General features: G+C 45.9%; 1 protein-coding gene and 1 pseudogene across 1 annotated transcript in view; both read left to right on the plus strand.

Moving 5' to 3' along the window:
- LOC116633989 (transmembrane epididymal protein 1A-like) overlaps nucleotides 1-749 on the plus strand; it is a 1,554-nt gene extending 805 nt beyond the window's left edge. The window contains exon 1 of the mRNA XM_032407010.1: nucleotides 1-749. This exon is cut by the window's left edge and continues 805 nt beyond it. Within this exon, the coding sequence (XP_032262901.1) occupies nucleotides 1-217 (217 nt within the window). The 3' untranslated portion in view covers nucleotides 218-749.
- A 38,657-nt stretch (nucleotides 750-39,406) lies between these two features.
- LOC116633701 lies at nucleotides 39,407-42,606 on the plus strand (annotated as a pseudogene).
- Nucleotides 42,607-61,647: the final 19,041 nt, after the last annotated feature.

A 61,647-nucleotide genomic window follows, 5' to 3' on the forward strand; every position in this document is an offset into this window, starting at 1 on the left:
GGACCTCGCCTTCCTCACCATCTTCTTCTGCTGGCACCTGGGCTTGGGGGCAGCCATGCTGGCCGCTGTCTATGGTCTCTGCAGCCTCTGGCACCGTCACTTCTCCTCCTGGAGGGAGGTCCCAGGTGCCAAGTACCAGCTGTGCCCCAGAGGCTACGGCAACGAAGAGCTGGAGAAGCTGGGGACAGAGGTCATGCTGCAGGATGGGGGCATCTAGGTATAGAATCTGTCTTTGTGCTCTGCCCGTTGTCACGAGAGTTTGGAGGGCGCCCACGGTGTGCGTAGCCCGGAAACATCCTGGGATCTACAATGTGGGCTTCTGTCACGGGAGTCACCTTCCCTGTTCCTAAATAAACCTTTCAGCTCCTCGGATTACTTCAATCTGTTACTCTGTTCTCTCCAGGTCGGCCACTGTTCGGTATGGTTCCTGACCACGGACTTACATGACGTAAGGACAAGGAGTAGGGCTTCTCTCTGACAGCTTTTGGGATCCGAGAGGAGGCAACAAAATGAGGAAATAGAGGGAGATGGAGAGTCACTGGAGACTCGGGGAACGGTTCTATCAGCTTGAGGCAGAGCTGGCTTAGGATGTGCAGCTCAGGTGTTTAAATGTGTGAAGGGGGGGTCCATTTTTGCATAGTGGTGACGACTTCTGTTTTCTTCACTTCTCTCTGTGTTTTATGTACACTAAGTGTGGCAGGATGAAGAACCTGTTTCATTGTCGCTACAGTTGTTTTTAATCTAGACTGAACGAGGCCACTTCTGCCTTCTGCGGGAGCAAGGGCTGAGGAAAAGAGGGTGGCAGTCAATTAGCAGGGGCTCAAGTCTGAGAGAAAGGGGGCAAAGGAGGAAGGGAGTCCCAAAGGTGGGTGTAAGAAACAAGGATGACTGAAATGTAATTTTCAGTTGCTCGGGTTTTGCTGTGATGGAAAACTCCATTGTTCCAACTCTTCCAGTGAAGTCTATGTTACAAGTCCTGTGTATGTGTTTGTGTGTGTGTGTGTGTGTAGGTGTGAGTGATTCTGGGGCAAGATCAAAGAAAAGGCCCAGATTTCAGTTGGTGGGGGCAGTAGGGGAAGAATTGCTCTGAAATGTGGGGTGTAAATGAGCCCAGGGGTTCTGAAGATGCAGGAACTCAGAGCTGAGAGAACACTGAGAACGCCAGCCGCCGGAATTTGCAGAAATTTTCAGCCAGTCATTGAGCTTCTCCCAGAATGAGGAGAGAAGGTGCTAGTAAATTCCTATACTCAGTGAAATATCTGAAAGCCAATTCTATACAAATACTTTATCACTGGATAGAACCAGAAAGCCACCGCTTCTGATAGCATGAGTCTGCATATGTGAGATGGATCAATCCAGCACTTGGAGATGTGAAGAGGCAGGAAGAAGGGAGGGGTGCCAGCCATAGATGTGGAGAAAGGACCACAGCGCAAAGCTCCCTCTGGCAAGGCAGTCGTAGTGCCGCCGTCTCTCAGGCAGTTAGAAATGCTGTCCTCAGAGACCAAAAAGCTGTAGGAAGCATAGAGAGGTGTTTGCATTTGCAAGATAGAAGACAGGCTGCACACTGTCTTCTGAAATGTCACAGCGTGCAGGCGCATGGCAAATCGGCCCTGGAAACTCCAGGACCAGGACGAGAGCTGAAGGCAGAGAAGAGAGCGAGGAAAGGTGTGGAAGTGGGACAAAGGTCTGGCAGCTCACACCAGCAGGGCTTGGAGGGGAGGAACTCTCTGGATCTAGACGAAGAGCAACATGTCTTCCCGCAGCAGCTGGAACAAGGCCAGTCCCAGCTTCCTTCCCAGCAGAGCAGGAACCAACCTAAGGAGAGGCCAACACCTTTCTTTCTGTCCCCGCCCTAAAAAGCCCAGAAGCAGAGCCAGATTTACCCTGAAGCTCATAAAGCTTAAGCTTCAGGGCCCCTCACTTTACATCTCCAAATGCAAAGCCCTGGGAGGGGTCATAGCAAGGTGTTCACATGATCACCTATCGCTGAAAAATTGCCAAAGATCTTTCTGTATTTTTTTTTTCTAAAGAGGGAACTCCTACTTTAGGTATAACTTTAGGCTCCACAAAACCTGGCTCTGCCTCCACCCTGAAGGCTTAACACAGTCTTACTTTCAAGATGCCTTGTGATATACATCTCTTAGCCTGTTAGTGGAACATTCCTTATTTGAGGACAATGAGAAGACTCTTTCTCCTTCAACTTGGAAATAAGAAGCTTAAACTTCTAATGACATCACCAACTGACTGAAAACCACCGGCTAGAGTATAATCCGTCAGTCAACAAATCCCTCAGTGACCTGTTATCAGATGCTGGGCCTGATTCAATAAAGAGGAATCTGACATGCTGGGGACTGATGGCTAGGGGGAAAGATGGGGAGTGATATATAGGGGCGGGTCCTGTTTATCTTCCTCTGTGCTGTGCAGGGGAGTTTTTGTCCTGTACATCTGGCCCTTGCCCAGTGTATTAGTCAGGGCTCTCCAGAGAAACAGAACCAATAGGATGTGGATAGATAGACATTTTAAAGAATTGGTTTATGAGATTGTGAGGGCTAGCAAGTCCAAAATAGGCAGGCCAGGCCAGCAGCCCAGAGACCCAGGAAGAGTTAATGTTGCCATCTTGAGTCTGAAGGCAGCCTAAAGGCAGAATTCCTTTCTGCTTAGAGCACCTCTGTCTTGTCTTTCAAGTCCTTCAACTGATTAAGTGAGGTCCACCCATATTATGGAAGGTAATCTGCTTACTCAAAGTCTACCAATTAAATGTTAATCACATCTAAAAAATACTGGCACAAGGCAACATCTAAACCAGTGTTTGACCAAACAACTGAGTGCCATGGCCTAGCCAAACTGACACATAAAATTAACCATCATACTCAGCATATGGGAACATGGCCACTGAAACATAAATTATGGCAACTGTGTTTGTCGTGACTTTGGAGACCTTCCAAAATAATAACTTCATTTTAAAAGAATTTCATCGGGGCGCCTGGGTGGCTCAGTCAGTTAAGCACCTGACTCTTGATTTCAGCTTAGGGCATGATCTCAGGGTTGTGAGATCGAACCCCGTGTCAGGCTCTGCACTGGGCATGGAGCCTGCTTAAGATTCTCTCTCTCTCCCTCTGCCCCTCCCCACTTGTGCTCTCTCTCTAAAAAAGTAAAATAAAAAATTAAAAAATAGGTGGCTGGGGGGATGGGGTAACTGGATGACGGGCATTAAGGAGGGCACTGAATGTAATTAGCACTGGGTGTTACATGCAACTGATGAATCACTAAACTCTACCTCTGAAACTAATAATATACTATATGTTAATTGAATTTAAATAAAATAGATAAACAAATAAATATAAATAAATAAATAAATAAATAAATAAATAAGTAAAAGAACTTCATCATTATAAGTTCTGACTGCAGTGTGACTATGACCATATAGTGCTATATGGTCTTCTTCCCTTCCCTGTTCCCCCTGGAGAAAGATAGTGATGGGTATACAGGTAAGTGACATTCATTTTTAAAGATTAAAATCATGTTTAGAGAGGGTTTTTTTATTATTCATATTATGCATTTTAGACATCTTACAATATAGCAAAAAGTATTTTGAAGTATTTTGAAATCTACCATACTGCCCCCACCCAGAATTAATTGCCGCCTGGGCGGGCTAAAAGAGGAGGAAGTTATTTCAATCAGAGTGGATGATAGGGTTTCTGTATCAGAGATGAGCCCTTTCTTGGTGACGATGAGGGATGTGCCTGATGACTAAGGTGTGGATGAGTAAAGAGGCTTGGGGGTGAAGGTCATTGAGGATGAAGAAATCCAGAGCTGGGAATCTAGGTGTTGTGGGAAGGAATGGAGCAGGGATCCTGACGGGGCTGGGAAGATGGCAGCGTTGGGCTGGAGAAGCCCAGAGCCCAGTTCCCAGTGAATCTAGGGGTGTGTGCATGCGGGGAGACCTAAGGCATCAAAGAGGGCAGAAGACAGAAAATGTGGCTAGCATGAGCTTCAAGAAGGAAGTGATCGGGGTTAAGCAGAAAAGGTACCACCTACCCCACAAAGGTATTGTGAGAAAGAAATGAGGTGCTGCATACGAAACACTTAATTCAGAGCCTGGTGTAGGTAGACGTTCAATCATATTAGTTCGAGAGACTGAGTATACAAATGGGCAATGACCAGATTATATATAAAAATAAAAATCTGACCTATAATCTGCAGCATCCAGTCCAGGAAACCAACCCATTATCTACAGTAACCGGGCCAGGAAGCAAGCCTGCTACCTTTAAGTCAGACCGTAGAAAGTCAGTTATAGCTATCACTAGTAACCAGTCCAGGAAGCCCAACAATAACCCCTGTAACGACTGACCCCAAATGGGCAGGACTGGATGAATAACTAACTGCTTCCCTCATTTTTGCCCTGTTTCCAACCTAGGACCCACTGGAGAAAGCCAAATATGCACCTCTAACCAATCACATAGGTTATCCCACTTCTAGTTAGCCTGCCTGCAGCTTCCCCATGCCAACAGCCTCCAATCAGGGCATATCTGAAGCCTCCCCTTTTTTCCACTGTAAAGCTTTCCCACTCTCCGCCTGGCAGAAAGCAAATGATGGTGGCTGGCTCCCTTATTATAGCAAACGCTGAGTAGGTAGCCTTTGCTTGGTCTTCATTTATTTCCACATGTTCAATTCTTTCATTTATTCATGCAAGCAGTTACTCAATATTTATTGAATGTCTACACTAGCCTCCATGCTAGACCCTGAGAATAACAAAAAGACCCAGATGCCGGGTCTCTGACTCCAAGCTGATTATGGCTCAGTGGGAAAAGAAGGGCAAATAAACAGCAAGCTAAGTGCAGTCTGAAAAAGGCTGTAATGAAGGGCAGGTAAAGCAGACTTGGGGATCAGGAAATGCTTCCAAGAAAAGTGATGTCTCCATAGGAACCTGAAGGATGAGTGTGGCCAGGGGAAAGGGGGTTGGGGTAATACTCAGGAGAGGAGGAAAGGGCCAAGGGAAAGTCCCCAGGTCATAGTATAAACACTGAAGGAAGTGAACGAAAGCGGGATGCTTGGACCTCAGTGTTTGAGCCTGAAGTGGCAAGCCATGAAGGTAGAAATGTAGACAAGGGTCAGATTCCTTCTAGACCCCATGAAGGAATTGGGTGTTTATCTTGAAGCCAGTGGTAGTGATCAAATTTCCATTTTGAAAATGTCACTCAGGCTTGATGTGGAGTGACGCATGGGGGGGTGCAGGGAGGGGCAGCCTGGAAGCAGGGAGACCAGCTAGGAGACTGACAGACCATGGTGCTAGAGGAGGAGAGAAGAGCTCATTTAGATGGTTCCTGACCTGGACGTCGTGCCTGCAGGTCGGGAGGGTGAGAGAGGGGGGGAAAGCCAAAGCTTGGACCACTGAGGAGGAAAGTAAATGCAATCACTGAGAAAATGAAAGTCAGGACCAGGGGCTGCAGAAGAGAGGAATTCTGATGGAAGATACGCAGTTTGAGGTGTTGTTCTAGAAGTAGATGTGTGTATGAGTCTGGAGCTCAAGAGAAAGGGACGGGTGGAGAGATTTGGGAGTCAAAAATGGCTATTAAAGCCATTTCTGATCACCCAGGGATAGAGGAGCTCATCCAGGGAGAGGGGAGAGGGAAGAGGGCTTGGAACACAACTCTGGGAGGCACCGCATGTAACTGGGAAAAAGAAGAGAGGCACTTGTAAAGCAGACCAAGAAAGAGCAGCCCAGGGAGGCAGGAGGAAAACCATGGGCTTGTTGTAACACAGAAACCAAATACTGATATTGTTCCAAAAAAGGGAGTAGCCAACAAAACCTTGTTTCTTATTCCCAGTTCCTCCTTCCTTTCCTTCCCCTCCCAGAGAAGGATGGCCCATGGGACACTGGGAGGGAACTCACTCTTATAAGACTAGTGGAACTGGTCCTGCATTGCCCCACAGTGTTGCCCAAGCTGCGTCCACAAAATGCAGGTGTCGGTATGGGTCATAAAGAAAACTGGATGATGAAAGAATAAGAAGAAATGAACGTGCTCAGGACAAAGATTTGCCTCTGAGTTATGCCACCTAAGGATTGTACCAAGATCTTGGTAAGGCAGGACTGGAAGTTAATTCTGGGACCACAGTGAGCACCGTTCCCCTTTGATGAGTGCACATTACATAGTTAACTATTTAGTTCGTTAGCCCTGGTTATTGAGTGCCTACCACACAGCAGGTGGGAATGGAAATCAAATTTCCTCTCTCCTCACTAGCCTGTGTGTACAAAAGGGACCACAGAAAGGATAATGATCCATATTTCAAAGACCTCCAACCCTTAAAAGTCTCACCCAGATATCCCTACAGATCTCTCTCTATCCTTTCCTCTCTGTCCCTCTCAATCTCTCTCTTTCTCTCTCTCATTATCTCCCTGACCCTCTCCCTTTCTCCCCACCACCTCCCTTCTCTCTCTCCCTCACCCTCCCCACTACCTACACCTCCCACCAGCCTTCTGGCTTCTGGGCGCAACCAGAGATTACCCCTCCCCCTGTCTCACTGCCGATGGTGTCCTTGGTAACGAGGACGCTTTCTCCTCTACTTCGCAGTTCTTTGAAGACACAGTGCAGAGCCCACACTCAACCTGGAGAACATCTTCTCCCTGACCTGTGCACCCACTCCCATGGCCCTTGCGAAAACAGTTCCATAACTTCCTCCAGCAGCCCCCTCTCCCAGGACGCAGTTCCCAAGAAATAGTCTCCAAGAGACATGAAGTGCGATCTCCATATGACAGTATCATCATGGTCTTGCAAATCAACTAGTTGTGGACAGAATCTAGGATTTATTTTATTTTATTTTATTTTATTTTTGGTAGTTCTGATTGTGTTACCATGTGCAAAAGAAAGAATACAAGTGATACGCTTGATTTTTTATTATTTTTTTAAAGATTTATTTGAGAGGGAGAGTGAGCGAACGAGAGAGCACGAGCGAAGGGGCGGGGGGGGGGGTGCAGCAGCAGAGGGAGAGGGAGAAGCAGACTCCCCACCAATCAGGGAGCCCGATATGGGGCTCGATCATAGGACCTCAGGATCCTGACCTGATCGGAAGGCAGACGCTTAACCAACTGAGCCACCCAGGTGCACAACGCTTGATTTTTTAAATGAGATCAACATTTTAAAAGTTTGCCAAGAGCACAGAACTAGCTGGCAAACTGTGAGAAATGCAAGCAGCCTTATTCTTCCAGGTTGTTGTCCCCCCCCCCCCCCCCCCCCCCCCCCCCCCCCCCCCCCCCGTTAAAGGGCTTCTGGCCTGAGACGAGCGGGGGCGCCAGGGCCCCACAGCCCGCGTGCGTCCCTCTCCGCTCTTAGGGGGCTGAGCCCGATCCCCAGCTCCACCCAGGCCAGGGGCTGCCGGAGTCCCGAGCTGGGGAGCGGATTTCCCAACGTGCGCCGCAGGGCGGAGCGCGCCGTCCCCGCGCTGTGGCAGCGGCCGCACCTTCTGTTCCCGCCCCGGGCCTGGGAGAGGGCCGGGAGGATGTGATGGACCTGCCCCTCCTGGGTCACCTGTGTCCTGGGCGCCAGCGCCGCACCAGGTTGGGGACGGACTCGTAGGCTGTGCTGGGAAGGTGTCCCGCGGTCCGCATGGGCACCCAGGGTGAGGCCCCAGCGCATCGCAGTGTCCTTCTCCCACGACCCCCGAAGGCGAGGGCCGACTGGCCCTTAGTCCTCACAATTCACACACCTGAAATGAGGGAGATGGATGAATTATCGATTGATTGATTCACCCAGTCATTCGCGCATGCCAAAATGTTTCTCTAGCGCCTTCTAAGCACTTGAAAGGAAATCAGTGAACAAAACAAAGATTTCTGTGCTGAAGACCCCGAACGGGACATGGTGGTTTAGAAAATAAGCAATGACCTTAGAAGAGCGAGTATTGATATTTAGTCCTAAGTAATCTAAACCATCTCCTCCTACACACTATGAAAGCAAAATTCCCCTGACAAATTTCTGGTTGAAGGTAACAGCCAGTTCCTGGCAGGATGGCTGAGATGGCAGATGCAGTGACCGTAGGTCAGAAGAGAAACCACACATCAGAAAGGCGAATGATAGGGACCCATGAAGGTCCCAAGTGGGAACAACAAGGCTTAAGGCCCCAAGAATAATGCCCAGTATACCCAATTAACAGGGAAGCCTGAGACAATGACAATAGTTTGCTCTATATTTAGTGTGAGAACAATTTTTTTTTTTTTTAGTAATTTGACACTAGGCGCACATTTAAGAAGCATTCCACACAAGCCTACATTTACACACAGGATCTACATGCAGGCAAAACTACACACCATTTCCTGCAGGCAGGGTCAAGTTCAAAAATTTCTTTTTTTTTTTTAATTTTGTTTTATTATGTTATGTTAATCACCATACATTACATCATTAGTTTTTGATGTAGTGTTCCATGATTCATTGTTTGTGTATAACACCCAGTGCTCCATGCAGTACATGCCCTCCTTAATACCCATCACCAGGCTAACCCATCCCCCCACCCCCCTCCCCTCTAAAACCCTCAGTTTGTTTCTCAGAGTCCATAGTCAAGTTCAGAAATTTCTATCAGTGGTCCTACCAAACTCGATGCCCTCTTTGTATAACATACTTGGTAAAGCCCCTTTACTATCTTGAAATGAAATTCATAGATAATATAATCTACCTACAGACATAATTGCAAAAACTATATATAAGTATATAGATATATATCACTATAATATCTGGTGGTATCTCCCAGCCAAAGACCCTCAGGAACACAGTTGTAGTTGAACATTGCAAGGAGGGAGAACTTTGCACCACCTTTCACGTGGTAGAAAGGACTGGTAGGATTTAGGTTTGTGTTAGGTGACTTCAGGGAGGATTCACAGAAGCAGTGCTTTGCTTTGGCTTGGATGCTGTCGGGAAGCAGGAATTGTTCTATAATTGGGCATTTTAATAAACGTTATCCAGAAGGAGGGCACACTAGAGCAAGGCTAAAGCTATCATCATGGGATGCTGGGTGGTTCAGCCGGTTAAGCGTCTGCCTTGGGCTCAGATCGTGATCCCAGAGTCCTGGGATCAAGTCCTGGCACCGAGTCCTGCATTGGGCTCCTTGCTCAGTGGGGAGCCTGCTTCTCCCTCTGCCTGCCGCTCCCCCTGCTTGTGCTCTCGCTCTCTCTGACAAATAAATAAAATCTTTGAAAAAAATAAATAAAGCTACAGTCATAAAGGAGAAGACATCACTTGTATTAGCCAAGACCAGGAGATATTTAGTCACTTCTGTGGTTTGGACCATGTTCCTGTTTTGTCTGTGCTCAGACACCATTACAGAGTGCTCTTGTTTTATCTGGATCCATGAAGGTCACAGAGTGGCCTTGTGAAATACTGGTGTTCTGTGAAATTGCTTATACGCACAGGAGAACACAGTGAGTGTTCTTAGTGAGGGCCAGGCTGGCTCCCCGGGTGTCAGGGACTGCTTTTCTCCTTCTCATATCCTAACTGAAATAAAAAGGAGAGAGAAAAGTGATCATAATAAAATAATATACATTTCCATATATAAATACTGTAGCATAACTATACTAGATACATAATAGAGTCAGATGGTTGCACCTCCTTATTTGAGTCAGTTTGGATTTAAAAGTAAGAATATTAGAAGTGTTTCCTTACAGTAAGTACAGAAGAATGAAAGAGAGGTTCCAGTTAAAATCAGAATTAAAGTTAGAATTAAGATAAATAAGGAGCACTTGGGTGGCCCAGTCGGTTAAGTATCCGACTCTTGCTTTCGGCTCCGGTCATGATCTCAGGATCGTGAGATTGAGCCCCATGTGGGGCTCTGCGCTGACTGTGGCCTGCTTAAAATTCTCTCTCCCTCTGCCCCTCTCCCTGCTTGTGCACTCGCTCTCTCTCAAAATAAATAAAATCTTTTTTAAAAAGATAAATAATAGCATGCCATATTCATGTGTCTATGATAACAGAAAGAAGGGATTAACCTTAATGGAAACAGGAATAACATGTTAAGTAAATTACAGGCTGACAACAACGATAATAAAAGGAAGAACAATAGTGTCATAATAGTGTTGACTTTATTTAAATGAGCAGTGATGAAAAAATTCTTTCTATGTGATGTGGAACAAGGTAGTATCTCAGAGATCATATCATTTGTCTTAAAATTTCAATATTCATTCAAGGCATGCCTTCTAGTACTTAACACCTTGATGAGCATATACAATAAGCCCTAAGATCATGCATCTTTTAATATAATGGGACTTGCTCCGGGCCCCTGACCAGCACTGGTTCCCAAACCTCAGTCTCAACCTGAGGCCGACTAAAAAGATATTAACACTTACCCTACAGGCTGGGTGTTAAGATTAGAGATAATGTTTGAGACGTGCATGGTTCATGGTGCTCTAAAAGCACTGTCATCTTTTCAGTCTGAGCATGCACGCACACACACACTAAAAAAACAGATGGAGAGAGAGGATGTGTACTTGCTTGAGTCTCTGTGACTGCAAGGACTGGGCTTGATTGAATGCGTGTGGTCATGTTTGCGGGAAAGTCCCAGGCAAGGCTGTGGCAGGGCGGTGCGAGCCAGTACTGGGAGGGGCTGGGGGCTGGAGAGGACAAGTTGAACATCACTGAATTGGGACTCGCTCGGGTGGATATATGGAGAGCTGTGTACAACACACTTTCGTATAATTACCTCTGTGCCTTTTTGGGGGGATAGTACAGACCTCCTGGAAAATAGTTTCTTTGTTGACATCACAAAGATGAAACCCTACGTTTTATATGGTTGAGTTTTGTACCCCATTTATTTCATTGTGGCCTGGGGTTATTTTGTGTCATCAGGTGGAGAATAGAGGCTGGATTGGAAAAGAATACAAAACATCTTTGAGAAATTAGGCCCTCAAAGGTGGACCTCTTGGGACTGTTTCAGAGGAACAGTGAAGATCCTGGAAAACAGCAAGGAATCCAAAGTTAAGAAACTAATACACAATTTTCACAAAATATTTTTCTTTGCATTGTGCTAAACATCTGGTGCTAATTTTTTTTTAAAGGCCTACAAACCCATTGCCAACAAATTGTAGCCGAGGCTCAGTCTGTGGTACATGCAATGACATTGGAAAGGGGAATTGTTTTTCTACGGAATTATTTTTAAGGGTTTCGAACACTGTCAACGCCTTTGTAGCCATTGTCAGTAACTTCGAAAATAAATTTCCACTGTGGCCGTTTTCATTCCTTAACCTTCTCCATGTGAGCAGAGAGCTTCCTTATTCTACTGGGGCTCTTGTCCGCCAGTAACAAAAAATGAGCTTGCCTGATCTTGTTACATAGATGATCGTCAACAGCTTTCACCATCTCATCGATTTTTCTTAGAACAGGATCATCAGAATTAGTGGAATAAAAAATCATGTCAACAGGACTTTTTCCTGTTGTTATTCTAGTAACCTATCGTTTGCTGGTAGCTTGAGTTTCTTCTACTATGGGCTGCCTATTCTATTTTGCAAGCATTTATATTATTCTGAAAGAGAACAGCAACAACTTTACCTTCTACTAAAAGATGTTTTTTTAACATCCCGTGAAAATTCTAGATTTCAAACTTTTTCTTTAAATCTCAGATGAATGATATCCCGCCAGCATGATAAATGCATTTCTTTTTTTTTTTTTTAAAGATTTTATTTATTTGACACAGAGAGACACAGCGAGAGAAGGAGCACAAGCAGGGGGAGCACAAGCAGGGGGAGTGGGAGAGGGAGAAGCAGGCTTCCCACGGAGCAGGGAGCCCGATGTGGGGCTCGATGTGGGGCTCAATCCCAGGACCCCGGGATCATGACCTGAGCCGAAGGCAGACGCTTAACTACTGAGCCACCCAGGCACCCCGATAAATGCATTTCTTTGTAACACCTTCACTGTATCTTGAAAGGTCACTGTTGACTTAAAAAGAACTGCAGAACTGACATGTTGGCAACAGTTCGCATGCAGGCGGATATAAAACCAGATTTTCAGTATTCGACGGAATGTTGTTGACTGTTTTCCTTTAGAGCTGACATTTTGTCACACAGGCTAAGTCAGCGTATTACTATGTAAGTGGGGAATCACCATAAAGAGGACAGCTAACACGCAGATTTGGTGGTTCCAGTAACAAAGGAGGATCGCTGTCAATGACTTTTCAAAATGGTGAACTCAGTAAAGTTTTCAACACAACACAGTACAGCCTTCCCTCGACGAATGCAGTTGTTTCTTCCTAGGAAATTTGGTACTTATTAAACCTTGCTTTAAAAAAAAAAGCCCAAACAAAAACAAAAGACAAAAACAAACACTTTGTGTTCATTTGTAAAACGGAATTCATTCTGGGCTCAGATAATTATAAGCAAGTGTTTCATCTACATAATTCCAGGTTCTGTTAGATTCTAGAATTGGATCATTATAAACAGGGTTTTCACTTACATGTGAAAGTCCTGAGGGACACAGGAGAAATCTTTGCCATGCTAATCTGGCCCCACTAAAGGCTAGCAGTAACTCCTATTCATTATGACCAAAAACAAATAAAAATTTTCAAAATACCCCTGGGAGCCGTATTGTCCTGCAGAGAACCACTAATTTTTATTAAGATAAAAATCACACATCTGTGGTTTACAATCTAAGTTACACATGATTTATGTAAACATATAATCATATAAACATGATCAGGGCTGTTTTAAGAGCTTTAAGAGGCTCAGGCCCTTAGTTTGGAGGCCCTAGCTTACTTATACCAAGCATATTAAAATGCACACTCATCCTACAGTTAATACCAATAGCCAGACCTGCTATGTGCCAGGCATCATTCTAAGTGTTTACTAACAACCCTCTAAAGTAGGCATTATTATTTCTCTTTTACAGATGAGGAACAGAGAGGTTCAGTGACTTGCCCAAAACTACACAGCTAGTAAGTGGTGGAGCCAAATTACAAAGCTAGGCACTCGGACGCCAAGATATTGTGGCCTACCTAGCTCTTGTAGTTTACATTTAAGAATAACTATCACTGGGGGCGCCTGGGGGGCTCAATCAGTTAAATAGTTAAGTGTCTGCTCAGGCCCAGATCTGGGAGTCCTGGGATGGAGCCCCACATTGATCTCCCTGCTCAGCGGGGAGCTGCTTCTCCCTCTGCTCCTCCCCCGCCCATGCTCTCTCGCACAAGCTCTCTCTCTCAAATAAATAAAAATCTTTTTTTTTTTTTAAAGATTTTATTTATTTATTTGACACAGAAAGAGACAGCGAGAGAGGGAACACAAGCAGGGGCAGAGGGAGAGGGAGAACAGGCTTCCCGCTGAGCAGGGAGCCCGATGCGGGGCTCGATCCCAGGACCCTGGGATGATGACCTGAGCTGAAGGCAGTCGCTTAACCAACTGAGCCACCCAGGCGCCCAAATAAAAATCTTTTAAAAAAGAAGAAGAATTATTACTTACGAGTTAGTTTAGCTGCAGATAATTTAACCTTTGTCAATTTTAGTTGTGGAGTTTTTGTTTTGTATTTTGAGCCAATCTGTTAATGTGAAGTCTCAGACATTATAATAAGGCCTTTTTTTTTTATGTTAATCACCATACAGTACATCATTAGTTTTTGGTGTAGTGTTCCACGATTCATTGTTTGCATATAACACCCAGTGCTCCATGCAATACGCACCCTCCTTAATACCCATCATCAGGCTAACCCATCCCCAAACTGTGGAAAGAGCCGAGATGCCCTTCAACAGATGAATGGATAAAGAAGATGTGGTCCATATATACAATGGAATATTACTCAGCCATCAGAAATGATGAATACCCAACTTTTACATCAACATGGATGGGACTGGAGGAGATTGTGCTAAGTGAAATAAGTCAAGCAGAGAAAGTCAATTATCATATGGTTTCACTTATTTGTGGAACATAAGGAATAGCATGGAGGACATTAGGAGAAGGAAGGGGAAAATGAAGGGGGGGGGGATCGGAGGGGGAGATGAACCAAGAGAGACTATCATAAGGCCCTTGAAAGGCCCCAGAGGCCCAGGACCAAGGCTGCACTGTCTAAAGCCTACAACAGCACCTTCCATGAAATTGGGAAACCCTCGCGGGCACTCACCTTCTCTCTTCTGTTTTTAATGTGTGTGTGTGTGTGTACATGCACGTGCGCTAAAAACAATGACAATGGCTAGCTTGTACAGCCCCGTGACCCATCCAACTGTCATCTTTAAGTTTAGCACCCACCCTGTAGGGTAAGTGTTATCTCAATTTACAGATGAGCAAACTGGTGTCCAAATGACTGACTTGCTGAATGTTCCACAGAGCTTAAGAAATGACAGAGCTGAGAATTCGATCTTGCTCCTTATGGCTCCAAAGCCTCTGCCCCCCCCCCCCACGCGTCCCTGGCAGACTATTTGGGTCCCTTGAGGCTCTCCTGTCTCTTTGCCTGATACCCCTTCCCCAGTAGTGGAACCTCAGTAGGTTCAAGTTTTCCTGCCACCCAGTTCCCATCTATAAGATTTCGCAGTGCCTGGTTCTTTCCCCACAGCTACTATCATCCCGTTCCAGGGCCCCATTAAGCCCTCAGACTCCTGTTAGGGTGCAGCCACCTGCAGAGGTTGTTCTGGATGGGGACCCCAGAGGACGATTTTCTGAATGCCAGACCTTATCTGCTCTTTTTGTCCTGGGCACTAAAATCACCCATCACTTCTCCTGACCGGGCTCTCTTCTTAGAGATCCCGTCCCCCACAACCCCAGAGTCCATGACTGCACCAAGTGGCCCCTCATCCTGGCTGCCTGGACCCTAGAAGATCCAAAGTTTGGGGTGGGGAGGGGCAGATGTTACCAAGTGGTTCCCCTCTCTGAGACAGACTCCACAGGCCCTTTACCTAGAGGTCTCAGAGAATGAGGCTGAAAGAGCCACCTCTTCCTGGGCATGTGGTAGAGAAAGCTCAAGGAAGGGAGTGCAGAGGCCGGCAGAGAGAAGCAAACAGGAGAGAACTTGCAGAGCCAGAGAGAGGAAGCAGGCAACGAGAGAAACTTGGCCCCGCCCCTCGTCCCCAAACCTTCCTGAGCTCTCCTACACTTCCTATCTTTAGGCTTCGTGAGATCTGCCAGCTTCCTTCCAATAAATGCCTTTCTTGCAACCAAAGTTCCCTGCATCTCTATTGAGCCCTGCTGCAGCCCTAATGTGCTGAACCCCAGACAGGAGCACAAAGGACCAGCTCCTTAGTCCTGGTCCACCCCCTTCCCTGCCTCCTTCTGGCAGGTTGTGCCACTAAAGTGACTTTTCTAAGAGTCTATCACCTGTTGACCTCTGAGTCACGATCATTTACCCCCAGGGCCTTACCTGGGGGGCTAGGCTCTGCCTCATAGCCCCTCCAGGATGCCCCAAGTCTAGCCCACTGTGGACCCCACTTCACTTTCGTCTAGGGAAGCCCTGGCCATTGAAAGGCTGGACCTGCTCCCTGAAATCCTGCTTCTCATGCTGACTTTGCCAATTCCAGACTCTAAAGCCTCAGCAGGGACACCGATGGCTCAAGGCCTGCCTGCCCCACCCACTGGATGGTCCCTCTCAGCAAGCTTTTCACCTGAGCTTGCCGGGCCCACACAGTGGAGCATCACACAGCCAGTTCAGTGATGGTCGCCTGATGATCTGGAAATTATTCACAAATCCACATCACAGAGAGCAGATATGCCCGTAGCCACACACATCTTCACCGGAAACAGCCTAGTGAGTATCATGGCTGGTCTTTTCTTCTCTTTTCTTTAAGAGGGAGGGAGGTAGAAACAGAGGGAGAGGAAGAGGGAATCTTAAGCGGGCTCCACAGTCAGCACAGAGCCCCACATGGGGCTCAATCTCACCACCCTGAGATCACGACCAGAGCCAAAATCAAGAGTCAGACACTCAACCAACTGAGCCACCCAGGCACGCCTGATTTTCCTTTCTGTTTCTTTTTTTGCTTTAACATTGTTCTGGTTTTACTATTCACCACAACATGGATGAATCTCACAGAGACAATGTTAGAAGGAAGCAGACGCCGAAGAGCAGATACTATATAACTCTATGTATATGAAGTTCAAAAACGCAGAACCAATCTATAAGGATAGGAGTCACAACAGTAGAGATTTCTGTGTTGACTGGGAGGGGATTGAGAGATTCCTCTGGAGTGCCGGAGATGTTCTCTCTTGATCTGGGGGATGGCCACATGGGTCTATACCTATGTAAAAATCTGTCAAGCAGTACCCTTAAGATTAGAACACTTAATTGCATGTAAATTATACCTCAGTTAAAAGTACAAAAACATTTATCTTGGGTTCCTCCCTTCCCCAAGAGTATTCCCTGGTTGGGTATGCTCCTCACCCTGCTGATCTGTCTTCCTGGATTCCTATGTTCCTTTTTCTCCTTCCAGTGCCTGGAAATTGTCCTTTCTGGAAGTGTGGTTTGGAGCTGAGAGCTACCAAACAGAATTAAGATACTCTGAATTGAGGGACCCCAGGTTCTGTGTTCCATGTGCCGGTTATCAAGGTATTCCCTCTCAGCTCCAAGTCGATTGCTCTGTGATAATGGAATTGGACCCTAAAATAGTTCTCCTTTGCCAGCTGCCAGATGCTAAGCTCTCGCAGTAGTAGGCACTGGAAGGAGGCTGGAGGAGGAAGGGGCCAGCCTTCCGGGTTCCAGTGTTCTCCCTGGGGCAGCCTCCGGCAGCCTGAGACTTCGGCAGCACCTCATCCACCTGCACGCACGGCTTTTGCAGGAGCCAGCAGCCAGACCTCTGCATGGGGAGCTCCAGCCCACCCCAGCCCCACACCCCAGGGAACTGTTTCTCAGTGAGTCCCGCCGGCACAGCCCTGGGAGCTGACCTCCTCCAGCGAATCCTGGCTGCGCCTCTCCCCATGAGGTCTGGGTCTCAGCCCTGCAGAGGGGGGCCCTCTTGCAGATCTGCTCTGCCCCAGCTCTGGAGGTAGCGGCTGCTCCCTGTATCTGCTAGCCCCGTGTTCGTTTGAGTTTTCTCCACCAATTACTAGCCAGCCTTCCTTTATCCCAATTCCCTGTTATAGCCAATAATTCTTCATAGTGAAATTTCCCTGTTCAAGTCACGGCAGACCATCTTCTGCCTGGACCCTGACTGATTCATATTTCCCTTGTGGGGCTTGGGGTTGGCAAACAGAAGTAGCAATTGTCTGAGTAGCGATGCATGGAGGTAAAGGGCCCTGCTGTCAAATGCTGTGTGATCTTGGCGTCTCAGTCTGTTTAGGCTGCTATAACAAAATACCTTAGACCAGGTGGCTGGAATGGCAAACAACTATTTCTCACAGTTCTGGGGGCTGGAAGTCCGTGATCACGGTACCAGCAGGGTCAGGTTCTTGGTGAGCGCCCTCTTCCTGCTTTGTGTCCTCACATGGCAGAGAAAGAGATCATCTCTCTGTGTCTCCTCTTATAAAGGCACTGATCCCATTCATGAGGCCTCCCCTCCCGACGAATCGCCTCCCAAAGGCCCCACCTCCTAATACCATCACCCTGGGGCTTAGGATTTCCACACACAAATTTTAGAGGGGGACACAAACATTTAGTCCATAACACTGAGAAGTCATTTTTCCTCTCCGGCCTCAGTTTCTCCTTGGGTAAAATGGGGAATGTGTCCACTATCCTCTCCTAACTTCGCAGAGATGTTATGAGAAGAAAGTGAAAGCACTGTAAGCTCCTCGGTGGAAAGGGGCTGCTCAAAGTCCTGGAGCTATTTGTTGTCCCTAAAACCATAAAAACAGCTTTACTTTCAACACCTATCAGCCCAGGATCATTGCCTATTGAAGTGGCTCATAAAAACAACTGTCCTGTTGCCTGAGGTCTCTGCATTCATCGCCACCTCTCCTGCTACAGGGAAGGAGGAAAGGGGTGGAGGAATGCGAGAAGGCCTGGGGGCTTGCGGAGGCAGCAGGACCTCTGGGAGATTCAAGGCACGGACAGATTTTAAGACCCACACTCTATCTACATCCTCAGACTCAGCTGATCGTAAGGGTTCACTTAGCATCAAATTTGTGACCCTGTTCCACGGTGCTGAAATGTGATGCTTGTTTGTAGGAGGTGCGCTCTACACAACTGCAGGTGGCGCCATAGAGCCCATAGTCCCTGGTGTTGTGCAGTGTACAGCCTGTGCGGCCGGACACGGTAGCCCTGCTCAGTTGAGTGAACCTGAGACCCAAGACATAAGTCTCCTGTGCGCCATCTTCTCTGAGGTGCTGAAGGGAAGGCCCTTCACGCAAATTTATGACAACGTGTGAGAATTCGGGCCAAGACTCCAGGGGCCACATAACAGTCATACTGATTTCTACCTGACTGTCCACGGCCACCTAAAGGGCACCATACCTTCTCTGTAGTTCTCCCACTAGGCCCACCATCTTCAGGCTCACAAAATTCCTTATCTATTAGTGCAATGTATCACACACACTTACTGCATAACAGGAACCCAAATTAGGGCAAAGGAAGCGTGAAATGGACATAGGATCGGAGCATCTGCTGACCAAACAGCCTCAGAGAACATGGGACCGGCCTGTGAAAACCTTGCTTCTGGCACCAGCTTGAAGACAACACCCTGTGGGGTTGAGGTGCGTCCTCCGAGGTGATGGAGAGGCCCTGGCCAATGGGTGATAGCTAGTGTTGTTTCCTCATTAGCTGTTCGACATGGGTCCAGGAACCAAGAGGTAGAAGTAGGATTGACCCCTCCCACCACCTGTCCCAGACTTTGTGCTTCCTGCACCTACAGCCTTACATCTGTTGTGTTGGAAGCCTGGCTCTATATGGGGGAGGGGAGAAAACTCCTGACGGGTCTCATGAACTTGAAGTGACACCTACTACCTGGACCCTCCAGAATCCTATGCCAGTGGATCAACAAGCAGATTACTGGCAGGGGAGACAGCTGACTCCGATTGCCACGAAGAGCTAGGGTTGCTATCTGATGGGAGCAGGAAGGACTACCGACGGAAACTCAAAGGTTCTTTGCCCCATGATGGTGAGCAGGCAAGGATTGCAAGTGCAGCTCAACAAGGGCAAGGTTGCTAAGGCTCAGATCCCTTGGGGTGAAGGACTAAGCCTCCCCCACCGGGCAGCCAACCCACACCTATCAAAGTGCTAGCTGATGGACAGAGGAATCTGTGATGGTGACGGGGGAAGGAAACTATAAATGCCAACGTCAGCTTTGGGACCGGCTGCCCCGGTGGGGACCATAGCTTGCTCCGCTGACGTTCTTGTGGTACGTTCTTGCAGAGAGTGTAGCTGACCACCTTCTTCATGGGGCCGCTGTGCTGGACTGGACTTGATGGAAGGCGAGAGCAGATCTGAGTGATACAAGGAGCTCTCTTGTGCACCACTTCAAATCCTCTTGGTCACGCCTCTCACTCCAGCCACTGCTTTGACAAGCGGTTTTGCACAGACCTCAACCAGTTCTTTGTGCAACCTGACAGTGCCTTGCCTTGGGCCCAGTGCCACGTACAACTAGTTCTGTCCTCGATGCTTTTGGCACCTATATATGTACAGCCCAAAATACAGCGGAATTTAAGGCTTATGGAGCTATTCTTAGAGTCTAGGGCTTAGATCAGTGGAGGATGGAAGCCAAAGATAAATTCTTCCCCTTTCAACCCCCAAGCAGACAGCCCTGAGATGCATTTATGAGGCTTATCAGAAAGTGTTCTAGGGCGCCTGGGTGGCTCAGTCGTTAAGCGTCTGCCTTCGGCTCAGGTCATGATCCCAGGGTTCTGGGATTGAGTCCCACATCGGGCTCCCTGCTCAGCGGGGAGCCTGCTTCTCCCTCTCCCACTCCCCCTGCTTGTGTTCCCTCTCTCGCTGTGTCTCTCTCTGTCAAATAAATAAAATCTTTAAAAAAAAAAAAAAAGAAAGAAAGTGTTCTAGGTTGAGCACCAGTCATGTATAGCAATGGGCAGCTCACAGCCACATCCTTCCTTCCTGCTTCATTTCCTTACTCTTCACTCTTGCTCCCTGAGATCACACTCCCAATAAACTGCCCACAAGCAAGCCTTTATCTCAATCTCTGCTGTGCAGGAAACCAAGATAAGATGCATGGCCACACCTAATAACTGCAAAGGAGCTTGCACCAAGGACGTCACTGGGCAGCTACAGGTCCAGTCCTGTCCCTTATGGAAGGAGGGAGCAGGTTTTCGTGGCCAGCTAGCAGTCTCAGCAGGGAAGCATGGGAACATTTGACAGGTGCTCCATCTGAAGAGATAAAAATAATAAGAGTTCCGACACTTAAAGAAATGGGTAGTAAAATTACCTTTGTCCTAAGAGAAGAGGACATTCCCTTGGCCATGACCAGCACAGTGGAGAGAGAAGTGGGGAATTCTAAGAGTCAGATGGCTGGAATGTGACCACACTTAGTGGACAGGAAGGAAAGGAGGAGCCATTAAAGGAGGAAAACACAAGAAGCTTGGGTAAGGCTGAGGGAGGGTGGGCAAAACCAGAGGGTAAGGCTGCTACTCACAAACCTACCGTGGCCATAGGTAAACTATAAATTTGGCCATAAACACCATCAATATGAGCATCCTAACTTGCCTCCCTTCCCTGTCAAAACACTTCTCTTTCTTGACTCACCGTCTTTGCTTTCTTTTTTGTCTCAGAAAGAGCTGTTTCTTCTTGCTTCCGTTCACCGCCCCCCTCCCCCCGCCAACGCCATAACCTCCCCCTCCCCCGGTGTCTCAGACTCACTTTTTCAGAACTTGCTTCAAATATCCCTGCTCTCCTTCCTCTCTTCATTTTCAGATTCTTTCTCCTGGATTTCCCTCATTCTCATTCCTTTTCCCTTTCCCCCAGACTGCCAGACAATGGTTCATTTGACTTGTCTCTGCATCCTCAGCAACCACCCTTAGCTCATCTCAGCCTAGCTCCAGTCCCTGTCCCTCAACGGAGACTGTTCCAAGATCAGCAATGACTCTAAGTTGCCACTCTAGAGCTTCTTGTTTGTCTTGATCCTACTGAGCTGTCTGCACTGCTTGTCACTCTTAACTACTCCTGTACTCTGAAAACTCATTTCTTCCTGTGTCTTCCTGACCCTTCTCCTACGTTTCTGCCCTCTCCTCTCATTAGCTCTTCTGGTTCCTCCTGCCCTGTAAATATGGGTTCTCTCCAAGTCCAACCTTCTTGCTGTACATACTCTATCAAGACAATCTTGTCTACTCACATTGCTTCATCTTTTCTTTTTAATTAAGATATTCCCCAGATATCCATCTCTACAACCGTATTTCAGAACCACATTCCCAAAGCTGTCTGGGCACTTGCACACAGAAAACCAATCAATATTTCAAACTCAAGGAGTTCTTGCAAGAGAATAACTATTTTTTTTTTTTTGCTATATGAGAGTTGTAAATTATATATATTTATTTTATATTTTTACTATAGTGATAAGAAAAGCAAGGTTCAACACACACACACACACACACACACACCTTGGAATCCTGAACAAGAGTTTCCAAGCAACACTCTGGATTCCCAGTGCCTGATTTTGTTCTCCACCCTTCTTCTACCATGTATTTCTTGACCATTCTATAGATTTGCACTTGCCAATAACTAAAGCCACAATGCCAGTCATGCATCCCAGTTTCTGCCTTCATCTTCCATCTTTCTATCTCTCTCCCTCATTACCCAAACTGCAGCAGTGCTTTGCCCCACAAGGACCTCAGATCCATTGATCCTATTGCCTTTCCCAGTCCCTTGATCCCCAGATGTCCCCTTGTCCCTCCTTGTCAAATTTAAAGTCCTCATCCAATTATTATAATTGTTCTACTTATCACAATCTTAATTCCTTTGCCCCTCTTTCACTTCACTTTTTTGGAAAAACTACAAACCAGGTTAAATCCAGCCTTCCACCTGCTCTACATGTGCCCTCATCCACCTGAATGTGGCTGGAGAAAAAGACACAAAACTTCTGACTATTTTCACTCTAAATCTGTAACTATAAACCTCAATCACATCTCTACTGTAACCAGGCAATCATTCTATACATCTTAACCCTTTCTTTTTTTTTTTTTAAAGATTTTATTTATTTATTTGAGAGAGCAAATGAGAGAGAGAGCATGAGAGGGGGGGAGGGTCAGAGGGAGAAGCAGACTCCCTGCCGAGCAGGGAACCCAATGTGGGACTTGATCCTGGGACTCCAGGATCATGACCTGAGCCGAAGGCAGTCGCTTAACCAACTGAGCCACCCAGGCGCCCCCATCCTAACCCTTTCTTTCACTCTCCTATAATCCTAAATGATGATTTGCCACCTATTTTCCCCTCAGATCTTCAATACCTTGTCTTATCTTCACTCTCACTGGTGATCTTGCTTCCTACTTCACTGAGGAAATCAAATCTGTCAAGAGAGACACATCATCCCATTACCGCATCTGTGCCAGCATATTCTGCATTACCTCCTTTGACTATGGATAAGCCATCAGTGGTCCTGTCTAAAGCCAACCTCTCACCTACTCAAGGACCTCTCTCCAGTAATTTGACCTTTTCTCTCTCACATATCAGATTTTCTCTCTCTACTGAGTCCTTCCCATAAGCATATAACCATATTATTATTTCTCCCATCTTCAAAGGAAAACTCTTTCTTGACCCCTCCAACTACCATCTCATTACCCTGTTCCCCTTCATAGAAAAGCCATTTGAAGCATTACTTGTACTTTTTGTCTCCCATCCTTCTCCAGTTCTCTGTTGAATCCACTGCAGTCAGGCTTTCATCCCCAGCTCACTACTAAAATGTCTCTGAACAAGGTCACCAGTGACTTCCATATTGCAAAATCCAATGATCAGTCCTCAGTCCTCATTTGACTTGACCTATCAACAGCATCTGGCACAGTTGATCACCCCTTCCTCCTGAAAACATTCTCTACCAAGACACCACACTCAGGGGTTTCCCCTTCCTCACTGACTGTTCCTTCTCAGCCTCCTTCCTGGTTCTTCATCTTCCTCTTCACATTGCAGTACTCCAGGGGACGTCTTCATTTATTTGTCTATACCAACTCCTTTGGCAATTTCATCCAGTGTCATGATCGTGTTAAGACTTTAAATATGCTAAAAATTCCCAAACGTATATCTCTAGTCTTGAACTCTTCCTTGAATTCCAAATTTGTATATTCAACCCTCCAAAAGAGAGTTCTTGATTTTACCCCTCCCCCAGTTCTGCTCAACCTGCAGTCTTCATGTAACAGTGATTCTATTTTTCCATTGCTCATACCAAAAACCCTGGACCTTGAAGCTTCTTTTTCTTTTACATCCAAATCCAATCCATGCTTTTGCTCTATATTCAGAATATGCTCAGAATCTTATCACCAAAACTAGTACCACCCTGATACAAACCACTATCACTTCTCACCTAGATTAATACAACAACCTCCTAATTGGTCTCTCTGCTTTCACCTTTGTCCCCCACGCCCATCAACCAAAACACAAGTCAAATAAAATCACTCCTCTGCTCAAAATCTTCTAGTGGTTCCTCAAATCACTCAGAGTAAAAACCAAAGGCAGGTGTTAAGGAGAATAGCTACTGTGGCTTCCATGGTAAAACCTCAGATGTGGAGACTTCTAGCCAGGTGTCTGTGACTTTGTATTGTTGGAACATTTGTTCTATTCCTAGGGTTATAGCACTCCTCAAATTTGCTGTCACAGAACCAAGAAAGAAGACATACGCAGATTTCTACAGAAATTATAAGTCCTTGAAAGAATTTTGAGATGACAAAGGCTGGTATCTTTCAGAGCGTGAAGTGATTTGAAATATAAAGAATTTCTTTGGATTGAGTTCTATGGAAGTTTGTCAGTGACCTATGTTCCTGAATTGTATCACATGTAGGCTAAGGAATAGTTCGTCTTGACAAATAAACAGTTAACAACAAAACAACAAAACCAAAGTCATTTTGGTGGCTTACTAGGCTCTTCATCTTCTGACCCTATCTCCTGCTACTCCCCACTCTTGCTTACTTTGTTTCAGCCACTTTGGCCTCTTCCCTGTTTCTCAAACACTCCAGACCTGCCCATGACCTCATGGCTTTTTCATAGCAGTATCTTCGCCAGATGACCTCAAGGCTCACCCTCTCATCTCCTTCAAGTCTTGGCTCTAAAGTCACCATCTCAGTGAGGCCTCCCCTGACCACCCTAGTTAAAGTTGCAACACCCCCCGACATTCCCAGTCTCCCCTACCATCCTCTGTTTTTCATATTTATCAGCTTCTAAAGTATTATGTGATTTATTTATTATGTTCATTGTCTGTTACTCTCACTAGAATATAAGCTCCATATGAGCATGGATTTTGTTTTCTTTGTTGATGCATTCTTAGTGCCTATAACAGGGCCTGAAACATGGTAGACTTAAGTTAATATTTATCCATTGGATGAATAAAGTGGATGGGTCTTGAACATTTATCGGTCTCAGGATGTTTCAATCAGTTGGGTGCTACCACAAGGGAGCTGTGTGCTTGAGGTGTTTGCAGAAAACAGGACCACCCAGAAATCCACCAAGGAGTATGTATTTACTTATAACAACAATTGCCAATACATTACCACTTATAAAATATCACCTATGTTGATTTTATCCTCAAAACCTTGTGAGGTATGTATTATTCTTTTTTTTTAAAGATTTTATTTATTTATTTGAGAGAGAGAGTGAGAGAGAGCATGAGAGGGGAGAGGGTCAGAGGGAGAAGCAGACTCCTTCCCGAGCAGGGAGCCCGATGCGGGACTTGATCCCGAGACTCCGGGATCATGACCTGAGCCAAAGGCAGTCGCCCAACCACTGAGCCACCCAGGTGCCCGGTATGTATTATTCTTATCATCATATTTTATAGATGGGGAAACTAAGGTGTAGAAATAGTAAGTAATTTCTGAAAGGTGACATAACTAATAAATGGCAGAATTGGGATTCAAATCCTGGCTTTTTTGATTGCATATCATTTCCTTACACTGACCAAATTTTAGCAACGGGGGAAATAATTTTCTGCTATTTGGATGAAGGGGAAGGAAGACTGACGTAAACAAAAGTGGGGAAGCCCCAGGAATATGGTGTATGCCCAGGAGCCCACGTGGACACCTGATAAGACAAGTAGGCAAGAATTTTAGCTTCATGTAAAGAAGATGTGGCCTTGCATTCAGCTAAAGAGCATGCTTCAGATGTGCCCCAAGAGCCAGATAGAGATAGGCCAGGGGCAAGGTAGGCCAAAGCCAGGGAGACCACTAGCATAACTGAACACAAGTCCATCTGCTTGGCGCACAGCAAAGTCAATCACTGAAACATCAAGTTTGCAGCAAGGAAAGGGTTTATTAGAAAGGCAGCCAAATGAAGAGACAGGAAGATGAGCCTCAGATCCGCCTCCCCAAAGGGGGAGAGAACAAGTTTTTTATAATCATAGGAGTTGAGATTATATACATATTGATGAAAAAGGCAGGGAAACTTACCAGTATTCATGAGGAAAGATGGAGCATTGAGCAAACATACAAGTAACATACATCCTGTATTCACTTTGGGGTGGAGACTTAACACCAGACCAAGGCAAAATTCAGCCCCTGATGTCAGGAGGTCATTTTAGGTCAAGGGAAAGGGGCTATGGGCATGCTCTAAGAGCCAGGATAAACTGGATGGGTCTTGGGCTTATCCTGGGTAAAGAATGTAGGGCCTTGCTTGTTCCTGGGCTGGAAACATATCAGTTGGCCTTGAGTCCAGGTTTCTGCAGAAACAGCCAGTGTGTTTGTTAGTGGGAGTCTAAAAAGACACAATAGCTGATTGGGGGAAACTGTTCTCTGAAGACCAAGCTTTAAATTTTCTGCTAGTTTCAACCTCATTAACCCTAAGGAGCACAGTTTCACTAGGTCAGTGGGGAAAGGGATGTTTGAGTCAAATGATGTACCAAGAACTTCACATTTATTACTGCATTGAAGTCCCACAGCCAGTGAGGTACAGTAGGGTACTGTTACCCCCTCTGGGCTCAGAGAGAGAAGATGACCTGCCAAGGTCACACGGTGGGCTCCACCAATCATGTAGTATCTGTGAGACCAGGACACACTGACCTGGTGCCCAAAGGAAGGATTTGTGGGACCACGTCAAGTGTGTTTTCCTCAATCAAAAGTCCAGATTCCAGGGTGACTCTGGACCAACATGGAACTGATGCATCGTCCGTGCACGGCAGGGTCACCGGAAAGCTTTGACCTTGATTTCAGAGAAAGGCCTAAGACATGGGTTCTTTCAGCTCAAAAGAGGGATCCAGGAGGTCTCACTCCCCTGGCCTAACATTCAAGCCAAACCCTGGGGGGAAAGTGCGCAGCTCAGCCAAGACTGTAACTGCGGGGAACGGGGCTCTGTGCTGGGATCCCAGCCATGCCTCTGCCTGGGTGTTTTCTCAGTGTGCTTGGGCCTCCTTTTCTTGGTAATTCTGTAAGCTCATGAGCAAAGCATGCTGGGGCTTGAGCAGGTAGTCCATGAGGAAATGGAAGAAGCCAGAATCACACACACCGGAGGGGCGGGGGGGGGGGGTGCTGATGTGGTTCTGAGGGGAATGAGGGTGCAGGGAGCTCAGGCTTGGTCTGATATCACAGCAAGTCCAGTCTAGTGGGCAACTCTGACGTAAGAGACTGGTTAAGTGAAGTAGTTTTCAGGACAGGGTAGAAGTAACTTTAAACACCAGATAGCACACAATTATCTAATGACAGGGGAAAGATGCTCGATATAACACAAAAGTACATTTTTTGTTAAGTTAAAGCCATTTTCCAGCCGTGCATAGAACGTGAAACGTCCGATGCAGGGGCAGGGGCTTCTGTGCCAGCCACCATGGGTTCTGCTGTGAGCCATGAGCTCTTTCCGTTCCCAGGCACAACCATACCGACTGCCCTCCTTCCCAGGAGTGATGGTCAGGACCACATCCAGCTTCTGGTGGCTCCTATAACCACAGAACCATCTTCTTCGCCTTTGTAATGGGCCTGCTTTTCTTTTAAACCCTCAAAACTCTAAAAGCAGAGATTTCTAATGGAAGGCGGCAGATTAAATATCTCTGTTTATTTCCATTCCCTCGCACATCCTCGAGGAAATTAAAAAGTGAAGGATTAAAAAGCTGATAAACCCACAGCTAACCACAAGAGAATGAGATGGCTGGTCAACAGACGGGAGATTTTGACAAAATTCCGGAACGTGGGAAGCAGAAGGAGTTGATAATTCAAGCAGCTGGGTGAAGGAAGATACAGACTAGAATACTGGCACAGAGGAAAAATACCGAAAAGAGCTGTTTAGCCCTGCAGAATATCAGAGAAGCGCGGTTCGCTCACAAATCAGGTACAGGAGCACAACGGAGGACAAGGATGGTACGGGGCTAAGGAACATCTGTGTGGAACATAAATGATCCCCCACTCCCCCCCTTCCTCCAGTTCCCTTGTGGTCAAAAACACACATCTGCCCTTCAAGGAAGAGAAGAGAAGTTCCTTCCCAGGAGAAATGAGTCGGCCCACAGGAGCTCATTGCACGTTAATGCATTAGAGGGCCCCTCAGCAGCCCCGCCGGCTCCCGCACAATCAGGATACACACAGAGCTCCCTATAACCTTTTTTGGGCCACCCCCTTAAGCAGGAGCAGTCAATCAGGCATCACTAGAAATTTGAGGAACTCTTCCAAATGAATAAAACCTGGATATTTTTTAAATGACTCTGAGTTCCCATGAGATAATGATGGTTTCCTACACCCAAATCTCTTCACACACCCTCCCAAATCCCTACAAATTAACAGGGAGAGCAACTCAAATCACATATAAGCCACATCTAGGCCATAACTGCAAGGCAGAGATTTGACAAACTTTAATTTACACGGAAGAGAAAATGAAACACATGACGGCAGCAAAGCTGGCTCCAGCAACAAGCCAGGTGAAGACTACGGCACAAGGAAATGGGCAGTGGGGTCCTGGACATGGAAGAACATGAATAAAAGTCACTGCTTCCCGAAGGAGAGGGTCTCATCTCAAGTGGAGAAATACCAAGGACAGGTCTACGACCTGGCTGGCCAGAGCACAGGCTACTGAGGAGTCTCGCCAAGGCTCAGAAGTGCACAGGACCGGAAGTAACAGTCTTGGAAGGGCTCTACTTCCAGGGAGGCGACGGCAACTTAAAGAGGAGGCATTGGGGCACCTGGGTGGCTCAGTCAGTTAAGCGTCCAACTCTTGGTTTTGGCTCAGGTGGTCATCTCAGGGTCCTGAGATCCAGCCCGTATCCACTGGGCTCTGCCCTCAGCAGGGAGTCTGCTTCTCCTCAATCTCTCCCTCTGCCCATCCCCACCCCCACCCCACTCATGCATTCTCTCTCCCTAATAAATAAATTAATCTTTTTAAGAAAAAATGAAGGGGAGGCATTACTTGGACACTGGGAAGTGAAGAAAAGAAAGGAGGAAAATGGTGGAAAGTAAGAGTCCTATGGAATCAGAATCAGGAGACACACAAACCTCTCCCTCACAAATGACCATCTGTTAAGGAAATCTCACTTATCAATACAAGAGGGCACTCTGGAACTAAAAATCTTAGAAAGCCACCCAAGCTCTTCACCTGTTTTTGACAGGCCAGGAAAATTGAACACACTTTTAAATAGACAAGTGACAGGTAGCATCTCTACCCAAGCCACTTTGAGAAGAAAAGGAAAAGGAAGATCCTTGCATATTCAGCTGATAAATTTAGCCCCTCCAAAACAACAAAGAACAGATGAAAATCATCACACAATATCCAACACAAATTAAATAGTATTAAATAGGCATTTGAGATATAAATGCCCCTGAAGAGCGCACCTCGCAGCGGGAGGCCTCGGCAGCTAGAGGCTGGCTTCCCGCAGGAAGGCCCTTATACTTTGCCCAATACCACAGTTACCGGCATGTCTTTCTTTTTCACAAGAAAGTGAGTTACCTGAGAGCAGGAATACCAACTTATCCACCTTTATATCCCCTCTCTTCTTTATTTTTAAAGTCCTGCAGAGAGTAGACAAAGTTCTATGGAATAAGCCACAGTCAGTCTTGGGCTCATCCTTTCCGTCCCTCCCATTTTCTGTCTCCTTCTTTCTCTGTTCACTTGTGCATCCCGGAAAGGGTGTGCGAGGTCAGGGCTTATCAAATGAACAAAGCCCAGTCCCGGGGAGAGAGTCGAGGAGAGAGACCACATGCAGGGCTGAGGCCCTCCTGGGAGCCTGGCGGTCTAACTCTCCAAATCATAGCACAGAATCCAGATGTACCTACACAATCGTTCAATGCTCTCTATTCTTAAACTTGAGTTAAACGTGAATTAAATTTTCTAGTTTAAACATTTAGCTAGTTTTTACCTATGGAGTTTTCTAAAGGATCAGTGGCTTCCAAAGGAAGACAAACTTCCTCCTCAGTATAATCCAGGTAAAATCTATAGGTTCCCTCCAACGGCTGTACCCTCACCCTTGTGGGTTGTTCCTTGAAAGGGGAGGCCACAGGATGCAGGCAAGGCCTCATCCGCAGAACTGGGCCTGAGGATAACAGCGGGGAGTGGTCCAGGGGCCGTGGGTGCCACGGAGGGGCACTGGGAGCACGAGGCTCTTCATAGTTGCCGGATTAGCAGCTCCCCCTAGTGGCCAGAAGTGGAAGCCGCAGTGCTCTCTGCCAAGGAAATGCCGACAAGGGTGTGTAAGGTTTTCCACACACACACACACACACACACAGCCCCTCCACCCCCGCAGACCCTGGACACTCTTCTCAGAGTCTGGCCTCTGGAAAAGGCACAGGCCACCTGGAGTCTGTGTGTTTACAATCTCCCTGGGTCTTGGGTAAAACCTGCCAATGTGCTGGACTCTCCTGGCAGTGCCAGACCAGAGCACCCCGCTGAGCCTGCTCTGTGAAGACAGCTGCTTCCTGCCCCGCCCCTTAGGGCACCAGAACCCGGATAATGAAGCTTAAGCTTCAGCCCCCGTCCCCTTGCACAAGTCCCTTCTGAGGCCAGGGCAGAGGCCCTAGCAAACGTTCATATGGACATATGTTTATACAAAATCTGTAAAAGTAAGGGGTTTGGGGCATTATTTTTCCTAAAAAGAGTCATAAGCTGTATCAACTTAGGCCACACAAAGTCTCTCTCTGACCCTGATGATCACATAGGGACCACTCGGTCCAGAGCTCTCTGAAGTCCTTTAACTCAAATGTCCAGTCTCCAACCCCACTTCACTCCCTGGAAGCCACACAGAGGACTTTGGGTGGTGGGGGGAGGGCAGTCAGTGCAGGAGTCGGTCAAGAACATGGATTTAGGGGCGCCTGGGTGGCTCAATCAGCTAAGCGCCTGCCTTTGGCTCAGGTCGCGATCTCAAGGTCCTGGGATCGAGCCACATGTCGGGCTCTCTGCTCAGCAGGGAGTCGGCTTCTCCCTCTCACTCTCCCTCTGTGCTCTCTCTCTCAAATAAATAAAATCTTTAAAATAAAAAAAGAACATGGGTTTGTAAGTCAGACAGATTTAAGTCTGTCCCTAGGCACGATACTTGACTGTGCCTCTCTTTCTTCATCTGAAAAAGAGGGATAATAATTTTACTTACTCTTTGGGATGCGCTAAGAATAGAATTAGAGAAAGCGTGGTAAGACTTCTGTTCTAGGCCTGGCCTGTTGGGGGCGCTCGGGGAATACTAGCTGTGGGAAGGTCCGTAAATAGCTACCCTAGTCTGGGAATACATACACCCCAACCTAAACTCAGCTCTCTATATTAAGTCAATCCAAATAAAATTACCAGTATTTCACTGTTTCCTGACCTACAAAAATGGCAGTTTCACATGATTCCCTCTAATAGAACAAATGACAATAATTACAAAGAGCAGCTGGGGTGTGGTTATCAGCAGGGTCCCTTAGGGATCTCATGGTACATCTGTGCCTTGCCTAGAGAGGCAGAGGGAGGTGGTTTAATTCCTTGATCTGTCCTCCCTCTGGAGCCCTGCTCTGTGACCATAAAGACCTCTGATACAAATTAAATAAGTCCCAGGGATGTAATGCAAAGCAGGGTGACTATGGTTAATAATACTGAATATGCACACTTGAAAATTGCTAAGAGAGTAGATCTTAAAAGTTTCCAACACAAGCAAAAAAACCTGTAACTATGTGTGGTGACAGATGTTAACTAGACTTATGGTGGTGATCGTTTCACACTATATATAAATACTGAATCATTGTTATACACCTGAAACTAATACGTTGTACGTCAATTTTTTTTTAAAGAACTCTGATAATGGGGCGCCTGGGTGACTCAATCGTTAAGCATCTGACTTCAGCTCAGGTCATGATCCCAGGGTCCTGGGATCGAGGCCCGCATTGGGCTCCCTGCTCAGCGGGAAGCCTGCTTCTCCCTCTCCCTCTCACCCTGCTTGTGTTCCTGCTCTCGCTGTCTCTCTCTCTGTCAAATAAATAAATAAAATCTTAAAAAGAAAAAAAAAGAACACTGATAAAATGACCCCTCCCTGCCCCAGTGCTTTCAGTTTTAATGGTCAAGTCAGTGTGCAGAGACAGTTTCAACAACTGTGGCCACCCCGGATTCTCATCAGCCAGACTGCAGGGGGTTGCCCCGTCACTCTGCAATGCTGTCCCCTGCTTCCTGTGTCTCGGTGGCACCAGCTGCTCTCTGGAAGGCAGCTCCTGTTTGGAAGGTGCTGGGGCTCTCGCGGCCTCTTCCAACCCCAGCCCCTGGCACCTAATCCGAAAGTCTCTCCTCCTTCATCTGGCCCTCAGAGAGGCAGGGGAGGGTCTGGTGGGAAGGGAGCCAGGCCCAGATGGGGTCCACACTGCAGAGGCCCCACCTGGCGGCCCAAGTCCTCCGGCCTGAAGCTGTCCCTGAGAACCGCAAACTCATAAACATACCGCCGGCTGCTGGTGCCTGAGCTTCTCCTGTTGAACTCTGTCCCCCTCCTCCCTCCCAGTGGCCCACAGGCCACATACTCTCCGAGAACGCAGGCAAGAATCCTAGAGCCCCTGCCAGAGGCACAGAGCACCGTGCTGACAGCCAAGCTGGGCCTTCCGCTAGTCAGTCGGTCAGACCACAATCAAGTACAAAACACCTGCTGTAAAGACAAGCGCCCTCAGAGATCAGAGGGGACGTGCCAGGCCGACTGGGCCAGTGGAGGTCTCTGAGAGTTGGGAGAGCACAAGGTTCATCAGCAAGTAATGTCATGAAAGAAAGGGGAGGAAAATGGTTTGGGGATCGACAGCCAGCACAATGCCGACCTGACAAACTTTTTGCCACCCCACGGGACCGCTGGGAAAAGATGTCCAAGGTTTCCTATTAGGAGCGTCCCTCACTGGGTAGAAACAGCCAGGGCCTATTCTATCATCATGCTCAGTCATTGGCTGAGGCCACCCCAAGAAGAGCATGACCTCAGCTCAAAAGCCGAAGCGGACCTTGACGCGGACCCCGATGCTGAGGCCGTCCGCTCACCTCGCCGCTCGCGGCTTCTTGCAGGGGGAGCGAGCAGCGCGGCTCTGTGTCTGCCGAAGTGTGCAGTGCTGCTGCGTGGACCCACTCTCCACACACATGTGGGGAGCAGCTCCCCTTGGGCCCTGCAGGCCCTCTTCCTTAGGGAAAACTATAAGAGGGAAGTTGGGGGGTGCCATAGAGACCCCATTCGCCACAGTGGATCTTGGGGCCACGGTGGGTACCCATGGTCTTGCACCTCTGCTATTCATTCTAAAGCCCCTCACCCTCTGCTGCCCCAGTGGTCCCCCTGTAGTGAGACCCACGTCCTGGTTGCTGAGGACTCTGAGCCCCTGGTAACAAGATGTACTAATCAGATCCTCCTTCAAGAAAAGATGTGCTGCTAACTGCAAAGAGGGTGGTGATCTGAGAGCCCCAGCTGCCCACATCATCGGGGCTCAGTAGCACCTCAAGAGTTGTTTTCCGCTGCAGACGGCACGGCCTTGCTCCAGAATCCTAGAGCCCAGAGTTGCTATATTCTCCCACTGGGGTTTGCAAAAACTTCCTACGGCATCTCTTCCCACCACCCCTACGTCCAACATCATTGGATCTGCCAGGTCACGTGGCCCAAGGGGCGGGGCGCTTGCGCCGCAGCCTGCACCTGCTCCAGGGCTGTTGCCTGCTCTGGGGCCCACTCCAAACTGGCATCCTTTCGTATGGCCTGGTATATGGGCTAGAATAGTACATGCCAGGAATGGAATATGTTGCCTCCAGAACCCAAAGAAACCCACTAGGCATTGTGCTTTTTTCTTTGTATGTGGTACAAGATGCAATCATTTGTCTTCTACTTTGGAGGAACTCTCTGGGCACACCACTGACCACTGGACCTCTAACGGTTTTACTGATGTGGCAGGACCCTAAATCTCCGGAGACTTTATTCTATCCCCCCGTGGGTCACATGTATCTCACCAAGAGCTCTAGTCATCTCCTGCTCATCTGGCTTGATCAGCATAATGTCATAAATGTTGGGAATCAGTATGCTGTTTTGTTAAATATCTAGACAGTCCAGATCTCTTCAGACTGCATTAAGACGGGACAAACTATAAATGAATATTGCTTTCCATTCCACGTGAATGCCAATTGCTGCTGACCCTCTTTTCCGATAGAGATAGCTAAAAATCTATTTCCCAATCGGTGGCCGCATCCCTTGTACCCAAGACCTTGTGAATCTGCTCCAGCAAATACACCACCTCTGGCAGGAAAGCCGTGACTGGGGTTACCATTTGCCTGAGTTTGCTGTAGGCTGTATACATTCTCCAGAAACCATCTCATTTCTGTAGAGACCTGACTGCTGATTTAAGTAGAACTAGGACAGGGACCACCTTCTCTGCATCCTTCCGATTTCTAAGCATGGCACTAATTTCTGCCTTTCCCCTCAGGATGTGACAGACGTTGTTTTTGACTATTCTGGCTGAAGGGCAGGGGGCAGTTTCAGAGACTTGCATTTGACCTTCACCATTCTGATAGCTCTTACGCCACAGGCCAAGGTTCCAGTGCGGAGGTTACTCCAACTGCCAAGTATGTCAATCTCAATTACATAGATCACCAGATGGGTCTATGGACACAATAAACCCACTGTAAGTTGGGTCTTTGGCGAGGATTCCATGTGCTCTTATGCTAACAGGGGGCCATGATAACATTTCAAGTCTCTGGATCAACATTAACTCAGACCCTGGGTCCAACAGACTTTGAAATGTCTGAATATTATCCTTTCCCCAGGGAGTAAATGTAGGTCCCTTTGGGGAAGGACCGGGAACGGTGAAAGGGCACACTTGCCATGGTATTGTGGGGTTCTCCCCGGTGTTCCAGCCACCTCTTCAGTCAACAGGTTCTGGGTCTGAAAACAGGCTTGGGTCCAGTAACCAGGCAAGACATCATGACTTTGTATTGGGGTGACCACCGTTAGCCTCCCACTCATTCATTTTTAGTCTCCTTTGATGACATATGCATATATATATACACAGTACTCTTTTGGGTGCCCATCTCTTTTCCACTAAGAACACTGTTCTATTGACCCTCTTATACGTCTCTAAAGATCAGGCCTCCATGATGGTCACACTGAACTTTCCATGTCACAGCCATAGCTTCAGCGAACCAGGTTCTGTGCCCGTCTCTTTGGGCATCCGTCCTGGCCTGCAGGGGAGGGACACCAGTGAGCAACTTAGTCATGGCCTTGGTGAGTGGTGTGTTCTTCAGTCTCCCCTGAGAACACTGTCTTCTTGCTTAACGTACTATATCCATTCCGAGTGCCTGCTCATTTCCCTGAGCCTTTCAGCCCCTTCCTCTACCATCTTTCCTGGCAATTCAGACATTTCAACCTCCCTCAGCCTGAGCTATGGCCTTTGCCCGGCTTCGAGAAGCCATCCTAGCAATGAGCTTACCCCTTCTCCTGGGGCTCTTGCCAGGGTGTGAAGTCCTGTGTCATGTAGCTCCCTCACCCAGTCCTGCAACTCTCCACGAATCCAGGCCCACCAGCACCCCTAGCCCCTGCTGGTGAATGTGAACCAGATCTCCCAACTCCTCTGGGCTCTAGTCCCCTTCCTCCTCCATCGGGCCAGCATGTCCCCAGCCAAATTATGCAGCGACTTAACTCTGGCTGTCAGCTGGCAGCCAGGAAAGGAGTTAGAGGTGGAAAAGAGTTAGGGACCCCTGTTGCCTTGTGTGAGGGGGAAGACCTCGGTATTGTCTACCCACATGGGGCTGGGGGCTCACACTCTTGATGTAGCTGGTGAGCCACCTCTGCAGGCTCTGAGGGCCAGAGAATTTCAGGGATTCAGAATCTTGCAGAATATCCACCCGGAAGTCCCTATCCCACATGTCAGGGTCCTACCAACCCGCATTGGCTGAGCATTCAACCATCTTTGGTGCTCAGCCCCTCTGCCTATTAAATCCTGGGCTTCATTTTCAGCTCTTTTTTCTTCACCAACCGTGCAAGATGAAGGCTTCTCTGTAAGGTGCCAAAGAAACCCTCTGGCTCTTAGTTAGTTAGTTTTCCACTTAGTTTTCAATTTTTGTTAATTGTTCTCAGATTTTCATTATGTACCTATAGATCACCAGTGCAACTATCCATTTCCACTTACCCACATGTGTGTATACACTTATAAATACGTTACATATAACATATATTTATCAGTTACATATATATGATTCTCCTCTGCATACCTTCCCAGTGCCAATCTTCCCAATAAGAGGATAATTCTTCTCCACCCACGTTCCCCCAAGTCACCACCAGCTCATTCCGGGCTGTCCATACTCACCTAACTCCTGGGATGTGGCCCCAATTGCCAGCTGGGTGATGGGGTGATTGGTCCCCAAACTCCATCTTTATTTACCTACTGAGGTGGAGGTAGGAGTGCCAGTGTCTCATCGGGGCAGGACTTGTGAGAAGGCAGCAGACGCCGGAGAGGGCGGGGAGAACTCACCGGCTACAAGGCAGACCCGCTCTGGTCTCAGCCTGCCCAGCAGGGAGCTCCGGAGCCCAGACGCCCACTAGAGAAGGCCGGCCTTGTGCCAAAATGGCCGGCCTTGTAACGCCACCTGAAAAGGATGCGGCCTCAGCTGAAGACTGAGATTGGTTCTGAAGGAGGCTACAGCTGAAGCTGTCAGCTCACCACGCTCTTGGCAGCGGGGTGGTGAGTGTTTTCTCGAAGAGCTGACAGGAACGTCTCCGAGCAGCCACACAGACAATGGCAAGACCATCTGAGAGCTGTTTCTGTGCAAGCCTGTGCAGGCTGCGGTCAAACCACGGGGCCGTCTCTCCTGTTGGTAAAGCGGTGTTGGGTACAAGTTTACCAAGACGATAAGGTGGGGAGGGGATTTTGCAGACGGAGGGAACCAAATGTTCACAGACCAATGCAATGTAAAACATGGGACTAGTCTCGAAAAATACAGAGAATTTAGTGGAGCTGAAGCATAAATGTTGGCAGGAGGTAGAAATGGCTGGAAGGAGTGACTGACTGACTGACTGACTGGGGGATGAAGGAGGGGAGGAGCCTAGGACGATGCCCTGCTTTCTGGCTTGGTCATCCCTTTTAGCTGCTCACCTTCTCCCAAAAGACACTGGGCTGTGTGCTTTGTCTTTCTCCACCAACTTCCTCTTCCCCATGACCTATGGTCTCTTCCCCCTTCTGGCCATCCCTCATCCTCTACCACCTAATGCATAAGTATAGGAGACAACACAGGAAATAGGCCCCCCAGCAGAGACTGCCGGGCATTGTCTGGGGTGGGCGTAGGGGGTACAGCTCACTTGTTCAGCCCCTGCCCAGACCATCACTTATCCCTGATCTGTGGGGCTCTCAGTCCTATAGAAATGGGTGGTCCAACAGGTAAGGCCCTCCCCAGTCTGCCCAGACCTGCCTGTCTAGCCTCCCTCTCTGCCCGCTGTTCTCCTCTTGTGATTTCCCACCCCAGGGCCCCCCCCTCTGCTTGCAACATCCAAACCTTCAAGGCCCAATTCAAATGGCACCTCCCCACTGATGTCCCCCACTGTGAGTGTCTCTGTGTCCGATCTGTAATGGCTTCCCACGTTGTCCTCTCCACTCCCAGCTCTGTGTTGTGGGCCTCTTATGCCCTTGCTGGGATCCTTTGCCAGATGTCAAGGACCCAAAGACAGCGTCCGTTCCAGGCAGGGCCTTGCTCTGAGTGGGGGAAGGAGAGCACACAAGCAGGGGCCCGTGCAGAAAGACAGGTCCTGGCCTCTCGGGGCAAGAGAAGCTGAGCATCAGTGGCCCCACGCCACTACCGCCCACCCAGAGACATGCCCAGCCCAGCGCCAGCCTCATGGTTCTTCATATCTACAGGGATCAGTGCTCTCCCTTCATGATTAATCACTGCAACCAAGAGCCCAACATGCCAACAGGTCACACCCTTCCCATGCAGGGCTTACCGAATCCTCTCGGCTGCCTTCCCAATGGCCCCAATTGTGCCCTCTTCCAGACTGAGGGTCCCAAAGGATGTGCCTCGGTGTCACCCCAAGGAGCTCACTCACCAAGGTTTGGTTCCCAACCTCGGGGGGTGACAAGGCCCCAGGACATCCTTGCACCAGAGGACACCAAGTGACAAAGCATTATGTGGGGTCACTTCTAAAGTGGGCTCAGGAGTTTCTCAGAAGGAGAAGTTGACAGAGAAAGACAGATTGTGACTGAAAAACACGCACCAGGTTATGTAGCATATTTGCAGCTATGTTCTTTCTTTTTTCTGTTCTTGCAGAGGGAAAAGATGCAGAAATAAACAGATGCTAGGTATGGGAAGCCCTCCCTTAGAATAACGGACAGTAGCCCAGGTGAGGTCCATACTAACCAGTGACCTTGGGCAGGTTACTACTCTGGGCTTTGCTTCTTCACCCATGAAACGGGCATCAAATGGGTTGTTGTGAAGATTAAGTGAGGTGATGTATATACAAAGTGCTTAGAACAGTGTCTTGGCACATAATAATTGCCATTATTATTTGTATTATTTTTCCTAGGATGATTAGAACTGCAGCAACATGTGTGTGTGTTGACATATTTAATTAAAGGCTCAGAAAGGTATTGAGAGCATTCGCTTTCAGATGGAAAGGATGATTTAATCCACTCTAGCCTTGTGCAAACCATGAACAATTAAGCAGTAATTGAGAAGGTTAGCAAGAAAGATAATTGAGACTCGGGATGTTTGTGTTCCTTACAATCCTGTGTGTAATGATAGGTTTTTATATTTAGAGCAGAAAATTATATGCTTTCTAATTTTAATGAAAAGTAATTTGTAATTTAAATGAAAATCGTATTTGGTGAGGTCATGAGCTGTGAGAAATAAATGAGTTCAGAAAGAAAAAAGGATGAAAAAAATTGAATGGATAGCGTAACCCCAACTACCTAATGTTAAAGCCCCTACATTTACATCTGGAAAGTACAGCACAGTTTCTGACTGGTCCAGAGCTAAGGCGCATATATATCAAGAGTCATCTGACATCTCTCCTACAAAAAGATCTATTTAACATGAAGAATGAGAGGCTTATAATGGTTAATTTTTATGTGTCAACTTGACTGGGCCACCAGTGCTCAGAAATTTGGTTAAACATTACTCTGGCTATGTCTGTGAGGATGAGATTAGCATCTGAGTCCACAGGCTGAGTGAAGCCGACTGCCCTCCCCAGCATGGTTGGGCCTCATCCCATCCGTGGAGGGCCTAAATAGAACAAAAGGAAGGAAGAATTCACATTCAGTCTGTTGAGCTGGGACATCTCTCTTCTTCTGCCCTGAGGCTGGGACTTACACCATTGATGCTCCTGGTTCTCGAGCCTTCAGACATGGACTGAAGCTACACCACCAGCTCTCCAGTTTGCAGATGGAGGTCATGGGACTTCTCAGCCTCCGTAATCACATGAGCCAATTCCTCATAACAAATCTCTATATGCGTATGTATATGTATATAATATGCACATGCTATATATATAGTATAGAATAGTATACGGTGTATATGTATAGTCTACAGCATGCTATATACGAGGGGGGGGTGTGTGTATGTACCATACATGGATGTAATACTATTGGCTCGGTTCCTGTGGAGGATCCTGGCTAACACACCTGTGTATCTATGTGTGCGTGTGTGTATGTGTGTACACACAGACATAGATGTAAACACACACACGTATGTATTTTTTATATTATCATTGTTTACTAAGGTGGAGGTTTAAACATCTGTGGACATTTTAGACAGGGCAGAACGGCTAACAAATGCTGAAATGTGCCAAGGAAATGGGCCCCCTCAGAGAGAATTTCCCATGATGGAGAAAAAGACTGGTAGAGCAAACCAGGCCTGAAATGGTCCCCAAAGGTTGGTAGCGGCTCTGGGTGCAGCATTCATGACACCCGATACTCAAATACACCCCAGCGCAGTGCTCCTGGCCTCAGGGAGATACATCAAGACCAAAAAAAAAAAAAAAAAGTCTGCGCAGACTAACTGAGTGGATGGTCTACAAAACTTCCATTCCCTTTGGAGTCCCGGCAGCCGCTCGCATGAAGACAGCACAGGCGGAAGAGGCCATCCCCATCACTGGTCCCAGTAACGAACCTGCGCGCGGCAGAGGCCGGCGCCCAGCGCGCTGCCCCGGCAGCAGCTTTCTGACACGGTGGGGCCGGGGGCTGCTGTGGCGTGATGCCCGCCGTCAGGTGGCAGCAGGGGCGGTGTGCCTTGGCATGGGCAGCCTGGCCAGAGCTGTCAGGGCCCGCAGCCGCAGAATCAAGGCTCGGAAGCTGCACCCCTGCAGAGCAAAGCGTGGCGCAGAGCAAAGCGTGGCCCATCGCCTAGCTACACCTCTGCGCTGATAGACACTGAAGACCTGGGGAAAGGCGGCTCCCCGGGGGCTCGGGAAGGGCTGGGAACTTGGCTGTGAAAGGTGGTGCGCCCGGGTTTGTCTTCACGGGCCCGTGAAACCTGGCGCTCCAGTCAGAGCAGTGAGAAATGATGATAAGTACTGTCGAGTCCCGTCCACGGGGTCCTGCCTGCGTGCTAAGTCCGTCCCCTGCGTTCTTCCGCGGCCGAGGCTGCCCGAAAGCTCGGGGCTGAGGAAGGGAGTGAAGTCGGGTTGTGAAAGTATCGCCCTATCCTGGGGCCCTGCCTGCCGCGTCAGAGAGGAGCCCGGCCAGTCCTCAGCCGCCTGAGAGCAGACCTGGCCCCCCCACCCGCACCCCCATGGGGCCTGTGCGCTCCTGCTGTGTGGCCTACAGAGCTGGGCCAGTGGCCTATGGCGACAGTTGAGGGGTGCACATGCCTCGGAGGCTGCGTCACTCGCGTTGCCACTCCTCCCCCCAGGCCGAAGGCTGGCCAAGGCATGGGCACTCTATGGGACACCTGACTCCGGGACTGGTCAAAGGTTACATGGGGCTCTACTGTGCAGGGATGGTGTCCCAGGCCCTCTTCAGGGGCCAGAGGCTCCTCTTTGTCCCGATACCACCAAAGGGGCGGGGCCAGAGGTAGTAGTGACAGGTCCCTGTGAAGGGAACCCTATAGGTGGGAGCTGGCTCTCTCCGAGGAAGAAGGCCTGCTCTGCTCCACAACTCACCCCTCATAGCTGTCAGGGTGATTTCAGCTCCTGGTTCCAAAGCTCAAGCCACACTGTCTCAAACAGGAGACAGGATTTAGTGACTTGAATCACCAAAAGGTCTAGGGCAGAGAGAATGTCCATAGGACGTTGATCCCCAGGCCCTTACTCTGTTTTCCAGCATTTCTTTTCAGGACATGTGGCAACACCTGCCACTCACATTTTGAATAGGCTAATTGAAAGGAAAAACCCCTCGGTATCTTCCAGCACTGCACATATCTGTCCAACAGCATTAGCTAGAGCTGGATCCATGCATCCCTCTTTTGTGTGTATGTCTATCATTTCCTGTCTCCTGACTTTCTGTCTGGTTCTCAAAAGAATCCAAGACCCCAAAGAGGTTACAAGCCATTGCCTAAAGTGGAAAAAACATTAGTTTGTGATAGTTGTCCTTAATTCTAAATGTTGAGCAAATGCTCAAATTCTGTTTATAATCATAAAAATCTGGATGTGGCAGAAGGCTCATTCTGACTCCTGCGGAGGCTGGAGAAATTTTCAGAGCACAGAAAAGGCAAGACAGGGGGCCCCACTGGAGCAGAGGGAAGACAGAACTGAACACATGACCAAGTAGATTTTCTCCTCTTGGGCCTCAGCTAGCTTCCGATGGGAGCCAATGCTTAAAGAGGAAAGATTCAGAGTAGTTTATCAGAGCTCATTCATTATTTGTGATACTTGTAATACATTAAGTATTTCTGTTTATTCTTAGGGCAACTGTATGGGCAGAATAATTCTCAACTTAGCTTTCTTGTTATGTTTGTGAAATCCTAAATTGAAAGAACTCCACGTGAAATGCGAATTAAAATCACACTGAGATCTATCTGAATATCTAAAATTAGAAAGACGGGCTCTACCAAACGCTGTACCAAGTGAGGATGTGCAGCAACCAGAACTCTCTACGTTGCCGGTGGGGATAGAAAATGAAACAACCACTTTGGAAAACACTGGGAAGTTTCCTCAAAAATTAAACATACACGTACTATATGATCCAGTCATTCCACTCTCAGAAATCTACATTGGAGAAATGAAAGCACATGTCCCTACAAAGACTTTACACAAATATATATAGCAGCTTTATTTGTGATAGCTGAGACCTGGAAGCGACCCAGATATCTACCAGCAGATGAAAGAATACTATTGTGCAATGAAAGGGATGGACTACCGATACAACAGCATGAATGAATCTCAGAATAATAATGCTGAGTGAAATAAGTCAGACAGAAAAAGAGTACATACCGCATACTTTCATTTACATAAACTTTTAGAAAATCCAAGCTTCTCTATAGTGACGGAAAGCAGACCCATGATTGTTTAGGCACGCAGGTTGGGGGGTGGGGTGGAAATTACAAAGGTCCACAAGGAAATTTGGACGGTGATGGATACATTCAATATCTTGATAATGGCGATGGTATCACAAGTACATCCATACATCAAAACTCATCGAGCTGTAGTGCGCACGGGAGCCAGCCTCCAATTCTCCCCAGCCCCGCTCAGTTCTGCCCTGGATCCCTGCCTGCCTGTGCTTCTCGTCCCACGTCCCCCGCCTCCTGCCTCCTCCAAGCAGCCCTCCCTCCGTGCTCCGCCTCATTCCCCAGTGCAAGACTTTGGCCTGATCCACTGCGATGCAGTGCTGAAACTAGATGATGGGCATTTAAGCAACTCCTTGGGCTCTCCAGTAAGAGATTGTGGTACTTCCCACGACTGATAGTTCCATTTTGTGGGCACATTAAAGCTGGCATGAGACCAGGCAGGAAGGTGTTGGTGGTGGGCACCATAGACCTCAAGCCGGAGTGCTTTCCATCAGATTGACTTCTGGTGACTCTGAAAACCCTCCTGCCAATGTGGCAATTGAACGCAAAGCTGTGTTCAAAATACAAAAATTCTTGAGTATCTGAGGAACAGTCAGCCATCCCTTACTTTCCATCCATCCCAGACCAGCCATTCAGGGTGGAAATTCTTTGTGAACACTTACGTTTCAGAGTGTCTGTGGATGGACACCAACTTTTTTATTTTTACCACCGCATTCAAACGTTATCTGCAGTTGATACCATAAAGATAAACGGGGACCTCCAGATCACTAAGCTTGGCTGGTATCGTTTAAACCATATCTGTTTCAAATAGGATCAGGTGCCACGACTATCTGCCTGTAGGTCTGGAGAAACTGGCCTTGCAAGATCTGGAGACTTTAAAAGAAAATAAAAACAAAAAGCAAGTTTCACTGTCTCTTCTTTCTGTGCAGTTTAAACCCAAAATGACAACTTCAAACTGTGGTTTGCCCTTAGGAAGCTGTCAGAACAAAGACACTGAGCCATTATTTCCAAAACAAAGCAATACATTTATGCTGGGTTTTATTCAGACTGAACTAAAAAGAAAAAAACCTTATCAAATTGTATACTTTAAATATGAAGTTTATTGACTATTACACCTCAATAAAGCTGTTTGTTAAAAAAAAAGAAAGAAAGAAAGAAAGAACCCCAAGAGTGGGAAAAACAGGTGAAGGGGTTAAAAAGTATAAACTTCCAACTACAAAATATATAAATCATGGGAATGACATGTACAGCATGGTGACTATAGTGAATAATATTGTACTGAATACTTGAAAGTTGCTAAGAGAGTAGATCCTGAAAGTTCTCATCACATACACAAACACACAATTTGTACCTATGCGTAATGATGGATGTTAACTAGACTGATTGTGGTGATCATTTCACAGTATATACAAATACCGAGTCATGTTTTACAACCGAAACTAATATAATGTTACATGCTAACTACATCTAAATTTTCTTAAAGGAAAAAAAGAACTCCTGGGGCACCTGGGTGGCTCAGTCGTTAAGCATCTGCCTTCGGCTCAGGTCACGATCCCAGGGTCCTGGGATCGAGCCCCGCATCGGGCTCTCTGCTCGGCGGGAGGCCTGCTTCTCCCTCTCTCCCTCCCCCTGCTTATGTTCCCTCTCTCGCCGTGTCTCTCTCTGTCATATAAATCAAATATTAAAAAAAAAGAAAAGAAAAGAAAAAAAGAACTCCTAATGTCCACTCTACCTGTCCCCTTTTCCCTCTTGGAACCTTGTGTTTAGGGTCTTGTTTTAAATTTCCCCCTTTTCTGCCCCATCGCTCCTTCGGTTTCAATCATCTGCCTAAACCAGGCAGGACTGTCCTCTCTGGGCTGGGCAGTAATGTCCTTCTTTCATAGCAATGAGAAGACAGTTTCAGGACTCAGATTCCAGTCACAGGATTCCTTCACCCTCTATGTCCTCTCAGGGTACCGAGCAGTACCCAGACGTTAACCCCACCAATTTGGCCCTGTGCCAAAGCAGCTGTGCATCTCAGAGCTGGGATGGTTCTCCTGGTGACAGAGTAAACAGAAAGAAGTCTTTTCAGGAGAGCAGGGTCAAGCTCTGAACAACAGTGATATACCTGTTCCAAGAACAGAAAGTGTTACTGCACCTGTTATTACTTTCCCCAGGGCAAAAACTGTGACACCTAATTGTGCATTTCTTGCATCATTCAATGTCAAATGGAAACATGTCCCCTATTCATGAAAACTAAAAAAGCAAACAAAGACTGCTTCTAAACAAAGATGGATTTATAAGGGGGAATTACAAGTATTTCCAGTATGCCTCTTGCTATACACATTACAAATAGAAACAATTATCCACTCTGCTAATTCCATCCGCTTCCTATAAAAAGTACGGATTCCGTACATGTGGGTATCAGGAGCCCTCAGGTCAATGGAGGACATTTCCCAAGGTCCACCACCAGAGCCCCCTCCCGACTGGTTTTCACCCTCTGCAAGTCCCCCTCCACTCTGCCCGCGGCCCTCCACCGCGGGGGACCTGAGCTTTCCCTTCACCCCAGCCCCGCCCCGGCTCCTGGGGCTTTGGCCCCGCCCCTCCCCTCCCGGGAGGCAGCTCGCGGAGGCCACCGGCAACCCCAGGGTTCTCTCGGGACCTCTTCTCAGGGCCGGTCCTGCCACCCCTCTGCAGTCTTCCCCCTTCCTCCCCCCTCTGCTCCCAGTCTTCTTCCCATCGGTTCCTTATCTTATCCCAACTTGGTAAGTAGGGGTAACTTCCTAAATTCTCTCCTTGGCCGGCTTTCCCTCTCTGTGTGCACAAGTTCTGAGTATCTTTTTCCCTCCCCTGCTTCAAGCTTTATGTTATTCAAATGACTCCCAAATCCACAGGGCTAACCCTAAGCTCTCTTTCGAAGCTTGAGATTCAAGATGGTGGACTATAAATAAGATACATTCCCAAGAAATGAAAGACAAGATATTCTTTTTAATCTGCAACTCAAAATCATGAAGAGGTCCCTTGGGGGATCAGAAACTGGAGAATTCCTGATGGGGTCGGTTGGAAGAAAGAAAACACAGAACAAAACGTGGAAAGGAGAGCCCCATGCCAGAGGAAGGGGTGCCTGGGAGCCGGACGGGGCCAGGGCAACTCAAAGGGAGAACTACCTAGAAGAACAGTGTTTGGTCTCTATAAACCAACCCCTGCCCACATAAATACAAACACTCAGCCAGTCAGGGGCCACCCGGGCATCTCCCTCCAGGCACCTTGATGTACATGGGCTTGGGTCAGAGAGACAAGGCATTGCGCCACGCCTGCCAGAAGCCAGAGTGCCCACACCCACCAGACCAGCCTCTGCCACACCCTGTCCTCAGGGACAGCCCCCCCCCCCGCCCCCGCTCCCATGCACTCCCGCCCCAGGCCTGTAGCACACGCACAGTCTGTGTGACCTCTCAACCCCAACGGCCGGCACAGGCAAAAGTCAGCCAACATTTGAGTAAGGCCAGCACCATGAAAGAAGAACAGACAATAAGAAGGAACTTAACAGAAGCGAAGTGTCACCATAGGGAGACTTACATATAATCCAGATCCTCAGAGGAATAAGTAAGGGTCTGGCATCCGAGAAGTAAGAGTAGACAGGCTGTGAGGGAAAGGAACCAATGAGAATTCTTAAAAAGACAAAAATACAACAATGGAAATAAAAAACGAAGCCAATGAGCTGATAACAAAATAATTACAGTTTACAAGAGCAGCTGAACTGGAAATTTGGGCTGAGGGATTCTTCTGGAAGAAGAGAAGAAGAAAAATACAAATTCATCTATTTCAGAGATTGGGACAATAAAATCTGAAGTTCCAATAGCCTTCTAATAGATGTTCCAGAGGAAGAAAACAGAACAGAGGGGAATTTTTAAAGAAATGTTAAAACTACAAAATGGAACCGAAAATAATATGACACTGTGTTCCCATCAGTCACACTGACAACTCATACTGTTTTACCAGATGTGCTTCAAGTAATTTTTTCAAAGAAATAAAACTACAGATAAAGCTGATGGTCCTTCTGACCCCAGTTCCTCACCCCGTCTTTGTTCCTGAGGGCAGCCATCGCCATCATGAATTTGTCTGTTTCTTTCCAGCCTGTTATATGTACAAAATGCATGAGGCTTTTGTCTGTGGCTTTAAATTTTACTTAAATTATAGTATATGTACCTAAGTTTCTGCAGTTCACTATTTTTCACTCAACAGTATGTTTTAGCGCTCTCTGGTTAATTCCCCTGGACTGCTGTAGAATATTTCCTTGTATTACTGACTATACCACATTTTTAAAAGAGTACTTTATTGATAGATGGACTTAAGCAGTAGCTCCAAATTTTTACTATCATGAAACAATGAAACAATGTAATGATATGTGCCTTAGGTACATGGGTGAGGGTTTTCCAAGCATACTTCTAGAAGTAGAATTGTAGGGTGATAGGATATGCACATGCCCAATTTTACTAGATTCTGTCCAATTGCTCCTCAGTTTATACTCCAGCAAGCAGTATATGGCTGTCCCCATTTTCCATCAATCTCACCAAGACTTAATATTTTCAGACTTTAATTTTGCCGGTCTGATGGATGAGAAATTACACCTCATCATAATTTGTATTTGCATGGCCCTGATTTCTATTAAGTTTGACCATCCTTTCATAGTCTGTTGGCCATTTGGGATTCCTCTTCTGTGATTTGTCTCTTTGAATCCTTTTTTTTTTTTCATTGAGCCATAACTATCATATAACATTATATTAGATTCAGGTATATGATTGGTGATTTGATATTTGTATATATTGTGAAATGATCACCACAGTAAGTCTAGTTAATATCTGTCATCACACAGTTACAAATATTTTTCTCTTGTGTTGGGAACTTTCAAGATCTAATCTCTTAGCAAATTTCAAAAATGCAAATCAGTATTATTAACTATAGTCACCCTGCTGTACGTTACATCCCGATGACTTATTTATAACTGGAAGTCGGTACCTTTTGACCACCTTCACCCATCTTGTCCACCCACCCCTCACTCCCTGAATCATATTTCAATTCCATTTATAGTGGGGGCTTTTTGGTACAAAAGTTTCTAATTTTAATCTAGTCAGATTTTTCTGTTGCAAGAGATGCTTTTTAAAGAATGGATGAGTGTTTGTCAAAGCTGAAAAACTCAAGTCCTCAGAATTGAGAGGCAACACCTAGCACTAAGAGGGATGAGTATAATAAATGCCAATGCAGTTGGACACATTATAGTGAAACTTCCAAATATGATCATAGGAGGGTGTTGTGTTTGGGGTGGGAAGGGCTTGTACCCGTGTTTGCGGTGAGACCAGAGGAACGCGAGGGAGCTCTCTGGGTACCCGGAGATCTTGCGCATTGGCTGGTCTCGAGCTGTCTGTGGGCCGGCCGGCCTTTGAGCCGGTCCTGCAAACAGAATTCTGGAGACTCATTAGGGAACATGGATGGAAAGCTTGTGTTTTGTTTAACACAATAACTAACAATTTAGAGTTCACAAAATATTGTTTACATATTAGGGCGAGCCATCTGAAATTACCATTTTTGGACAGTAAGAAACAATTGAATGTTGGCCATTTCCTAGGATTCAATCTAACACATGATTTCCTTTCATACTCTCAACTCTGTGAGATGCACATTATTATTAACTTTTTTTACAGATGAGCAACCAGTGGGGCAGGGAGCTTGAGTCAGCCCATGGGGGTCTTAGAAGACCTAAATGGCCCAGGTGAGTCTGTCTGGCTCCTTCCTGCCAGCAGGACTCTGGGCAGCACTGCCCCCATCTGGGCAATGGGAAAAACACTACATGTTCTCTCCTGCAAGAAGGTTGTTAACAGTCTCAGGGGCCATCTTTCTTCTAGGCAGATTAGGCTCAAGATAATCAGTGGCAAGAACTGGTTTTCACCGAGAGAAGTTGGCCCTGACATTCTGACAACATACTTCAGGCATAACATACGAGCTGGAGAGGTGTGTCAGGGCCAGAGAGCACGGTGCCCCAGAGCCCACCCCGTGAGTGAGTGGGGAAGGGGGAGATGGTTGTGTGGGTCCCACGGCTAACCACAGCTGCTCAGTAACTGAGCCCTAAGTAACTGGTGTGCTATTTCCTTGCACCACGAGCCTTCCAGGAGGAACCCTTCAGCCTGGATGACAAGTCCAGCAGGCCCGATGTTTTCCTTCTTAGGAGAGGGCCTGTGGTCACTTTGGGTTGCAAACACAGCCTCAGTTCAGAAATGAGAATACTAATGCCAGGTATTCATCAAAACTCTGGACTTATTTTTACCTTCTGTCCTCTCCTCCCCCAGCCCGGGGCCTGCCCAGCTGGGAGCCTAACGTGGGGACAATGTAGAGGACTTGGCTTCTTCTCTCTTTTTCCAGCCGGCCGCCCCAGCCGGTTGCCATGGCTACGACTGCTGGCGGTCTGTGGGAGCAGTCGGGGAAGGGGCAGCAACAGCTGTACGTTGACTTCAGGCTTTCTTGCCAGACAGATGTTAAGCTCTGCCTCTTTCTCACCGAGTGCTTGAATGCCCTCTCCACAGCTTCCCCACTCGGCCTCTTTCTCCTGAAGCTCTCTCTCGAACTTGGGGATGTGCCTCAAGTTCAGTCTCATTTCCGGGGGTCATCCAAGACCCTTTCCTCAGCCCCTTGGCATGCAGCTAAAGCCTTTAGCTAGTTCCCGTACCCCATGCTTCCTGTAGCCCCCAGAACCCTGGGTAGTAGGCTGGTCCCCACGTGGTAACAGCAGCCGTACCAAAGCAGCTAGTGAGAGCACCTTCCAGATCTCCCAGGTGGGACCAGAGCCCAGACAGCCACACCTCAGCTGCAGAAGTTACACATTCGGCTCTTGGAGTAGTGCCCCCGCTGACACTCACCCTCACTAGATCTAAGGTGTGGGACCAGGAACTCACCCCGCCCAAGATGGCACTCCCGGCACAGCTTTCTTCAAGGAAATGCCCCTGTCTCCTCTACCTCTACCTTCTCAGAGTCTCAACGTGAGCAAGGGGTTTCAAAAGTCTTGGGACAGAGTTTTTGTTATTTCCTTAGAAAAATTTCTCTATGAGGTGACTTGGCATCTTGCTTTGGATTTTCACGACCATAATACATGTTAGTGCCTGGTAAAAATTTTAGTTTTAAGGCTCTGTTACATTTATATGCATTGACTCTTTATGTTCATAAGTACAGATAGTATTTTCCATTTTAAAGATAAGGAAAACTCATCTCTAGGGCTTAAAGAGGTAATGCCAAGGTCACCCAAGCCATCAGGGACAGAACTGGGATTCCAACCAGGTCTGACTGGTGTCATCTGGGAGGGTGTGTGCTCACTGGCCCCAAGCCCAAGCCCAGATGAAGAATTCAGAGACACAGAGGGAAGTATTTCTTTCATTTAGGACCCTGGCCCTAGGTCACCACAAGAGGTTCCTACCTACCATAGAGCTGAGGGGGGTCAGGTCCTGTGGCCTGGCTCTGCCCACACCGTCACAGGACACATTCTGGGACCTAGTTTCCGAGAGAGGGCTGGGAGGACTTGGGTGGTGGGAGAGACCGATAATTATACTGATCTGGCAACTACCCCATCTCAATGTGACTTTGACTCGAAGTAGGGTGCCAGGAGAGCTGACTCACCTAGTCTAGCATCCAAGCCAAACACTGGGAGGAAAGGGCTCAGCTCAGCCAAGACTGTAACTGCGGGAGGACGGGGCTCTGTGCTGGGATCCCAGCCATGCCTCTGCCTTGGTGTTTTCTCAGTGTGCTTGGGCCTCCTTTTCTTGGTAATTCTGTGAGACTCAAAGCCAGGCATGCTGGGGCTTCAACAGGTGGTCCGGAACCACACAGGAAGGTGTTGAGAGGTGAGCGATGGAGGAACTGACTTAGCTGGTCCTTATAGGAGCAGGAGGATAAAGCCCTGGCCATCTCCCAAGATGGGCTTTGTTTGGTCTCCAAGGAGGTTCAGTCTGTTGGAAGTTTCCAGCACAGGGGGTTAGTTCATAAGCCACGGTCCATCCACGATGAAGTGGTGACTGAACACCATGACATAGAACACTGGATAATATGGAAAGATATTTACAATATATTATTCAATAGTGAAGACTGTGTAGAGCAGGATCCTATCTTTATAAAAGCAGCTTTCTTGGGCGCCTGGGTGGCTCAGTCAGTTAAGCATCTGCCTTTGGCTCAGGTCATGATCCCAGGGTCCTGGGATCAAGTCCCATGTAGGGCTCCCAGCTCTGCAGGGAGTCTGCTTCTCCCTCTGCCCCTCCCCCCACACATTCTCTCAATCTCTCTCTATCTCTCTCTCTCTCAAATAAATAAATAAAATCTTAAAAAAAAAAGAAAGAAAGAAATATATATATATAAGCAGCCTTCTTGCTTGAACAAGGACTTCTGAAGGACTGGCTGGAAATGTGCAGATTGGGTGCTTGGCTCCATCGATCACTCTCCCTATTTATCCTCAGGCTGACCCAACATGTAGGGTCAGGACACGATCCAGCCCCTTCCACTTCCTAGAGTCAGAGCCACTCATCTCCATCTCCCCTACATCCTCTCCCAGGGATCTGTTGGCCAGTCTTCTACACCCTCCAGATACAAATGGGATTGCCATACCCTGCGCCATGTTCCCAGACAACTGGGCCACTCACTGGGCACCCATCAGTTGAATGCTCCCTTTGGTGATTCCAGGAAGCCCCAGCCAGTCCCACCCTCATTTCTGTTGGGGACTACAGCCCTGAAGCCAGAATGTGTTTTGACACTTCCTGAATGAAGAAAAGAAACACACACACACACATTTAAAGTAGGGGAGTCTACCTTGAAACAAAAACAAAAACACACATATAAATATTGTTTTGTTTTTGTTTTTACATGCAATTGGCTCATAATAGGTACGTTACTCTGCCACTAGGATTAAGTGTAATTCATACTTAGGTCTGAAACATTTCTCCAAGGGAACAATCCGCAGAGATGCGTCACTGCAAAGGTAACCTTTCAATACTTGGTGCAAGTGGGCCTGGCTTCTTCCAGTCACAAACCTTGGCACTCCAAGAGAGGCTCTTGGCGGGGCTCACATAACTAAAAACCTGTAGGGAGATTCCTCAGGAGAGGGGAGAGAGGTCAAACAGCTAGCTACTATACACAAAACTGTTCTGATTGTAGCTCCAAAATTACAGGGTTTGGATTCTGTTGGGTTTGTTTATTTTGACTCTTATTCTCTCCATCAGAAGGAAGGACTGACTTCCCCAGATATGTATTTATGCTTGTATATGTATGCTTAGAAAACATTTTGGAAGGAAACACAACGAAATGCCTAAAGTAGTTATGGCAAGGGCTTGGAATTCTTATTTTATTGTTACCTGTGTTTTCCACAACGAATGTGTTCCTCCTCTTCTTGGCCAAAGAAATCGAGGCCATTGGCCTGAACTGCCTTGAACTCGTGTTGCCTTCTCTCCTCGACGTCCACACCCATCTCTGTGTCCACATCCACCCTCCACCTCCTTCCCTCCAAAATCACACCAAGGCAAACTCTCCTGCTGTGTCCTTACTATCTTTGTGTTCTTACAATACCTACTATGTAGAACTGATCTATTAATACATTACAGAGCTGTGGTCAGCAGCAATACTCTTGATAAATAAAAATAGTTCAAGAAATGGTAATGATGATATGGTTTGGCCTTCCGGTGCCTCAGTTTCCTCATCTGTGAAGTGGGCTAAGGATCGTACTCCCTCATCGAATTGCTACAAGCATTAAATGAGTTAGAGTTATGTTAAGCACTTAGAAGAGCATCTTGTACATAATAGGTACTCTATAAACGTTTGCTAGTATTACTATTCCTAGTACCAATTTGTATCATTTGTATTAGTATTAGTACATTCCTACATTTCTGCCAAAACCTTGATTCGTCAATTATGTCCCCCTCCCTCCCACATGTTAAACCTCTCTCTCTCTTCGGATTCCCTCCCTATTCAGAGCCAACTCTGTCCAAACCCCCACCCCAGCCTGTGATTTCAGTGACCTATCTCTCCCCACCCTTCAAGTCCAGGCACCTGGGGAAAGCGGGTTTCGAGATTCACTCCATGTTTGCTCACATTAGCTCACCATGGCTCAGGGTACAATGCAATCTGTGTCCCCTCCCACCTCTCCAGTGACCACAACTGGCCTTCTTTCACCAAATTCAAAGGACCCTATTCAGTTTTTATCTTTCTGGACCCTTCTTCTTTATCTGACCCACTCTCTTTCCTAAAACTTGTTGCCTCACCTCTCCTGTTCACTCCCTTCTCTGGACTCTCGTCTCAGCCTCCGTGGCTGGATTCTTTCTCTCCACTCAGTCCTTACATGTTTGATGCTCCCAAGGGTCTGTCTGCAGCCACCAGCCCTCCTCATTCTGCTGGCCCTCCCCCGGGGAAGCTTATGCACTGCCACACCACGTACCGTCTTTCTCCTACACAACCAGATCCTCGCTGTGGCCCTGGCCTCTCTTCTAAGCTGTAGACCCAGATATCCTAGTGCAAGCTGGATCATTATACCTAGGGGTCTCATAACACTGTCCAAAATTAAACTCGTCATCTTCTTAAATCTGTGTGTCCTTCAGGGCGCCCTTTTTAGACACATCAAATGTCAGGTGATGACTCACCAGCCCCATCCCCCAGGGGAGAGGCTCGGAAACGTCCTTGGCTTCTCCCTCCAGTCATGCCTCAGGTCCGGCTGGGTTCCTATGCCTGGCTTTTCTGAAGTTCATCTCCTTCTCTCCACAGGAGACCATGTCAGACGCAGACAGTCAAAGCATCATCTCAGTCTCTCCGTCCATCCTCCTCCCAATCTTCTTCCTTTTGCACTCCCCTCTTTCTCCATTTACACATTCAGTCCATCAGTCAGTCAGTCAGTCAACAAACACGGTTGAACATCCACACTATGCTAGGCCCAAGGAATATAGAAAGGAAAAAGACAATGCCCCTGAGGGAGCTCAGGATTTAGGGGGGAGCCCCAGTGTCATGAAATAGGCACACACAAGGAACTTAAGAGTCGTCGTATCTGAACCGACAGTCACGCAGATCTGGATTATTATGATTTTTACTGTAACAGTTCAAAGAAGTAAAGACACTAACATATCTTACATTTAAGCCTCCAACCCCCAGCTCTATGGAATTCTGATATGTATCTTTCCCTTGTATGTTTATACTGTGTAATATATATGTGTAACTATGTATAATATCCATGTTTTCAACTTCATGTAAAATGTATCACACTCTATATGTCATTTGACAAAGTGTTTTTTTTTCTTAACATTACATTTTTGAGATTTTTCCATGTTTATACATGTAGCATTTTCACTGCTCTGTAGTATCTCCTTTATTTATTCATTCTCCAGTTGATGGATGTATAGATGATTTCCAGTTTTTCCCTAATATGAGCAACATTATAATGAATTCTTACCCATGTATTATACATTCCTCCTTGTGTGCACGTGAGGATTTCTCTAGAAATTGAAGAGCTGAGGGACAAGCACATCTGAAGTTTATTAGACATTGCCAAATTGCTCTTCAAAGTGATCATACCAGTTTACTCTCCCTCCAGCAGCCTGTGAGAATTTCTGTTTACTCTATGTCCTTGTAAATACTTGTAGTTTCCTTTCTTTATTGTTGCCAATCTAATGGGTGTGTAATGGTGTCTCAGGTAGTTTAAATTTTTATTTCCTCATTTATTAGTGAAGTTCCCCATTCAGATCTCCTTTTCTCTGAGTTGCCTCTTCATTCTCTAGGCATATTTTCCCGTTGTATTGTTGATCTCTTTCCTATATGATCTGTAGGATGTTTTTACAAATTGTAGATACTAATCTTTTGTCAGTTCTTTGTGTGGCAAATACCCTCCCCTGGCCTCAGCCTTGTCTTCGAGTTTATTTAAAATGCCTTTTTTGAAAAGACATCATTTGTTTGTTTGCTTGTTTTAAAGAGAAGGAGAAAGGAGGGAGGGGCAGAGGGAGAGGAAGAAATAGGATCTCAAGCAGGCTCCACACCCAGCGCAGAGCCCGACATGGGGCTCGATCTCACAACCTTGAGATCATGACCTGAGCTGAAATCAAGAGTTGGACACTTAACCAAGTGAGCCACCCAGGCACCCCAAAAAAGACATTGTTCATTTAAAATAGGTAAAATGTGATTCATTCCTTTTGTGATTTATTTTTGTCTCCTATTTAACAAATCATTACCTGCCCAAAGGTCATAAAGAACTCTCCATATTTCTTCTAAAAGTTTTAAAGATTAGCTTTCTGTTTATTTATTTTGGAGTATGGGACTAGGAATCTAATTTGATGTTTTTCTGTGTGGATAATCAATTTTCCAAGCATCACTTATTTTTAAAAGTAATTTCTTTCTCCTGTGGATTTGAAATGCCAGCTAGTATTTCCATATGTGCGTGGGTCTCTTCCTGGGCTCTCTGTTCTGATCACCACCCCACTCTTTAATTACTATTCCCTTGTAACACCACTAAGTCTTGTTATCTGGTAGGTTAAGCCTTCCTTCCATCCCACCTCCTTGTGTTCTTTTCCAAAATTATCTAGTTCTTGTTCTTCATATGAATTTTAAGATCGGTTCGTCAAATACCATAAAAAAAAAAAAACTTCATTGGGATTTTAATTGAAATTTAGTTGAATTTATAGATTATTTGGGAGACACTGGAATATTTAGGACACTGAGTCTTCTGATCCATGAACATACGTCTCTTCGTTTATTTTCAGGTCTTCTTGTGTATCCTTCCCACAATGCTTTATAATTTCCTCCATAAAAATTCTCCTATCTTCCATTAGATTAAGCACTGGGTACCTCATACTTTATCTCCATTATGAAGGAGATCTTTGCTTTTCCCACTAGATTTTCTAACTGGTCATGACTGATGAATAGGAGGACTAGTAATTTTTCTCTGTTGACCTTGTGTCCAACAATATTGCTGAATTCATTTAATACTTCTAATAATTTATCGGTAAATTTTTTTAATTATCTATGTAGACAGTTGTAGTTTGTAAAAAAGAACACTTGCATTTCTTCCTTTTCAATTCTTACACCTCTTCTTTTTTTTCTTTTACTGTTGCATAAGCTAGGTTCTCCAATGTGGAAAATGAGTGATGAGAGCAAGCATCCTTGTTTTATTCCTGAGTTTAAAAGAAATGCTTCTGAAATTGTGCCATGTGAATATGCTTGCTGTTGATTATTGGTGGATAACCTTTATCATGTTCAAATAGTTTCCTTCTATTCCCAATTTGGTAAGTTTTATCGTGAATGGGTGTAAAATTTTATCAAATGCTTTCTCTGCATCTGTTAAGACAATTGTGTATTTTCTCCTTTAATTTTTTAATATGGAAAATCACAATAATACATTTTCCTAGGTTAAACATTCTTACATTCTGGGACAAACTCTAACTATACTTTACTTAATTCATCTTGCTAGTATTTTATTTATGATTTTTACATCTAGATTCTTAAATGATGGTATCAGTTCTGTGTCACTGCATAACAGTTATCCCAAACTAACTTATTAAAACAATAAGCATTTATTATCTCTCAGTTTCTGTGGCTCAGGAATATGGGAACAGCTTAGCTGGGTGGTTCTGTCTTGGGGTCCTCATGAGGTTGCAGTTAAGACCATTGGCCAATGCTGCAGTCATCTGAAGGCTCGACTATGGCTGGAAGATCCACTTCTAAGATGACTCACTCACATGAACAGCAAATTTGTGTTGGCTGTTGGCAAAAGACTCAGTTCCTCATGGTGTGGCTCTCTCTATAGGGATTTTTGAATATGTTCATGACATGAACTGTCTTCCTCTAAAGTGGACTATCTGAAAAGGCAAGGCAGAGAGACTGTAATGTTTTTTGTTTTTTTATGAACTAGCCTCCAATGTTACACATTGTCACTTCCATCATGTCCTGTTGGACACACAGGCAAGCCATGATTCAGTGTGGTGGAGTACTACAGAAGGATATGAATAACAGGAGGTGAGGGTCATTGGGAACCATCTTGGAGGTTGGCAACAAGCGAGATTGGTTTATCATTTTCTTTTCTTGACCTGACCTTGTTTGGTTAGTATCAAGAATATACCCGCCTCAAAAATTAAAATCCCTGGTTTAATTCTCTGAAGCAGTTCTTTGAAGCTTCAGAAAAATCTTCCTATAAAATTCATGTCTTCTGAAGGGGGAGACGTTTGATTAATTATACAATTATTATTGGTTATTTCAAACTTTCTATTTCTTCTTGGGTCAAGTTTGATATTCACATTTTTTATTATGTTCAGTTAGCCAGCACATATTACATTATAAGTTTTTGATGTAGTGTTCAAGATTATTCACATTTTTTTCAAAAAATATCCATTTCCTCCATGTTCTCAATTCCATTGACATAAAGTTGTTCTTTCTCTTACTATTTTTTAAAATTTCTATTCTATTTCTAGTTATGCTAATTTTTGTTTCTAATATTGTCTATTTGTAACTGTTTCCTTTTCTTCCTTGATAAGTCTTGCTGGAAGTTTATCTTTTTGTTATTTTTTCTTTTTCAATGATCCACATTTGGGTTTTATTTCTTTGTTTTCTATTTCATTAATGTCCATTATTTTTACTTCTCTCCCCACTCTCCTTAGGTTTACTCTGTTATACTCTTCTACCTCCTTGTACTGATCGCTTAATTAATTCTAAATCTGTCGTTTGTAATAAATGTCTTAAAATTTAGAATTACTTCTGTTTCACCCTACAAGGTTTGACATGTAGTACTTTTGTTATCATTTGCTTCTGAATACTTGGTCATTTCCATTGTGATATCTTAACTCATTTACTTAGGAGTGACTTTTTATAGTTCTAAACCTGTGGAATATTTCATACTATTTTTATTGTTAATCTCTGATTTACTTTAATTTACAAAGAACACAATTTGCATGATGTTGACTGACATCCTCTCTCATGTAGGTATGCAGTTATTAGTTCATAATTGTTCCATGAGTACGTTAAAAATATATATGCTCTGAATTTGTTGCACATATTAGACTAAGCTTAATAATTTTGTGGGGAAAATCATCCATACACTTACTATATTTTTGCCTACCAGATGTAGCAATATCTGAGAGAAATGTGTTCAAATCTCCTGTTATGAACAAAAAAGACAAAGGAAAAAATAACCAAAAAATTAAATTTTTTAAAAATTTAGAAAAATAAAAGCAAAAACAAAAACAAAATAAAATAAAATAAGATCTCCTGTTATGGGATGTGTTCATTTCTCTTCATAATTCCATCGATCTTTGCTGTACTGTTAAGAGCATAGAGGTTCGTGATTGTCATATCTGCTTGGCAGATTGTTTCTTTCCTTACTGTATAATAGGAAAAAAATAATGTCCTTTTATTCCTTTGCTATTTATGCTCTTTGCCTTGATTTTGTCTGATATTAGCATGGCTACACCAACTTCCTTTTGAATAATATTTTCATAGTACATGTTTGTTCACCATATTATTTTTAACCTTTCTGTTTGGTTCTGTTTTGATGTGAGTCTTATAAACAGCCTGTGTTTGGTTCATCTGCTTTTACCCATTCTGATCATCTCTGAAGTTAATTGGTCAACTTAATCCATTTATATAAAAAGTGGTTACTTAAGTATTTTAATGTATTAATACCATTTTATTTTGTTTCTGTTTAATAACTTTTTCTCCTTTTCCCCTTCAAAAATTCTTTCTGTTTTCTGCTAGACTGATGAATTTTTTTATATTCTCTTATTTTTCTTCTTTTGTTTGAAAGGTATATATTGTATTTTAATTCTTCAGCTCATTCTTAATTCTTAATTTTTATATCTAATCATAATTTATTCTAACAAATCTAAAATTGTTCCAATTTCTTCTTCCTGTACATCAAGGACATTATCACACTTTACCTGATTATGACACATGTCCTTAATCTTTTGTCATCTAGAACAGTGCTGTCCTATAGAAATAAAAAACAATCCATATATGTAATTTTATATCCTCTAGAAGTCACATTTTATTTTTATTTTATTTTAAAGATTTTATTGATTTACTTGACAGAGAGAAAGAGAGAGAGCACAAGCAGGGGGAGCAGCAGAGAGAGAGGGAGAAGCAAGGTCCCTGCTGAGCAGAGAGCCCAATGCGGGGCTTGATCCCAGGACCCTGGGATCATGACCTGTGCCAAAGGCAGATGCTTAACCAACTGAGCCACCCAAGCACCCCTAGAAGCCACATTTTAAATAGTAAAAAAAAAAAAAAAGTGAAGATAAAGTTACTAATATATTTTATTTAACCCAATATATCTAAAATACTTTAATTTCTACAAGCAATCGATATTGTAAAATACTAATGATATATTTTACATTCTTTTATTCATAGTAAGTCTCAGAAATCCAATGTGTAAGTGTAATACATCTCATTTTTGACTAGCCACATTTCAGTTGCCCAATAACCATATGTGGCTAGTAGCTACCATACTGAATAGTAAAGGTCTAGGTTTTAGTTTTACCTATTATTGGGGGTGGGGGGGAATTGCATATTTCCATTTACCCCAACTCCTTTCCAAATCTCTATTTTAGAAGCTTCTAAAATTGTTTTTTTTTAAGGGCATAGAATCACAAAAGTAGGGAGACAAAAGGACATCAATAATTTGGAATCTGAAAAGCAGGTGGACAAAGAGTAGCAGACCCAATGTACCAGAAGAAGCTGATACCAAAGTCAACCATATAGGAAATGCTGGAGCAAACTGAAACAGTGTGCACGATCCTGAAAATTCCTAGGAACTTGGGACACTAGGTGTCTCTGAGAGTAGGGATGTGGGTGGGACTAAATATAGGATGATTGGTTTAAAATCTGTACGAGAGGGATTATCCCAGTGGGCTCCCAGAACGAGGCAGGTAGGCTGACACCTAGAATACTCCTCTCTGGGGAAGCTGCCCAACCACAGAGAAAAGACTTACATATCGACATTTGTGGGCGCATGGGAAAATGGCCTAGCCAGACATTCTAGAATGAAACCCACCCAGACAAACCCCTCCCATGTACCCATGGCCTCCAGTCAGCTGTTCAGTGCTTTATCCTAAATATTGACAAGCAAGGATTACCAGACATGTGAGCTTCCTCTGTGAAGACATACACATACATACATACATACATAAATGGAATTTGGGGAAATAAAGGCAATTGGGAACAGGGGGAAAAACTGCTTTAAAAATCTATAATTAATATCCTTAGGGAGATAAGCAGAGATATGAAGGTAATAAAAATAGAAGAGAAAAAAATGAAAAATTTAGAAGGAGTTTTGGAAATAAAGCCAAGGAATCTTCCTGAAAGTAGAACAGAGAAAGAGAGAGAGATTAAAAATAGGAGAGAAAAATAAAATCTTTAAATGATCAATCCAGAAGACCCAACATCCACATAATAACAAATTTACAAAGAGAAAATGTAGAGAGAAAAGTATCAAAGAAATAATTCAAGTACAACTTCTAAGAAGAAAGAACATGGGTTTCTAGAATAAGAGTCTCCATGTTCTCAGGACAATTAATTTCAAAAAGACCCCACCAAAGCTTATAATCATTACATATCAAAACAATAGGAATAAAACAAAGAGCCTAGAATTTTTCCAGGAGGGAAAAAAATGTCCTACATAGAAAATCTGGAATCGGGGTGCCTGGGTGACTCAGCCGGTTAAGCGTCTGCCTTCGGCTCAGGTCATGATTCCAGGGTCCTGGGATGGAGCTCCACGTTAGGCTCTCTGCTCAGTGGGGAGTCTGCTTCTCCCTCACCCTCTGCCTGCCACTCCACCTGCTTCTGCTCTCGCTCTCTCTCTCTCTCTCTCAAATAAATTAATAAAATCTTTTTTAAAAAATCTGGAATCAAAATACCAATGAATTTCTTAACAGTAACACCAGAAGCTAAAAGATAATGGAGCAGTGTCTTCAAATTCTGAGAAAATTATTTCTGACCCATAATTATATTTACAGCTGAACTGTCACTCAAGTGTGACCATGGACTAGACATTTCAGAGATGAAAGCTCTCAAAAAACGTGCCTAGGTCTTATGCACCCTTGCTCAGAAAGGCACTGGAGAATACACTCCATCAAAATGAGGAACTAAACCAACAAACAGGAAGACACAAGATATAGGATGTAGGCTAAGGGATTTCCCAGTGTGATAGAGAATGGATGTTCCAGGAAGACAGCTGTACAGCAGACCTAGAGTGTAGCCAGCCCAGACAGAAACAGGAGAACAGATGGTTCTAGGAGATGTCCCCAAGAAAAAGAGGACGTTCATGCATTACCTGACATGTTCAGGCATATTGAGAGGAAATGAGTCACTCATGAAATGTAAACAAACGAGAAGATAGACCATTATTACCACCAGAGAAAACAAAAAGTTATACAGGAAAAGAAATGTTATCATAACTCAATACAAGGTTTACAAATAGTATTGATATGGTAATACCAATATGAGCACTGAATAACTAGAAAGTATGAAGGAATTACCTTGAAAGGGAAGGGTTAGGGAATTTGGGAGGGAGAAAAATAATATCGTCTTCCATAATAGGAAATCAATATATAATATCTAAAATGAAAAAATAGGGGTGCCTGGGTGGCTCAGTCAGTTAAGTGTCTGCTTTCAGCTCAGGTCATGATCCCAGGGTCCTGGGATCGAGCCCTGCACTGGGCTCCCTGCTCAGCAGGGAGTCTGCTTATCCTTCCCTCTGCCTCTGCCCCCTCATTCATGCTCACACTTTCTCTCTCTCAAATAAATAAATAAAATCTTTAAAAATGAAATGAAATGAAATGAAAAAAATGGGGTGCCTGGTGGCTCAGTCCATTGAGTTTTGGCTCTTGGTTTCAGCTTGTGTGGTGATCTCAGGGTCATAGGATTGAACCCTGTGTCAGGCTCCATGCTCAGCACTGAGCCTGCTTGAGATTCTCTCTCTCCCTCTCCCCGTGCCCCTCCGCCCTCAATGAATAAATAAAATCTTTTTTTAATTTCATTAAAAAATAAATAAAAAGAAAAAATAGGAAAAATATAGATAAGGTATATAGAAATATAGAGGCAAATAACAACAAAATACTAGTTAAAGAGTTAAAACTGTTTGCCTTTAGGGGTTGGGAACTGGGGTGGGGTAAGATGGGACAGGGGGCTGCAATTTTTCTTTTTTTTTAAGATTTTATTTATTTATTTGAGAGAGAGAGACACAGCGAGAGAGGGAACACAAGCAGGGGGAGTGGGAGAGGGAGAAGCAGGCTTCCTGCAGAGCAGGGAGCCCGATGTGGGGCTCGATCCCAGGACCCTGGGATCATGACCTGAGCCGAAGGCAGACGCTTAACGACTGAGCCACCCAGGCTCCGGGGGCTGCAATTTTTCATTCTAAGCTGTATTAATCATCTATTGTTGTACACCAAAACTAATCAGCTTAAAATAACAATAAACATTTGTTATGTCCCTCAGTTTCTGTGAGTCAGAAATTCAAGAGTTTCGCCAGGTGGTTCTGGCTCAAAACATCTCCTAGGATTGCCAGGGCTGTAATCATCTGAGAGCCTGACAGAGGCTGGAGAACCCCCTTCCAAAGTGGTCCACTAACATACCTGACAATGAGTGCTGGTCATTAGCATAAGGCCTCAGGCCCTTGCCATACAGACCTCTCCTTGAAGATGCGTGAGCACCCTCACCACTTGGCAATTGCCTTCCATCAGAGAAATTGAGCCTAGAGAAAACCAGGTGGAAGCAGCAATGCCTTTCATCATTTAACCTCAGATGTCACACACCTGTGATATGCAATAAATAAGCAGTATGTTCTGTGATATCCTATTGATCACACAGGTCAGCCTTATTCCGTGTGAGAGGT

The sequence above is a fragment of the Phoca vitulina genome, unplaced genomic scaffold (assembly GCF_004348235.1).
Source record: "Phoca vitulina isolate PV1807 unplaced genomic scaffold, GSC_HSeal_1.0 scaffold8, whole genome shotgun sequence".
Lineage (NCBI taxonomy): Eukaryota > Metazoa > Chordata > Mammalia > Carnivora > Phocidae > Phoca > Phoca vitulina.